Here is a 72,089-nt window from a genome sequence, read left to right as displayed (position 1 = left end):
GAATATTGGGCGGAATTTTGCCGTCAGCGAGCAGGGCGCAGGGCGGAACCCCCGACGTCATCCCGCCCCATTTAAATTTTCAGGAAGGCGGGGGTGCAGAAAATTCAGCTGCAGTCACGCCGACCTGTCAATGGCCAATTGAGGCCATTGACAGGATCATTTATACAATTAAAGGACCTGCCCGTCCAACCTTAAGGTTGGCGGACAGGCCAGGAGCCCCGGCGGCAAATAGAAAAAAACATGAAACCTCATCCAAGGGCGGGATGAGGTTTCATGCAGGGTTATAAAAGTTTTTCATAAAGTTATTATGTAAATCATGAACATGTCCCATCTCATGTGACATTGTCGCATGAGGGGGACATGTTAGGGAATTTTTTTTTTCTATTTTTAATATTTTTCAACATGGAAGCGATCTCCCTGAGGCAGCACTTAGCCTCAGGGAGCTGTGCGCTCTTTCGTGCGCATGCGCAAAAGAGCGCACTCTCGCTTTTGGGGAATCCCCCCGTCCGCACAGGAAGCGCATAGTACTTCCCGCCGGACGTCATATCTGACGCATAATAGAAACAGAAATGCTGGAAAGTCTCAGCGGGTCTGGCAACATCTGTGGAGAGACACACAGAGTTAACTTTGTGGGTACAATATGACTCTACTTCAGAACCCCATGTTTGGAATGGGTTTCAAAGATGAGTCATATCGGTTTTGAAACATTAGCTCTGTTTCTCTCTCCGCCGATGCTGCCAGACCTGCTGAGTTTTTCCAACAGTTCTGCTTTTATTTCAGATCTCTAACATCTGCAATATTTCACTTCTATCATGTATGATGCATCCTAGTCCCTGTGCTCCAGAATGAAGTAACCCCTACAAATTGCAGACAAAATAAAGCCACAGGCATAATTCAGATGACAGGTCATTGAGCTGAAAATTTAACTCCGCTTCTCTTTTCAAGAATGCTGCCCGACCTGCCGGGTATTACCAGCATTTTCTATTTTTATATTGCCACAGGAATAACGTCAGTTTCAGGTCAAGCAAAACTGGTCATTCAAGAATCAGATGTTTAACAAGCTCCTCTCTTGATCTGCCGAAGAACCTAAAGCGTGATATAGTGCAGCACGTTATTTTAACAATACTTTTTTTAATGTGAAAGAACATAATTTAATCCATTAGAGAACAAAACAGTTTGTTTGTCAACATCCAAAGCGTGAACTGGGAGCCCAAGAAACCCACACTGCATGGCAGGTTGAAGGTTCCCTGCTCCCTTACATTCATCCTTTTAGCAATAGGCTACGTAAGTAGGTTTCTTGACTAGCTGGCTTCTTCACATAATATTAAAGGATTTTATTTGGAGAACTAGAGCCACATTTTTTGGATTATATATTTAGGAGATTATATTCCAGATGGGGTAGGTGCAGTTGCTTGAAATTTGGTTAGATGCAGGTGAAGAAGTGTTTAAGTAAGTTCTCAATGTTGTCCATTCTTCCTGCTATGCATAAAACTGCTTCAATGAAAGAAGGAACTTGCATTTACATGGCACCATGCCTAATGTCAGGATGTCCCAAAGCACTTCATAGTCAAATAAGTACTTTTGACAATTAAGTTGTTGTTATAATTGAAGAAACGTGGCAGCCAATTTTCACACAGTATTGTCCTACAAACAACAATAATATAAGGACCAGATTGATCTAATGATGTTGGATGAGAGATAAGTAGACTCTAAAGAGAATTTCATTGCTCTCGTTCGAATAGTATGTGGGATCTTCTATGTCCACCTAGTTTAAGTACTTCATCTGCAACTCAATACCTCCAACAGTGTGGTCGGAATTCCCTTAGGGACTGTATTATGCCTGTATTATGTGCTCAAGTCTCTGGAGTGGGGTGGGGACTTGAAAATGCAACATACTGAGTCAGAGGCAAGAACGCTATCACTGAGGCAAGGCCGACCACTCAGTGGCTGCAGAACTGTAGCTACAAATGAACGCTTGAATTAATTCAGTTTTCAGATAATGATTTATACCTTCCCTCCTGATATCCAGCTAATCTGAACCCAATTTACTGGTTTGAAAGTATAGAATACTTGTGTTATAGGATTCAAAACAATATGGGGCATTTTGAACAGCTTGTCTAAAATGCATATTTCTATGATTTATTAATAAATTTTCAAAAGTAATCATTCTTTGAATGATCGCTAAGGGTTGTTCTTTTAGCTAGCGTGCTTTATGTTGCTCATTTGACCTATGATCAAGACTTTCCAATCACAGCATGTGACCTTTTTCATACGTTATCTTATGTGACACAGTCACATGAGGGGACATGTTTCATTAAATTTTTAATGTTTTTAATAATGTCTTTAAAAAGCGTTTCAATCTCCCTGAGGCAGCTCTGTACCTCAGGGAGAGTGAAGCGCTCTATCACGTGCATGCACGAAAGAGCACTGGACCCGATTCTCTCTCCTCCCCCTGCCTGCACAGGTAGCGCTCAGCGCTACTGCTCTTGATCCACGCTGAGCAGGCCTTAATTGGCCCACCCCCGTGAAATTGAGGTGCCAAGCCGATCGCGGGCCGCAGCTAGCTCCATGACTGCCCGCGTCCGCTCCCACTGAGCCCACCCGATGCATAGAAAATACTGATCCGAGTGACAAAAATCTAGAAAGCGCTTTGTTTCAATTTTCTGCAAAAAACACCTGCATTTGATGCAGGAAAACATCCTGAGGCACTTTGCAAAATTGTAATCAGACAGAAATTGACACAGAAACAACAAATGAGATATTAAGATGAGTCTTGGAGAGAGAGGTCGAAAAGCGTAAAGAGGGGATTTTAGGGACCATACATCTGAAGGCACAGCTGTCAATGGTGAGGCAAAGAGCTGCCTGAGAGGCCAGAGCTGATGGAATGCACAGTTTTCATAGGGCTGTAGGGTTTGAAAGGCCTATAGAGTTAGGGAGGGACAGACCCAAAGAAGGATTTGAACACAAAGATGAGAATTTTAAAATCAAGAATGACCACTGTGATAGTAAAAAAGAGGGAGAGTCTGAAAATCTAAGGTCAGGAGAAATGATTGGCAATTTGCAGATTTTGAGTAACTGAAGTGTAAATTTTCAACTTGTTGCTGACACAAGGTAGATACGGCTGATTAGCTGCCAGTTACTGAAAGCAACTGATTTTAATTTTCATTAGTTTTAGTCAAGGTCTGAGAAAAAAAAAGTTGTGTTTACTACGTACTATCTATGGATTGCATGCAAACAATGGCCTGATTATGTTGGAAACTGGTCATATGAAAGGGAAGGGAAGTGGGTATTGTCTGTAGGACTACATAGGAACACAGAAGAAATGATCAAAAAATAGACTTGAAAAGAGCCCTCAGGAACTAGGTGCTAAGGGCTAATCACACAAGTGAAGGATTTCTCTATTTTAAATCCATTGTCCCTCTGTAATGAGGAAATGATGAAGCTATGAAGGAGGAGAAGAGAGGTAGATGTAAGGAGAACAAAATATTATGGAAGGCCTTAATGTCTGATCCTCACTCATTCCACATGCATCTAAAGACCGTTGTCACCTAGCATCCATAAGTTGCTTTGAAGGGAGATGAGAAGGTGATTGGAAAGCAATTGCCAACAACTTATGAGAAATGGTTACAATGTATTAACCATTTCAATAATTATCAACAATGGGGCAAAATTTTTTCCCAGTTGGGGGTGGGGTGGCGGATTTGTGTGGGGGTGGGTGTGGGTGGGCACTCCCAATTGGCTGGGTGCCGCCATTTTATGTGGGCGGGCCAATTAAGGCCCGCCCTGCGTGACATGCACCAGGAAGTGCTGAACGCTCCCTGTGCGGACGGGCTGGGGGGGGCGTTTGCCCGAGTCAGGGCCTGCGCTCTTTCACGCATGCATGTGATAAAACACAGAAATCTCCGAGACACAGAGCTGCCTCGGGGAGATGAGTTGAAGATCTGAAAATTGTAATAAAGAAAAAGAAAATTAAGACATGTCCCCTCATGTGAAAGTATCACATGAGCTGGGAACATATCCATGAATGTTATTAAAAATTTTCATAAAACTTTAAATACCTTCAGAAAACCTCATCCGCCTGTGGATGAGGCTCCATGATAAATGAGAAGGCCGCCTGGGCTCTTTGCCTGCCCGTCAACCTTAAGGTTGGACAGGCAGCTCCGTTAAGTGTTTTAATTGATATTTAAATGGCCTTAATAGGCCTTTGACAGTTCAGCAGGTGCACAGCCAACTCCAGTGTGCACGCGCCAAACTAAAAATCTGAATGATGCGTGGTGACGTTGGGATGCACGTCATTTTATGTGTTGGCGAGCAGGCCCTGCCCCCCACTCGCCAACCTGAAAATTCTGGCCATATCCTTCATCCAAGACTATGGTCAACTGAATGAGCCTTTCTCAGTTGCTCAATACTGAACGTAACTCCCCATACCAGTACAGAAGTCCTTCCCTTCCAATCTCACCATTAAAAATCCATGTATAGGAACAAAACAAGTCACAACCTTTAGCAGCACTTTCAATCAATAACCAATATTCACATTCAATTACTATTAATTATTATCACTGTACCTGCAAAATTTGCCTTCATAGCGCCGGTAGTTCTGGCACTACCGGTACAGTTTCAAAAGCACCGCACCTGGCACCTCTGACATGACCCGCACTAAGAATCAATTGGTTGAGGACAGTGTGGGTGTTAGGTGTGTTCTGAATTGTTTCTGCAACTTCCCCCTGGTCTTTCACTCACCTTCAAGCAGTTTTGTTCCCTGAATGCACCTCACCTTTAAGACTGAGGTGCTCTTAGCAGTTTAAGTCTGCTTTGAATTATTGCAGGCTAGCTTTAAGTGGTGCTAGCCTCACACAAACTTGGGCTCCCTAGTGAGGCATCAACCACTCACCAGCATGTTCAGCTGTGGGCAGCGCAGCACAATCAATCATGTAAAAGAGCAGGTAGCACATGGTTTGCATGCTGCCTCCATCACTTTCAATGGGCACAAGGAAGTCGTGGAGCACAACTGATGTGCCCGATTTTGGGATTATCCAATTTAGCCCACTGTGTATTAAAACTTGGCTAATTCATATTCCTTACTTTTTGTTTCTACGTACTGCTCTCCAAACGACAGAAGGTTAAGAAGTGGATTGACTAGGATATTTCGGTTGGAGATTTGTGGACTGACATGGCAATTGTCTTAATGATGATGATGTCTTTGGAGGACATAGTTACAGCTTTTTTGAGATTGTAAAATGGCTGAGCCCACCCTTAAAGCTCTCTACTGCACGAGCACTGGGAAGGTTATATCCTCATATCACAGTTTGAAGTTCACTGGTACTGGCTATGGGCTCAGTAGATTTATTATCGGTCGCAATAATTTCCAGAAAGGTCAGTGAATTGTTACTGTTTAGGCATCTATTGAATTAGCCATTGCCTCCCTTCCTGAAGCTTCTACTGTCCTTTGAACTTCTTCCTGATTCTTTGTTGTCATAGATATTGCCTGGACAACCAAACTCTCTGGTCAGTGCTGCATGGCTTGAATTACCTCCACCGGATACTTCAGAACAATAACGTATAAGAACAGCTGAGTTGCTATGCATAGTATAATCCATTGTAGCTTAGTTATCAATGATGAACTGGTAACTGCTGAATGTTAAATATGTGCATACAGCATTCTTCTGTTCATTATTTTAAATGAGTTATCTACATGGATTAACACCTCAGTTACTATAGTAGACAAAATAATGTCATACACACATGTACTGAATTCATCTGCTAAAATCACCAATTTATATTTATATTATGTCTTTAGTGTAATAAAACGTTCCAAGGTGTTTCACAGGAACATTCTAAGGCAACATTAGACTACAAGGGAAAAATTTTCTCCCCGTTGGGAGGGAAGTGCAGGAGCAGGTGTGGGCAGCGTGACGTCTGCCAGGAAGTGCTTTGTGTTCCCTGTGTGGGCGAGAGGGGGGGTGGGTGGAATTCTCTCAGCCGGGAGTGCGCTCTTTCACGCATGCACATGAAAGAACGCATTCATCTCCCTGAGGCTAAGTGCTGCCTCATGGAGATCACCTTGGAATTAAAACTTTTAAGACAAATGTTTAAAAAATTTCCCTGACATGTCCCCTCATATCACACCATCACATGAGCTGGGACATGTCCATCACTTTTACTCAAACCTTTATTAAATATTTAAAATCCCTCATGAAACATCATCCCGCCCATGAATGAGCTTTTATGCTTTTTCTTAAGCCCACCAGTGCTCCCGGCCTGCCCACCAACCCTAAGGTTGGACAGGCAGCTCTGTCAATTACCTAAGTTGATTTATTAATGGCCTCAATAGGCTGTTGACAGATCGGGAGTTCCGCCCGACATCATCCCACATCATTTTAAACATCAGCGAGTGGGCCCCACCCCTGCTCGCTGACCAGAAGATCCTCCCCCAAGTCACATAAGGTGATATTAGGGAAGGTGGCCAAAAGTTTGTTCAAAGAGATAGGCATTAGGGACCACCTTGAAGGAAGAATACGAGCTTGTGAGATGCGGAGGTTTAGGGAGGGAATTCCAGAGATTATAGGGCCTGAGGCAGCTGAAGGCATGGGCCATCAATGATGACAATTGAAATTGGGGATATTCAAGAGGCCAGAATTAGATGAGTGCTAAGTCTTGGAGAGTTGTGGGGCTGGAGGACAGATAGGGAGCTGCAAGGCTATGGAGGGACTTGAAAACAACAAAGAGAATTTTAAAATCAAGGCATTACTTAGTCAGGAACCAATGTAGGTCAGCAAGTGGAGGGATGATAGGTGAACGGAACTTGGTGCAAGTAAGGACACAGGCAAAACACAAGTTTTGGATGACCTCAAGTTTAAGGAGGATAGAATGTGGGAGACCAGCGAGGAGTGTGTGGGATAGTTAAACCTGGAGGTAACAAAGGGCAGGAATGATAGTTTCAGCAACAGGTAAGCTGAGGCAGGGGCAAAGTCTGGTGATATTATGGAGGTGGAAATATACAATGTTATGATGGTGTGGATATGTGTTTGGAATCTCATCGCACAGTCAAATGTGACACCAAGGTTATGAACAGTCTAGGCTTTAGTTTATGGACAGGAGTGGAATAATTTTGCTAACCTTCAGTTATCAACAACAGTTTCTGCTTTCCCAAAACTGCAAATCATGAATGTCAGGACTGTTTCTTTGCCAGGAGTGGCTGAAATGTAAGATTTGGAAAAGCAGTTGACTTGGCCTATAATTGGGGGGTGGTGGGGGGGTGCAATTGCATTAAATCTTGATCCTCATAGATCCAAATGAAACTTACTTTTAGTTGGTGGCTGCAGTCTGATGAAGCTCCTAAGCGAGATTACTTACCTATCCTGCTCATTCAAAGCAGATGTTGTGGAGGGGTCCTTTAGCAGATTTCTAATTAATGAATGCAAAAGGCCTAATGCCCATTTTAAGTGACTCCCCTAAAATATACAATTTAGAAATGTGCCAAATGCCTGCTCAGATTAGGCACATATCATTTCACTGCTAAATATAGAACAGCGCTCCTGGCTGATCGCAAAGAAAATTGCCTACAAAGTTCTACCAGTCCCTGGAGTTTGGTTTTCCCCCCTTCCTGATGTCAGTTTAAATCTGGCCACAGGTCAAGGGGATCTCTTGGTGTCCAGAAGCAGTGATGTCATCAAGTAGAGTAAGCAGCCAATCAACTTGAGGTATTCTAACACCAAACCAGGAAGTAAAAACCACTGAATCCCTTCATTTCTAATGTTAAATTTTCACAGTTAATGAAATAAATGATCAGAACATACACATGGGATTAAGATCAAAGATAAAGTATCATAAACTTCGAAAAATATGTGGATATTCTGTCATAATGGAGAAATTTGACATTCAACAAATATAAAATGACTCTTTCAGTAAGGCTGTTTACCTGTAACTATGAACTTGATTTAACAAGATTTAGGCCAGGATTTTCTGGCCTAGCCTTAGCGGGACCCACCGTGGGGGATGTGGCGGCATAGCCAAAGGTCCATTGACTTGCGGCAGGACTGGACATCCCAGCAGTGGGCAGGGCCAGAAAATCTTGCCTGTAATCTTTTCAAGGGTTTCTGCAGTGAGACAAAGGACAGAGTTTTTCGCTCGGCATGTGGGTGCACACCTGACCCGCTCGAGCATGAAATAGCGCGTGATGATGTCAGGCGAGCGCCCCGGCATCATCGTGCACCCGCGCAATATTTCAGTCGGCAGGCACTTGCGAGAGTCGGCAGCACGCCCACCGACAGTTAAGCAGCCTATTAGGGCCATTAACATTGCAATTGATGGAGATTTTCCGTTGCTCGTCCAATATTACAGCTGGCAGGCAGCCGAATCGGCCAGGCGGCCTTTGTCTTTTTGAGGAAACCTCATCCCAAGGGCGGCATGAGGTTTCAAATATTAATTTTTAAAAAATGTTTGGACAGAATTTTCAACATCCATATGTGTAGTGGCTGATTCTGATGCGTGGACATTTTTTTCGGTGTTTCAAAATATTTATTTATAGCTTTTGGATTCTTCTGCTCCCTGAGGCAGCTCTCTGCCTTCAGGGAGCTTTCATTGCGCGGTCCACTGTGCCCACGCTGGCTTCAGCGCTCATCCTCCTCCGGTAGCATGGCTAAGCGGTCTAAGCTGCTGGATTAAGGCTCCAGTCTCGTCAGGGGCGTGGGTTTGAATCCCACCTCTGCCAGTCACCCCCTTTGTTCTTATGTTAGGGAGAAGGTTAATACTGTCATCACTAAGGCAGGAAAGTGAAATTGAGGATTATCAGGTCAGCCATGATCTCATTGAATGGCGGAGCAGACTCGATGGGCTGAATGGCCTACTTCTGCTCCTACATCTTATGGTCTTATGGTCTCTCGCACCCCCACCCTGGAGGTACTGAGCATTTCAGCGTGCCTTTCACATTGGCTGGCAGTTAATTGGCCAGCCAGCACAAAATGGCTGTCAGGAGCCGACTGTGGTCAGCAGTCCATTCCCCGGGCACTCCCAGGCCCGCTGATCGCGGGCGCCTGCCAAACTAAAAATCCTGCCCAAGGAGTGTAAAAGTGGAAGTTCTCATCAGTTCAAGGATCGCTGGTGGATTAGTGTCTGGGAGCACCTCAACAGCTCACCTATTGAAGAAACATTGAATCAATGAAAGCAACTTCTAAATCTCTACGTTTAACTGTGCATGTGCAGACTCCAGAAGTTGTTAGATTCAGAAGAGTAATAACCCTGACAGTTTTGTCATCATTACTACCACAAAATCAAACCAACCAAAGCACTCAAGTCCATAAAGTGGAGCTGAAACCCAGTATTTTTTTTCCCATCAGAGATGAAAGCACTATCACCGAGCTAAGGCTGACAGCTTAGCAATTTAACAGCACAGTGACATAGGCTGGGATTTTCCATTTGTTTTGTTGTCTGACGGTGATGTCCACCCTCCCCCACCACCCCATTTATTTTAATAGAAAGGAAATTCAGGGTTGTTGAGCTTAGAAGCAGAAAGCCCAGTTACAATGTTGACTACCGTTAGATCCCGGACACCTTTGAGAGCTGGATTTACATTTCTAACACACACCCAAGACTAATAGAAGCCTGAAGAATCCTGTGTTCCTTACAGTGCACAGAAGTTGATTGGTTTTGTGTATCCCAAATTCTGACAGTACTTTTCACCACAAAGTGTGTTTCTCTGAATGTCAGTTTAGAACTAAATGGATTTGAATAACGCCTCGCAGATGGTCAGTCCTCTGGAGGTCTCTAAACACTGTTTACATCAACTCATGGGAGTTAGTAGAATACAGCACAAACATCCAATCAAATCCATTTCAAAAGAGTTTTATATTACCACATGCTAAGTTCTGATTTCACCACGCCAAACTTTTTCACCTTATTTTCTTAGTTTATTGCTGTTTTCTATTAATAGACAACATTTTATCTTATACTCTATTTAATTTTACATGAATATGTTTTATCTCCCAATTTGCTTTTTTTCTGATTAGAGTTTTTATTTATTTCTCTGTTCGCCATATTTTGTTCAGTTTATTCACTTGACCATTATGTTCAGACCGGCATTAACCCATTCAATTTCAGTATTTGTACATGAAATTCACTAATCAGAATGCTACATTGTACCTTCTATTTTCCTTAATCTGCTTTATTTATGTTGCCTTCCTTTCAATTTCATTGTACGAGACTTGCTTTTTTTTGTTAATTTTGATCAACTTTCTTCATGTCAGTTTCTGTGCATTTTCCACTACTTTTGTTCTTTTCATGAAGTATTCTGCTAAATTGGGGAGCTTATGTGGACAATGACAGGCAGGCATCATCACCTGATTAACGAGACCATAGCAAGAAGCTCTTTTTCCTGTCACTTCAGCTGCGACACTGTCAGATGCCAATATTCCTTTAGGTTTTATACTTACTCTTATATTCTTCTTATATTGTACTATTCTTACTTTTATTTGTGGAGAAGATAGGAAGAAAATATCTGACACTTCAGTGTTAAGATAGCTGTTGAGTAAAAACATCAAGAGACACTTGCAAAAGGGACATAAAGCTAAATATAGGAATTGTGAGGCCAGGTTAGTAGACAGAGCAATATCGCCTGCAGGCCTGAACAGCTACTAGAATGATAGAATGTATTAGTAAGAATGGCTGGAGTGGTTGGAAGAAGTGAATTACATAAATTGGAGAGGTAAAAGATTTGGCAAGATAATGTCTAAAACTTGGAATGTAGTTAGTGTAAATATTTAAAAGCAAATTGAATATGCCACAAAGATTTAAGGAGCAGAACAAACATGACTTTTTTTTCATTAAAATCTCTTTCCACATTCAGGTATTTTTTTCCTTCTTTGTACTCTTGCTACTGTTTCCTTCCCTCTCAAGTCTTAATGAGCCAGACTTACAATGTTTACAATGTCGTTGTCCTATTCAACCCTAGCTTCAACCCTGCAGTCTTCCCAAACCCATATCCTATCTACTACCATCTCTATAACATCACTCACCACTGTCCCTACCTTAGTTCATTTTTCACTGAAACCTTCACTGACACTTCTGTCACCTCCTTGGTCAACATTTCGCCCTCCATAACTTTAGCTCATTCAGAACTCTTGTATTTATCCAACACCAAATCCTGCTAATCCATTATCACTGTCCTTGGTGGCCCAAAATGGGTCCTGGTCTTCCTGTTTCCAATTTAAAATTCTCATTTTTGTCTTCAAATTGGTTCAAAGCCTCACCTATTCATATCTCTGTTCACCCCTCAAACCATATTACCTTGCCCAACCACTAACTAGCCCCAACCCCCACAGACATGCTGTTTCCCTGACTCCAACCTCTGGTACATCTTCTTTCCCTTCACTCCACCCTTTGTGGCCATGCCTTGAGCTGCCCAGGCATCCCCTAGAATTTCCTCCTTAAATCTCTCCATCTTTCCCTTCCCCTCTCCTCATTTAAAACCTACATCTTTGACCACGGTTACCCCTCCTAGTTGCCCTTCTTTGGCTTCCCTCCATTTGTGCCTCACACCAAGCACCTTTCAATTTTTTAACACTAAGGGAACTGTATAAATATAAGCTGTTGGTTTATTTATGCTATGCTTAAAAATGGTGGTATAATGGCATTATCACTGGACTAGTAATCCAGAGGCCCAGACTAATGCTTAGAGGATATGAGTTCAAATCCAACCATGGCAACTGTTGGAATTTAAGTTCAATTAATAGGAATCTGGAATTGAAAGCTAGTCTTAGTAATGCTGGCCATGAAACCACCATCAATTGACACAAAAACCCCTTCACTAACATCCATCAGGAAAGGAAATCTGCCAACAAGTGACTCTAGATCCACAGCAATGTGGTTGACTCTTAACTGCACTCTGAAATGGCCTAGCAAGCCATTCAGATCAAGGGCAAATGGGGATGGGCAACAAATGCTGGCCTTGACAGTGATCCCATGAAAGAATATTAAAACATTGCAGCTGCATAGCAGTAAGCTGATATTGCTCCTAGGTTTGTTCAATCGCTCCTCATGAACTAGCCATTGAGAAAAATGTTGGAACAGCTTGAGAGCTGATTCGTCTCATTTTCTCTCCCTGTCTGTGGGCAAGAGGCCTGGGCTTCATTAAGATTCAGAAGTCAGCACATGGGGATGGTCCAAATGTTCCTCCACTTTGTAGCAGAAGACATTAATGTCCAGTTTGCTGCTGCACCATTATATTGCCAGGAACAGCATAACTTGAAACAAAAGCCTCCAAAGGGATCTTTATTCTGGAGGTGAGCCTGTTACCAAATCAGAAGAAATACAAGTTGACATAGTTACACTGTCAGCTTCAACATTGTTCACCAGAGAAAATAGAGCTCTTTGCCTGTTCACTGAAAAGCTAATTCCACTGGCAGGAGGGTCAATAACCAGAGGATATAGGTTTAAAATAATTGGCAAAGGAACAAAAGGGAAGAGATTTATGACTTGAATGCATTGTCTGCCGATACAATATTCAGAACTTTCAAAGGGGAATTGAATAAATACTTAGGGGGTTGGGGGGGTGGGGGGGGGGGGGGCGGTGGGGTAATGGAAAAGGAGAAAGGGCAAGGCATTGGGATTAATTGGACAGCTCTTTCAAAGAGCTGGCAGAAGCATGATGGGCCAAGTGGCCTCCTTCTTCACTGCATCAATCTATGATTCTATTAACGTTCGAAATTCGTTTTGAAATAACCTCATCTGTGACTGGAAGTTTAAATAATCACTGACAGGCAAATAGCTTTAAACAGGATTAAAGGAAAATACAGAAAGGGAAGATTCCTTTTGTAAGCTATGGTAACAAAATCATAAAATCATAAGCCTTATGTTTATAAATGGATTTCTGATTTTGTTACATGTATTGACTGGTTCTTAACATTTCAAAAAGAATGCCATGTTTGCTATATTGTGCAAATGAACTTTGTTAAAAACTCAAATCTGAATTTTCAATAGCAGGATGTTGTTCAAAAGTGGAACATGTCACAAAGCATCTCAGTTATCTGGAAACAAAGCCTTTACAAGATCACTAGATTTTAAAAAGAAGTAGATTAGGAAACTTGGCATATTTAGCAACAAGTTTTAGTTTAGCATGAAAGACAGAAAAGGACTTGCGTTCAGTAACTTTAAATACCTCTGTTGTTGGGGGCGGGGGGTGGTAGGTGGAGGGGTGTCATTTAATGTTTAAAAGGGATTTGGATACATATTTGAAAAGGGAGAACATCAAAAGATATGGAGAAAGGACAGGAGAATGGTATTGGAGTAAATTGCTCCAGTTGAACACAGGCACAATGGGTGGAACTTGCTTAGGCCTGTGGAGACACAGGTTTGGTGGCAGGGGGATCGGGAAACCTGGGGGAAGCCACGTTGGGATAACTCAGCAATACCTTCCCACCCTTAGGGAATTTCCCAAGAGCAGGCTGGGAACAAAGGCAGGAGTCCGCTCCATGTAGGTGAGCAGCTAGCTAGGCAAATTAAGGCCAATTCAGAGGCATTATCCAAAGGTGACAGCAGTTTCCCGCTGTTGGAATGCCCCCTCGTTCCTCCTAATTGTGGAGCCAGACAGCTTTTAGGAGGCATTCTCCTGGCTATGGAAACCAGATGTTCCATGTCCCAGTGAAGGAGCCAACAGAATGAGAGGCCGCAGACACTGCCAAATCTTGTGGTTTCCCTTCCATTCTCAGATTTGCAGAAGGCACTCAACAGCACCGCCTGGTGGGGTAACCGGCTTTCCTGTGCTGTGGGTCCTTTGATTGGACCTCTTGACTCGGGAAACTGCCTTTCATCCTTAATGAGGTCGGAGGCAGCCAATTAGGAGGCATTTTCCAAAAGGTTGCACTGGCAGATGCCCTGATGACAGTAAGGGTTTGGGGCACCCATATGATCCCGACACCTGCCAGAATATTCAGCCCAATGTGTCAAGTGGCCTCTTCCTGTGTTATCACTTCTATAACTTGTGCCAGCATAGTTGTAATCTTCCTCTATTACCTGTCAACTGAGCCACTGGTTCACTTGATAATACTGGATCTTCAAATTAATGTAGAAAAAAAAAAGCAAAGTGTGCTGCAGAATAACTGTTGCTCATCCCGAAGCATTCTTGTATGTGGGCAAAAGTTTAGCTTTCAACAAAGGCCACCACTAAATGATTATAGCAATTTATATGTTCTGCCCTCCGCTCAAACACAGGAACCTCACTGTATCATTGCAACATTTTATTTCACACTAAGATATTGATTACTGCAAATTCAGAGATGGCCAACATCTAAAATGCAAAACACCCGGTTACCATGGTGCAGAAATGAAAACAGAAAATTCTGGAAAATCTCAGCAAGCCTGGCAGCATCTGCGGAGCGATAAAAAGAGGCAACATTTCGAGTCTGTACGACTCTTCTTCAGAGCCAAATAGAAGTAGAAATGTGAATGATTTTATACTCTTTAAGAGGGGGTGGAGCTGGTGGAGCATGACAGAAGGTCAGGGATAGGTGGAAGCTGAGGAGAGATTGATAAAGATGTCATGGACACAAGGCAAAAGGAATGTTAACTGTACTGATAAAAAAAACTAAAGAAAGTGCTGATAGTGGCATAAAGGTAAAAGTGGAGAGTGTAATAGCAGAACAAGAGTCGGTGCTCTGTGAAAGCACAGCATAAAAACCAGTGACAGATGGTCCTGTGGGAGGTGGTTGAGGAAAAAGGATAATTAATTAATTAATATTTTAAAAAGTTGGATTAAAAAAGGGGTAAAGATGGAGGAGAAAGTTTGTGGTCTAAAGTTGTTGAACTCAATGTTAAGTCCAGAAGGCTGTAAAGTGGCTAATCTGAAGGTCCTGTTCCTTCAGTTTGCGCTGGGCTTGAGTGGAACGTTACAGCAGGCCAAGGACAGACATATGGGCATGAGAGCAGGATAGTGTGTGGAAATGGTACATGGCAGGAAGGTCTGGGTCACGCTTGCAGACTGAGTGAAGGTGTTCTGCAAAGCGCTCACCTAGTCTAGCTTGGCCTTTCCAATGAAGAGGAGACCAGTTTGGGAGCAGCAAATGCAGTAGACCAAATTGAATGAGCTGCAAGTGAAGCTTCACCTGAAAGGAGTGTTTGGGGCCTTGGAAGGTGAGGAAGGAGGGGGCATAGGGACAGGTGTTACATCTTCTGCAATTGCATGGGAAGATGCTATGAGGAGGGGATGAAGAGTTCGGGATGATGCAGGAGTGGACCAGAGTGTCACAGAGGGAACGGTCCCTACAGAATGCTGATGGTGGGTTGAGGGGAAGATGTATATGGCAGTGGCATCATTCTGGAGTTTGCAGAAATGGCGGAGGATGATCTTTTGAAAGCCAAGGCTGGTGGGGTGAAAGGTGAGGACAAGGAGGACCCTATCATGGTTCTGGGAATGTGGGGAAGGGATGAGGGCAGAGGTGCAGGAGATGGGTCAACCACAGTCGAGGGGAACCCTTGACAAAGGAAAAAGATCTCATTTCGGAAGCACCATTTTGGAAGGTGGCATTATGTGAACAGATGTGATGGGGGCAAAAGAACTGAGAGAATGGGATGGAGTCCTTACAGGAAGCAGGATGTGAGATGCTGTAGTTGAGGTAGCTGTGAGAATCAGTGGGCTTGTAATGAATATTGGTGGACAGTATATCACCCGAAATGGAGACATAAAGGTCAAGGAAGAGAAGGGAAGGGTTGGAGATGGACCATGCGAAGAGGGGTGGAAATTAGAAGCAAAAGTGATAAATTTTTCCAGGTCTTCTGAATGAAGTGGCACCAATGCAGTCATTGGTGTACCGACAAAGGAGGTGTAGGAAGGGGCTGAATAGGACTGGAACAAGGAATATTCCACGTACCCAACAGAAAGACAAGCATAACTGGGGCCCATGCGGGTACCCATAGCCACACCTCTTATTTAGAGGAAGTGAGACAAGTTAGGGGAGAAATTGTTCAGTGAGAGAACAGGTTCAGCCAGGCGAAGGAGAGTGGTGGTGGATAGGGAATGTTCGGGCCTCTGTTCAAGGAAGAAGTGGAGAGCCCTCAGACCATCCTGGTGGGGGATGGAAGTGTAGAGGGATTGGACGTCCATGGTGAAGAGGAGGTGGCTAGGGCCAGGAAGCTGGAAATTGTTGATATGACGTAGGGCATCAGCAGAATCATGAATGTAGGTGGGAAGAGACTGGACAATGGGAGAGAGGATGGAGTCAAGATAGGAATAAATGAGTTCCGTGGGGCAGGAATAGGCTGACATGATGGGCCTACCAGGACACCCTGTTTGTGGATTTTGGGAAGGAGGTAGAAGCGGGCTATCTGAGGTTGGGGGACTATGAGGTTAGAAGCTGCGGAGGGAAGATCTCCAGAGGATATGAGGTCAGTGACAGTGCTGGAAACAATGGCTTGATGTTCAGTGGTGGGGTCATGGTCCACGGGGAGGTAGGAGGAAGTGTCTGAGAGTTGGCTCTCAGCCTCTGTGAGATAGAGGTCAGTGCGCCAGGCAACAACAGCACCACCTTGTCGGACTTTAGACAAAAAAGTCAGGGCTGGACCTAAGAGAACGGAGTGCAGCAAGTTCAGAAGGAGACAGGTTGGAGTGGGTGAGAGGAGCAGAGAAATTAAGATGGCCCATGTCACGTCGACAGTTCTCAATGACAAGTTCAAGAGCAAATAAGAGGCCAGAAGGAGGGGTCCAGGTGGAGGGAGAATACTGGAGATGCATGAAAGGACGTGTTGAATGGGGGGAAGACTCCTGCCCAAAGGAGTGAGCATGAAGATGAAGGTGACGGAAAGAGAGTTCAGCATCGTGCTGAGCCCAAAATTAATTCAGTTGAGGGCGTAAGGGGATGAAACTGAGTCCTTCGCTGAGTACAGAGCATTCAACATCAGAGAGGGGAAAGTCAGAGGGTATGGTGAATACACAGCAAGGGCTGGGGTTAGAAGAAGGGATGGGGTCAGAGGGACGGGAAGGCGTGGAGCCGCTCCTGCCCAGTCCGTCTGCGATAGGAAAAGTCCTGGCCATGGTGTCAAGGGGTGAGGACGGCCAGATTGTGGAGGTTCCAACAGACCACTATGAATTTGGGCATCTACACGGGTTAGCACTGGTGGGTTCCTTCAGAGAGTTGAGGAAGAGGAATCTTTGCTTCAGCATCCCAGTGCTTGGTAATCTTTTACCCGGCAGCAAGTCTTTCATTGTACCCATGCTGGCCATGTGTGGTTGGGTTGTGGAGAGGAATCATGAGCCTAGTGCAGACTGCCCAGCCACAGCCCTCTGGCTCAACATGGAGGCTGAATGCTTATTGTAGCAACAAGCTAGTGCAGAATGAATACATCATGGCAGCCTCCAGGATAATAGGCATTTACCAGTATGAAGGGCTGAGCATGGTTGCATACCAACTTGCACATTCAGTAAGTGGTAACCTTAACAGTACCAGAGCATCTCAGCCTGTGTGTGCAGTCGATGGCACTCTTCACCATGAGGAACCCACTATCCTGGCAAACCCTCAGGCACACTTAGATAAAAGCAAAATATTGCAGATGCTGGAAATCTGAAATACAAACAGAAAATGCTGGAAAAACCCAGCAGGCCTGGCAGCATCAGTCGAGAGAGAAATAGAGTTAATGTTGTAATGTTAACTCTGTTTCCCTCTCCACAGATACTGCCAGATCTGTTGATTTTTCCAACATTTTCTGTTTTTATTCCACAGGCACACTTGCCTGCTTCTCTCTGTACAGAAAGAACATAATGAAATTTCCTCTCCTAGCATAAAGAGCCTTTGTTATCACTCTGCTGCAACAATGCATGACAAACTGTGAGGTATTAGAAATGCCACTTGTTCCAGCCTGGTAGGAACCCAATCTGAGAAATTCAAGTGCCACAGTTACCTGTGCCACCCTTGCTTGGCTTTGAAATTACAGGTCTGGTTGCAAGAAATTGCAGAGCTTTGTGAGCATCTCCTCCATGAATAATAGATGGTGAACACACTGCTCCTAGCTTAGGTTGAGGTAAGAAAAGTGCTCCCAGAAGGAGCCTTCCACTGAGAGCCCTTCTCCCTCTCTTCCTCCCTTTGCAAGTAGCTACTCTTCTTAATTGCTGCCTTTGCACCATTTCCCCCTCATGCTCAAGGGACTGCTACTACAGCACGCATATCTGGGGGCAAATCATGTGCCCACAGCCCTTGCAGGCAGAACCAACACATTCTCCATTCCCTGCAAACTTCATCAACTGTAACCAACCAAACAGAGCCAGTAGAACGTAATCAGCAACTGACCAGCAAGTTGATGTTGAACTCTTTAAATATCCCTAATGGAGAGTACTTTCTGGTCCTGAACACATGATCAACTATGTGAGGTTAAGGGAGAATGTTAGTTGGAATGGCGAAGTCCAAAATAGCAATGTTAATGGCACAAATCATAGTTGGACACTGACTAACACATGACTTGCCTACTCTGCTTCCTACTAATGCCCACACTAATGCCCTCACCAAATCTGTGGAAGTGGTGTGGCCACATTATAATATTAAAACAGTACCTGCAACACTAAAACTACCAGTGCTACGGAGCCAAATATTATGGCCATTAAAATTTCACAGCAATTCAATCTAGGTAGAATCCATTGTCAGGACTGGTTTTAAAAGAATAGGCAAAGCAATATTACACAAGGCTAAATTCAGCATCATTAATCATCGATGACCTTGAGCAGCAGAACCATTCACAGAATGTGACAGCCACATGTCTTTATCCCCTCTCTTCAATCATATTATCAAATAATGTTATCTTCACCTTGAATGAGTCAGCAACAATGCAATTGATGCAGCTGCCTCTGTCCATGGGCGCAATAACTTGAGAAATATTTGCTGATTTCAAACAGTTCCAGGATATAAGTCATAAAGAACCAATAGTTTGGATAGCTTTGATATGTGGCCAGATCATAACATATCATTTTTATGGCACTTTGAATTTTTTTTTAGAATTACACTAACATTAAAATGACCAAGTCCTGCAAAATTGCTGTCTTCTTATGATGATGATTTAACTAGGGCCTTGTTTAAACCCATATTTAATGTAATGCCACAGAAATATTGGACAGATGTATAAAAATCTTGTAATATAATGTCTAGACGTTAACCACATACCTGCATGATGCCCCATCCCCCAGAGCTGCTGAGGCAGGTCATAATGCCCTGACGAGTTGGTGGTAGCAAAACAATTTCTTTCCATGGAAAAGAAAAAGTTAACCTGACAAACATAAAGACTTAGACCGGCTGCCAAAACAGGCACAAAAATCTACACTATAAATCAGAATGGATTGCACATATTGTTCATTTGTAGCATGATGCACTTATTATTACCATGCAATGTGACATATTCTTTTAATCTGGAAGGGCAACTCAAGCAAACTGAGTGTGCTTAAATTACTTCCTGCATTGCAAGGACTCTCAACCATGAAGATATGTACCTATTTTAAATATTCATATTATAACCTGGATTTTTTTTCTCCTTTTGTTCCCCAATCCTGACAGTGAAATCCCCCCCCACCCCTGTCGGGACTTAATTCATCATAAGAATCATAGAGTTAATGAGCAATCACCCTATATGGACAGAGCCACGTGGAAGGACATTGTGTTAACAGAAAAGCATCGTTAATGTAAACCAGGTGCCCACAGCTATAAAACATAGGAAGAATGCCAAACATGATCAAAAATAGAAAGGATTGCATTTATATAGCACCTTTCACAAGGCCAAGGCCTCCCAAAGCACTTTACAGCCAATTAAGTAATTTTGAAGTGTAGCCACTGTTGTAATGCAGCCAATTTGAGCACAAGTCCCCAAAAATAGCAAGTGGTAATGACCAGATTATGGTTGAGGGATAAATATTGTTTGGGATAATGGGGATAACTCCCCTGCTCTTCTTTAAACTAATGTCATGGAATCATTTACCTCCACCTGAGAGGGACTGGGCCTTGGTTTAACATCTCATCTGAAAGGCAGCACCTCCGACAGTGCAGTGCTCCTTCAGCGCTGAACTGGAGCCCGTGCAGATTGATATGAGAGACATAGAAAATTGGTGTCTCAAAAACTAGCACCTGGTGGGTGTTGAGCCTGACATGTATGAAAGGCTGAAGGCCCAAGGTTTGCTAGAATTCGAGACTCAGGCCTCACCTCCATAACATAAAGCAAGCTGTGGTTGTCAATCGGTCATCCCAATGCAGTGTGGCATTTGAGACCCTGTCAACCCACATGTAAAGCAAGAGAGGGGAGGCAGTGGCATAGTGGGATTGTCAATGGACTAATATTCTAGAGACCCAGTGTGATGCTTTGGGGGCCCAGATTTGAATCCCACCATGGCAGATTGTAAAATTTAAATCAATAAAAACCTGGAATTAAAAGTCTGATGATGACCACAAAGCCATTGCTGATTGTTGTGAAAACCCCATCTGGTTCACTAATGTCTTTAGGGAAGGAAATCTTCCATCCTTACCCGGTCTGGCTGACATGTGATTGCAGAACCCCAGCATTGCGGTTGACTCTTAACTGCCCTCTGACGAGGAATGGGCAATAAATGCTGGCTTAGCCAGTGATGCCTACGTCCCACGAATGTATTAAAGAAAAATGGGCAGGTGTCAAGTATGCTCTGACAACAACAGCCCAAGTATTGCTGTGGGGCAAAAGAATCTCTCTTGCTGCTGACTCCACAGTTAGACATGGTTAAAAAAAAATCTGTTCTTTGCTGGCCTCCAGTCAACCCTTCAAAGGACTGCTGGTCCTGTGCCGTAGAACTTGTAAGACTGAGCTGGTACGAGTGCCACATATTCTGTTCAGATTTTGCAAAATGTTGGCATCAGGGTCCTAAGTAGATAATTAGGCCCGATTTATTCAAGAGATCTAGCATCTGTTTTAGACAGGCCACCCAGGCAGTCAAAGTCCCCAGCTTTCTAACTGACAATCGGGTCATTTCTTGGGATTATCAGATGCTACAGATCAAGCTGGGAAATTATCCCCCCGACACCCCATCTCCTTATTTTCACCCAGATATACGGTGTAATGGGGACCATGTTTCCCAATTGCAGCAGTGCTTGATGATGCCATAGAAGGGAATTAAGAACTTGGCCTTTCAAGAGATCATCACACAAACAAAAAGGGATTCTTATCAAATATACATGAAAATCAAACCATATTCGGTGTGTAAGAAACTGTAGAATGGAACTTAAGCAGAGCTGTTTATGTTACTTACATAAACATAATGTCAGAGTGTTTGTTTGCACACATTTATTTATGGATAAAACTGATCATTTAAGAGAGGAAATGGTCTTTCTATGACATCTGTCACAACCAAATAGAAACATTTGTTAGTGTGCTAGTATATCAAAGATTTTTGAAATCCTTAAACTTTGAATGAACTGTATTTGATAATTTTACTTTTCCCCCACCTGGATAATTTCGACATCTGGTATTCTTGAGGAAGTTGTTGTAATAAAATCATATTGCATTCCAACACTATATTAGGGCAGTGTCTCAGGAGATGTAATGCTTTCCCATTTTATGAAGGAAAATCAACATCGCATTAACTGCTACCTTTTAGAATTGAATGTTGATGAATAGAATCTGACTGTCTAATTGTGCCTTGTTGTTAATTTATACATTGTTCCCACTTACCAGTCCATATGTTATACAAAAACCTATCTTGATGATACAGTGACTTTGACATTCCACCTGGGTGAATTATTCTCACATTGCTAAACAGTTTTTAACCACATCCATTTGTGTTCTTGCATTTCAAGTGGTCAGAGTATGAGAGGTCGGAAAACGTGTTACCCTCATACGTTGTTTTTTTTTCATTTGAATTCTAGTCCTTACATGCATGTATTAGAAATATCATCCAGATGTACTAGTCAGAAAAGTAATGTTCTGACTTGTTATGGGAGTTGGAGACCGTGGACCTTTGGCCTAAAACTGCTTCACAAAGTAATAATCTACAAAGGATATTTCAGAATGTCCCACTGGAGTGAAAGGCCCCACAGTTCCTCCTTACTATTGTGTGTTATTTTGTGGTACATCAGCCTGGTTTTCATTTTGGTTTTTAACACTTAGAAGTTAATCATATAACTGTAGGCAAATTTAAAGGAACACAGTATTGTGACGGATGGTAGAAGACTTTGCTATTCAAAGTAAATCTGTAAATATAAGGAACCGCAAGGAGGATTTTTTTCCTCTGCTGGGAATATTCATTTTCCAGTTGAAGTGAAAAAGAAAAGTAGATGGAGATCTGTTATATTGGACCTCCCCTCTCACTGTACCACCCTAGGAATCCTTCCTATAATCCTCAATTTATTTAAAGATGGAAATGAGACAAGATGGGCTCCTCAGCTCCCTTTGCATTAGAAAATTGTTCATCCCAATGGCGAGACACCTGAAGAAATCTGGTGCTATAGTTGGCGTTGCGATCTCCATAGACTAAAGGGTCTCTGGGGACCCTGATATAAGCCTGAAGATTGAAGATGTCCCTCAATAATATTAGCCTGGCAATTTCTTTGACCAATATTATCACATAAATGCTAAACATGCTTGTATCAAATCCTCCTCTCTATTATTTTAAATGAGTAATAGCAGAAAGGGGAATTTGATATTATGCATTAATTCAATAACAATTTCCACAGTAATTTCTAGCATATTTATTTAATGAAAAACTGCTTTCAGTTTAAGTCACTTAGGAACCTCAGAGCATAGGAATTGGTAGATGTCAAAAGATGAAGGTCCATCAAGTTCAACTCAAATTACATAAATTCCAAACTAATCTTCAGAAACCTAGGGCCTGATATTTATAGGGAGGTGGGAAGTGTACAGGAGAGGCTGAAGAACCCATGAAATTGGGAGAAAGAAATATTGGCGAACATGGGGAAAGTTGGCAAACAGTGCTGGGGCAGCGGGGCCAAGATTAGCTATCATGGTTGGGGAAGGCTGAAGGCTTCTTTGAGTACTCAAATTTCCTGTGCAACAACAATGAATTTTAAAGTGGGCTCCAAATTGTACTACAGGAGCTCAATTTATATAACTTAATTAATTGATAGAGATCAATTGCCATGATCAGTGACAATTCACTCTCAGGATGTGGGTGTTGCCAGCAAGGCTGGCATTTATTGCCTATTCCTCGCTGCCCTGACAGTGTTGAGGTGGGCCTTCTTCTTGGGCTGTTGGTATCTGTTTTATACAGCAAGTGGCTTGTTAGGCTCCTATAGGTGAAGTAAAGAGTCAATCACATTGCCATGGAGTCACACGTAAGCCAGACTGTCTAAAGACGGCAGATTTCCTTCCTAAAAAGGATGTTAGTGAACCAATTTTTTTTTTTAATGACAATCCAATTGACAGTCACTTTTACTGATACCAGTTTTTTAATTTCCTGATGTTTTTTGAAACTGAATTGAAATCCTCAAACTGTCATGGTGTGATTTATATTCATGTTCTCTGTGTTAATAGTTGGGATTACAGGTCCAGGAGGAGAATCATTGCACTCTTGTACCTTCTAACGGGTTTAACTCACTATCTTTTTAAGAAAGAGCAATACTTTTTGGGGGAAGGGTAATTTATCTTTATTTACTATAAAATCTATATTTCAATTGAAAATACTACTGCATTTCATCCTAATGGTTTGAGAATTGACATAATGCTTTCTTATATGCTTCAGAAAGATTACTTTTGAGCTACAGCCTGTTCTGAGGAAAGAACGTGTTTTGACAAAGGACTTGTAGCCTCATATAGAACTCTACCAAATTTTGTTCCATTTTGTCTGATTCATCTAAATTGCACAACTTGACTGAACAGCAAGAAAGACTGAGGCTGCAAAATTTGACTCTGCTGCACCTGTCTTTTGGCGTCATGGGTGGCATTTTGGGCTCAAAATGGTATCTGCGATGTGCCCACACACTTCTGTTGTGGTCAGCATGGAGAACCATTTTGGTGAGAGTATTAATTATGGTGTTAGGAGTGTGTAAAGCAGATTAAGATGTCAGTCAGCATGTAATAGTCATTTGACTCTGGCTGTGCCATTTTTGACATCCACATTCCAGCTATTGCCCCCTCTTACCCTCGCACAACTGAACATGCATTCGGCAGCAGGAAGGACTACCCCACCAAGCGCTATTTAAATGGATCTTCAACCACTTTCTGGTTCATTTCTAATTGATTTCTATTGAGTCTGTCTGAGTTTGTAGAAGCGCTGTGAATTTTCTTGTGCTAGTTGATGAAGTCGACAAGAAATGATGCTGTATGTGATGAAGGCCTTGGCTCTCAGTTCAAGAAATTCTGGTCAGAACACTTGCTCCCTGACGCAGATGCTGTAGCATCACAGGGAAAATGAGCAGAGGTGACACAGCTGCTCGGAGAGTGAGAAGTAGGATGTAGTAATTATAGTTTTATGTAATGTGTGCTATACCTTTAAGAAGGATGATCACATCATCTTATGTAACCAATAGAGGGGTAACATGGGCTACCTCTGTAGTCAGTAGTCTGAGTTAATAAGAAGTATGGAGACAGGGTTTGAGTTGAAAGCACACAAGTGTAGCTGCTGAGTACTTTTGTAAATAAACAGAATGTGTTCCACTTAAGAGCCATCTGCTGGTCAACTCTGTCTATTGTGCCAACTCAGCCATCCCCAAACAAGAGTGCAACCAGGATCCATAAGTCCCACCAAACCGGTGACCAGGATCCAACAAAGTGGCAAAGAGAAAAAAGCTAGGAAAATGCAAAGGTACAATAAAGTGGTTTCAAAAATAAAACAAGTTAACAAAGAGAATCAAGAGAAACTAAATCAGGCTTCACCTCACACGGTAATTGTAAGTAGAATTTCTGTCCTAATCGCAGAAGCAATCCCCTCACAGAATGCTGCAATTCAGAAGAATTGATCCTTTCGATCCAGCCATGGACGATTGGTCTCATTCTATTGAATGCCTCACATTCTTTTTCCAAATGAGTGACATTACAGGGGAAGAGAAGAGGTGAGCAATCCTCATATCTACATGTGGGAGTAAACCCTAGGCCTTGATTCAAAGTTTGACATCATCCAGTGCCCCAGGTTCGAAAAGTTTTGATGATTTGTACTGATACAATGGTTCAAATTTAACTCAAGAAATAGGGCCAGGAGGGAGACATTTGATTTTTATGTGGCAAGTTTGAAACTGTTAACAGAACACTGCGAGTTTGGTACATCTTTAAATGACAGAGACTGTTTAGTGTGTGGGTGTGAATGAGGACACGATTCAGAAGAGATTACTGTCTTAACAAATTTAGATTTTAAGAAGGCGCTAGAGATAGTACTGGCCATGGAGAGTGCAGTGAGGGATTCAAAAGCCATACAAGGAGCACAAAATGGCACCATCTTCCATGTTGGGTGGGAAGCCCCAGCCAAATAGGGCGTGCAAATGCAAGATTCTGCTGAGCAGCGGGAAACAGCCACCGAGCAACAGACAAATAAAAACAAATGACTTAGCAGCGAAAACAAGGAATAATGGCAGCAGAGGTGGAAATAGACAACCTTATAATGATTGGCAGTTTTAAAAAAATCAAATGTTTTTATTGTCATCGAAACGGACTCCTAATGAGACAGTGCAAGGAAAGAATCAGGCAGACTTTCAAACAAAAGAAAAAAACCCATGAGATCTACAATGTAGAAGAGCCTGAAGTAGCAAATTCAAATATTTATTCATTATTTAATTTGGAGGTTGCAAAGACAGAACCAGTGAAGGTAAATGGCAGACCTATTAGAATGGAAGTGCACACAGGAGCTTCCGCTACAGTGATTGGTGAACACGCCTTCAAATATCTGAATTATGGTGAATACAAATTAAATTTGGAAGAAACTAATGCCAAATTAAAAACTTACATGGGTGAAGACATCCAATTCAAAGTCATAAGCAGAGTTGCTGTCCATTACGGAAGCCAATCGGTAAAACTGCTCTTGATGGTGGTAGCAGGCAAGGGGCCAAGTCTCGTTGGATGAAACTGGCTAAAGGAGATTAAGTTAGAAAGGGCTGAAATTTTCCAGTTGAGAGCAAGTGGGTTACCAGAGCTACTACAAAAATACGCCTCAGTTATCAAGGACGTTCTTGAGAAGACCCAGGAGCTGCAAGCAAAAATTCATGTGCATCCAGATGGAACCCCCTGATTCATCAAGGCAACACCAGTACCTTATGCACTTCAGGAGAAGGTCGACACTGAACTGGACAGATTCGAGAAACAGGGCATTATATAACCTGTGCAGTCCTCAGAAGGGGCAGCACCAATAATCTCCATCCTAAAACCCGACCAAAGCATTTGATTTATGGAGACTACAAATTGACAGTTAATAAAGTGGCTAAGCTGGACAGGCACTCCATACCAAAAATTAAGACCTGTATGCTAAACTGGCAGGTGGAGCAACCTACACGAAGCTTGATATGAGTCATGCTTATCAACAATTAGAGTTATAGAAGGCCTTCTGGGAATTTATCACAATTAAGACTCACAAAGGGCTGTACCAATATACCTGTTTGCCTTTCAGAGTCTCCTCAGTTTGCGCCATATTCCAGAGAAAAATGGAAAGTTTACTGCAGGAAAGTTTACCCCACATTGTAGTTTATTTAGATGATGTTCTACTGACATGACTCACTGAAAAGGAGCATTTGACGAACTTAGAAGAAGTCCTAAAATATTTCTTACAGGCTGGAGTGCGTTTAAAAAAAAAGAAAAGTGCACATTCCAAGCAAGGGAGGTAATCTATTTGGGTCACGGGGCAGCTTCACAGGGCCTCCACCCGGTTGAGGAAAAAGTGAGAGCCATAAGAGACGTGCCTGCGCCAAAGAACACCTCAGAGCTCAAATCATTCTTGGAAATGATCAATTATTATGGGTAGTTCTTACCCAATTTGTCTATAGAACTGGATCCCCTGCATTATATATGCAAGAAGGACCAAAGTTGGTCTTGGGAGACACCACAGAAAGAAGCTTTCATAAAGGTAAAAAAATTGCTGCATTCATCTAACCTATTAGTACATTATGACCAGAGAAAAAAACTGGTCTTGACATGCGACTCATCTCCCTACTGAGTGGGAGCAGTGTTCTCCCATCGAACGGATGATGGCACGGAACAGCCTATAGGATGTGTTTCAAGAACGCTCACCACAGCGGAAAAATATATTGACAGATAAAAAAAAAGGCCTGTCAATCAACTTTGATGTCAGGAAATTTCACCAGTACGTTCACGGCTGTCATTTTACTATCATTTCAGACCACAAATCATTGCTAGGATTGTTCAGTGAGGACAAGGCTATACCATCCATAGCCTCAGCAAGAATACAACAATGGGCATTGATCCTGGCAGCATACGAGTATACTTTCATTCGTAGGCCTGGAAATCAAATTGCAAACATTGGTGCACTGAGTTGTTTGCCCTTACGAGAAAAAGGTGAGGATGTCCCAGTTCCACAAGAACTAATTTTGTTGTTGAATTTCTTAGATTCATCTCCGGTATGTGCTAGACAGATCAGAGATTGGACAAGTTGAGACCCAGTCTTATCCAAAGTACAAGAACAAGCACTTCATGATTGATCACAAGTACATGTATCTGGTGAAACGAAACCGTACTTTAACAGAAGACATGGAATAACCAGCCAGGAGGGTATCTTACTGTGGGGAGCACAAGTGATTGTTCCCCCAAAAGGAAGAAAGCCATTGTTAACTGAACTACATAGTGCACATCCAGGAATTTTCCGAATGAAGACCATAGCACGCAGCTACTAAGGTGGCCTGGGAAGGATGGAGAAATAGAGAACTTAGGGAAGAATTGTGTGCAGTGTCAGTAACTGCAAAAGTTATCTTCAACAGCTTTGTTACACTCTTGAGAGTGGCCAGGAAGGCCATGCGTACGATTAAAACATTGACTATATGGGACCTTTCATGTGAAAAATGTTTCTGCTTATTGTTGATGTCCACTCAAAATGGATGGACATGAAGAAGGCCAAAATTGGGTTTCACGACATCCTGAAACCAGTTTATGATCGCCCGTTCAGCCTGTCGATGGCCGGCCACGTTTACTGTCATTGGACGTTGGGAACCTCATTGTAATACATATCATTATAAGGCTAGCTCCCAGACTCATCCCGTCTGCTGGATCATCTGCCCAAGTCAGCATGATTGTACGTTGAAATGTTTCACAAGAGCATAAAAAAGGCAAGCACTTGGCAGGCTGCACTTCGAAGGGAACTCAGAGGTGAGTGCACAGTAACATTGCGGAGCACTCATGAAGGACGCCTCTTGGACTTCAAGGCTGAGGCGCATTGGGGGGTGGGGGGGGTCAAAGGCTGCCCTGTGGTTGAGGCAACTTTGGTGGGAGGAGCAAAGGCTGCCCTGTGGTTGAAGGTAGCACACAAACACGTGCGGGGTGAAGAGGGGGGTGCGGGGGAGGAGTGGGCAAGGGAAACAGACATGCATTGTGGACATCTTGTTTAAAGTGACCATTCCTCTGTGGCTGAGACAGTTCAGGCGCAACCATATTGATATGACTGGAGTTGGGCCTCCAGCTTATCTGCCCACTCAAATAATGCAAAGGCATCAAAGTGCCACCAAGTGCTCCAGAGCTTTTCACCCCTCGGGCACAGACTGCAAAGTAATGAGCATTTTAGTGGACTGCAGAACTGTTGGGTGACTGGGCACATTGTACAATCTCCTTACTAAATCTGATTGTGGAGCAGTCACTGATGGAGGTGCTCACAGCCCCTTACAAGGTCATCATCCCAGTTTGGACCAGTCTCCCACCATGGTTCAAGCTAACAGTGCGGGTTAGGAGAATGCCAGCATCTGAGTTGAGAGCACAGCATGCAGTCCAATGGGCAAAGCTGCTGCCAATCGTTCAGGTGGAGTGGGTCAGAGGTGGGTGGGGTTTTGGGCAGCCATGCAGCGCACTAATCTCTGCCATCCAAGCGATGGCCAGCACTCTCCAGGATGCATTAAGGGGCCTTCAGACTTAATCAAGAGAGGTTCTTAGTACGTCCTTGCCAACCCATGCATCTCTCTTTCATCCTGTAGGAGGAGTACATCAGGAGCATGGAGTCTGGTGAACTAGCTGTATGCTTCGTGGCTTATAGAGAGTGAAGATGATGGAGAAGAGAGCAACTGAGGCATCTGGCTGTGCAGAGGGAGGAGCAGCAACTTCAGGAAGAAGGGGTAGCTGGGACTCCTGCACATGCCGCCGAAGAGCCACAGTGAGCCATCGCTGCCGGCTCCTAGCTAGACCCAGGGTCTATAGGCACTGCCTTTCATTCCTGCAGACGACTGAGAACCAGTGTCATCGAAGACTCTGCATGCCTAAGGAACTGGTTGGTCACATATGCCACCTGCTGCAGGATTTGGCGTGACATGGACATGGAGGGCATCCATTGCTAGTGGCCTTGAAAGTGACAGTGGTGCTCAATTTCTATGCTAGTGACCCCTTTCAGAGATCAACAGGTGACCTCTGTGGGATACCACAAGCCACCACCCACAGATGCATCCATGAGTTCATGGATGCCATCTTCACGAGGGCACACAACTTTATGCATTTTGACTGGGACCAGGAGAGCCAAGATGCAAGAGCGATTGGATTTGCCCAGATCTCGGCTTTCCCATAGGTACATGGTGCCATCAACTGCACTCACATGGTGCTCAGATCTCAATCACAACACATAGTCAACTATGTTAACCCCAAGGGATTCCATTCGCTGAATGTGCAGCTGGTGTGAGACCACAGCAAATGCATCCTGCAGGTCTACACTTGGCTTCCAGGGCGTGTGCATGACTCCTACATTCTCAGTCAGTCTTAGAATCCTGATGTCTTCGAGGATCCACAGGGGCTGCAGGGATGACTCCTCAGGGACAAGGGCTATCCACTGAGGACACGGCTGATGACATCCATGTGTAGCCTCAGACTGCAGCAGAGCGACGGTATAATGAGGCTCGTGCTGCAACTCACAACTTGGTGAAGCCATTAGGATACTGAGAATGAGGTTCTGGTGCCTGGACCGGTCTGTTAGAGCCCTAAAATTGTCATGAAACTATAGTATTTTTCATAATATTATTGTAGGCTTATGTGTGTGAATGTGGATGGTTCTGTCTGTGACTGATTTAATTGAATTAGAGTCAGATAGACTGAAAAGTTGAAATTATCAAAAGAATTAGGTGTAAAGCAGACTTTTGAAATGGAAATGGATAAGTTAGGATGAGGGTTCCAGCGAGAAAGTGTGAATGAAATTTGCATTTTTAGACAAGTGAAGGGGTTGTTTGATTTTCAAAGGAATGGTGTAATGTTTACAACTAACAAGATAAGTGAGACAAAAGAATACATATTTTTTCCCAAAAGGAAGGAGGCCATATTGACAATATGAAAAATTTTTATATTATGGGAAAAATAAATTTCCAAAGATATGTAGAACAATGGTATTTTATACATTCAGGAGAGAGAAACATATATAAAGAAGGATGTAAGGCAACGTAGGAGTGGACGTGTAACATCTTGAAAGATACACCATGTAAAGCAGCCTTGGGAAAAAGCCTCGAGTTGCTCTTGCAGAAGTCTGCCGTGTCCAGTAACTGAAGCTGTGTTAAAAGTCTTTGGAATTCCACTGTCAGGTGGGTGCTGTGGTAACCTTGCTGGATTGCTTATTTAAATTTAAAATATATTTTGGACTGTTGCCTTAAAGGGCATGTATGGTTGAGAGTCAGGTTAATTAGGAATTTTGGGATCTGTTATAATATCAAGTAAATGTCATCCTATGTATGGATTTAAATTATTTTCTTTTATTAATACATGTCTTAATTTAATTTTTAAAATCACTAATGATGTTAGTGGACTCACTACTTGTGAACTCAGTGTCCAAATCTTCTCATAATAAATGCAAATTGCAAAACCATTCTGATAGTACAGCCTTGTGGATTTGGTCTGTCTGGCACATATCACCTGCCACATCATAGCACAATATGGACCACAGAGGGTGTCATACATCATCACCTGCTGTGCCCTTTACAACCTGGCGCTGCAATGGGGAGAGGAGCTGGCTGAGGAGGTGATGCAGGAGGTGGAGGTCTCCTCCGATAAGGAGGACGTTGATGAGCATGAGGAGGTCCTTAAAGGCATCCATTGCTAGTGGCCTTGAAAGTGACAGTGGTGCTCAATTTCTATGCTAGTGACCCCTTTCAGAGATCCACAGGTGACCTCTGTGGGATACCACAAGCTGCCACCCACAGATGCATCCATGAGGTCATGGATGCCATCTTCACGAGGGCATACAAATTTGTGCATTTTGACTGGGAACAGGAGAGCCAGGATGCAAGAGCGAGGATTTGCCCAGATCTTGGCTTTCCCATAGGTACATGGTGCCATCAACTGCACTCACATGGTGCTCAGATCTCAATCACAATACATAGTTAACTATGTTAACCCCAAGGGATTCCATTCGCTGAATGTGCAGCTGGTGTGAGACCACAGCAAATGCATCCTGCAGGTCTACATGTGGCTTCCAGGGAATGTGCATGACTCCTACCTTCTCAGTCAGTCTTAGAATCCTGACGTCTTCCAGGGTCCACAGAAGATGATGGCATGAGGCTCTCACACTGGCCAGACAAGGCAGGCGCACTTGGGAGGCCCTCATAGCTGCTAGGTTTGTGGAGGATGATCACGACCTGCAGTGAGGAGACACTGTAAGATCCTCACATTGCCTCTATGAACGTTTCACTCCAGTCTGGCTTATTCTCAGATATGTGTGATATCCTGTGATATTCTGCTATATTTTTGAGAATGCTCCTGTCATGGACATGCAGCGGAGGCTCTAATAGTTACTCGATTGCAGGAGGATGATGGCAACATGCAGTGAGGACACTCCATAGATCTTCACATAGCCTCTGTGAATGACTGACTCCTGTCTGGCCGAGGGCAGCTCGCTTGCACTCTGTGATCAGGGTCATGTCATGGAGATGCAGCCATGAAACTTTAAAAACATCTGATCCTTTGTCCGCCTTCAGTACCTGAGGCCTTCAGGAGCACAGCATCACTGGTCACCGATGCTGAAGAAATGGTGGCCAGTCCCACCTTACAGGTACTGAGAGCACACAGAGAGAATGATAGTACCCTGTGATGTCTGCCTATGACATTCTGGCAGCAATGACAAGCCCTATTGAAGTGCAGGCATTATTAATATGTCCCGGGAGTGTGAGGCTGGACCATCTCTTTGGTCCGGAGGCTGCACAAAGCACAGGGAAGAGGCCCTGGACTGAGACACCTGCCTTTATCTTGTGCAGAAAGGTTTCACATCTGAGTGACATGAACACTGCTCATCAGAACAAGGAGCCATAGATAGGGAGATATTCTTGGGAGTTTATTGACAATAGTGAACAATACGTACAAGTGATTAACACCCACGCCCAAGCTGTGCAGCTCCTAAATAGCCAAGTGATTATGGTACTGGGCTTGTAACCCCAAGATCAAAAGTTCAAATCTCACAATGGCAAACTATAAAACAATGTAACTTCATCTGAAACAGATGGAAATGGGTTTGTACTCGAAAGAGTTACATCTTCTTAACCCCGTTAATCACATTTTAGTTTAATTTTGCAAGGTTCCTTTAAATTTTATCTTTTTTTTTGCAGATTCCCTTTAAGGGACTGCTTTTTACTTTGCCTCTGATTTTGTTAATTTAGATCATTTGGTTGATCAAAAGAGTTACATCTTCTTAACCTTCCTAACCCTGCTGCTTGGTATTCCCCGGACATCCACAGTGGAGGTGGAGGCAGCCTGCTGACTGCTACACCCTGTCTGTGATGACTTTGATGGGTACCCTCTGGAGGGCTGAGGCCTAGAAGGCCCCGTCCTGCTTTCGGGATCCTGCCATGTGGCAGCGGCACCCTCCTCAGGCTGTGGAGCTGGAGCTGCTGAGATCACCGGAAGAAGGGATTGGGATGGGCCGGACAACCCCAGAGTCACCTGGATGGAAGGCCCCACAGTGTGCACCTGCTGATCCTCCTCCTTATGGATGTCCGAGGACCCCAGGCTGACTCCTTGAGGAGGAGGGGAAGCTGGAGTGAGATCAAGCTGCCCCGCACCCCTCTCATGTACACGCTGTTGGAGGCCAATAATGGCATCAGCAATGGAGTTGAGTTTGCACAGCAGTGCAGGAGCAACGTCCTGCACCAAGGTCTCCCTGGAGGCCGCAATCTTACCAGTGTTGACTTTGGTTCATTGGTATGCTGATGCTATCACCTTAGTCTGAAGGTGGATGGACTCCTCCATCATGCCTTGCAATCTGAAGAGTGCAGCAGACATCCATTCCTGTTGTTCCTGAGCTTGCCTTTGCAGCTGCAGCAACTGTGACATGACTGAGTCCAGAGGCTCCTCATCTGATTCAGGCTTAGCAAATTACCGGCCTTCAGCAGCCCTCCAAGTCCTGGAAACCTGGGAAGTCCCTGCCGTCACCTGCTGTAGATCAGAAAGTGTGATGTGCTCACCAGACTGTGATTCTGAGGCTACTGTAAATCGAGGTTCCACTGTGTGTCTCTGTGCTGGTGGAGGGTGCCAGTGAGTGCTGTGACAGGACTTCAAGGAGGGTGCCTTCAGATTCCCCTACCGAGGTGTCTTCGGAGCTTGATTGGTGGCCCTGGAATTCATCGACTGTTTGGCAGGTATGTCTGCAAAAGCAAGGGGAGATAATTAGTGCATGGCAGTGGCCTGTGAAACAGGGCACATCATTCACAGTATGGTTATCTGCTGGATGTTACGCTGCTGGATTGTCACTTGGTAGAGCACCACCAACCTCACCGTCAGCACAGGACAGGTCCAGATTATCACCGGCCAGCTGGATGGCTCTGTTTTCAAAGCACGTGAGAACATTGATTTCAGGCATTCCTCCACCGATAAGCGACCTATCCCTCTTGTTGTGTGCCAGTTTGTCCTGCATGAATAGAGATGGAGAGAATGTAAGCAGGATGCTTGCCAGGCCAGATGATAAGTATGCCTGGCCTATGTGGGTGGGGAGTGATCCCATGGATGGGATGAGGTCAATGAAGGCGTGTGTGAGAGAGTGAATGGTGATGTCCTTTGAACTGGCAGAGAGTGAGGGCCCTGTGAATGTGTGATGGGTTTATGAGTATGTGAGTTGAGAGTGATGAGAAGAGTGACTTACCCTGGTGGAACAGAGTAGCTCGTTCGTCCTCTTACACACTGGGTGGCTGTTCTCTTTTGCAAGGCGTTGGTGCTGACCAGCGATGCCACTGCCTCCCAAGCCAGATTAGTGAGAATGCTGCCCTTCCTGGGTCCAGAGCGGGGGTACAGGACATCACAGCAGGTCTAGGCTGTGTCCAAAAGGCACTCGAGGAACGTGTCATTGAACTGGAGGGCTGCAGCCTTTTTGCCTTTCAGGGCCATGTCTTTTTTGCAGCAGTGGTGGACTGGAAGCGCTGAGAGGTGTGCGCCCACCTGCACTTTAAATATGGCACCCGGCGTGATGAAGCTGTGAGGTGATGGCATAATGGGCGAATGAGAGCCCACCTGCCATGGAAATGGCGTGTTTCCCGAGAATGCATAATAAATGTGGATGGTTTGGGATGATATGGCCTGAAAAGCCACCATTGCGGCCAGCGGATGAAATGTTTTACCCACCTGCTACCGTACTTAGTGCAAATCTGGGACAATTCCACCCATAACGTCTGAACAAAACAAAAAGACAATATGTGCGTATGTCTTAGGGGATGAAAGTCTGTAGATTGTCAGTCGCTTATGGCAGTGACAAGAATAATAAGTGATCTAATCAGAAAATACAACAAGCCCAGTGTTAGTTAATGCCAACTATTCTTTCAGAAGAAAAGACGTATACAACACCTGTTCAACAACTGTTGTTTTCAAAGGGATCTGTCAGCTGGTTCTATTTCTGGCTGGGGTAAATCTGTCAGAGACACTTACCAGGGAATTACTTTGATCAAACTATAACCAGATCCTAGCATAGCCAACCTCGCCAATTGGGGTGAATTAAGTTTGTTTTCATGTCTGAAACAGTAATATATTACTTGTGAACAATGTTGAAGTACTGTTCTAACAAAACTAAAGTGCAAAATCTATTCTGTTTTTGTTCCTTAAATAAATCTCTTATCCTGTTTCTCTCTTCTTAGTTGTAGTTTCCTTTCTGTTCTGATCCTCATACCATTTCAGAATGGTTTGAAGGTGTGAAATGTATTCAATGGCTATGAAGTTTGACGGATTTTATAGAGAAATCTAGACTCCTATTTGAAATGCAGAACACCTCTCCTGTAGGATCACCTTAGCTGCTTGCCTGACATAGCACACATTGATTACCATACATAACCACATCTGCATTGTCCCACCAACACATCTGCAAGAGTACATGGGGTATTTCTGGTACATGATGTGATTCTGTGGATGTGAATCGTGGCATTTCAGCTAGCTTTTTTTTTGTTCGTTCATCCACGTTGCTGGCTAGGTCAGTATTTTTTTGCCCATCCCTAATTGCCCTTGTTCAGAGAGCATTAAAGAGTCAACCACATGGCTGTGGGTCTGGAGTCACATGTAGGCTAGACCAGGTAAGGACAGCAGATTTCCTTCCCTAAAGGACATTAGTGACCCAGATGGGTTTTTATGACAATCGGCAATGGTCGTCATCAGACTTTTAATTCCAGATTTTTTACTGAATTCAAATTCCACTATCTGCCATGTTGGGTTTTGAACCCAGGTCCCCAGAGCACTAACCTGGGTCTCTGGATTACTAGTTCAGTGACAATACCACAATGCCACCACTTTCCCCAACTTTGTGGCATTGTGGTTGAAATACATTTAAAATATGGACTACATGCAGGAGGGCATTTAGTCCATCCTACTTGTGATGGTGCTACTTTGTAAATTGCAGTTTTTTTACTGTATACTATTTTGCTTGCTAATTTTCCATATTGGTGTATATTCACTAGTCACTTCTGTTAAACCATTCTATGATCTAATGATCTGCTGTGCAAAATTTTGTTTCTAAGCTCCCCTTTGGTTCTTTCAGTGGTAATTCTGTACCCTCCCATTACCAATTTACCTACTGCTATATCTCTGCTGAAAACGTTTCATAATTTTGAAAGTACTTATAAGAAGCTACCCCACTTAAACCTTTATGCTCCAGTGTAATAAAAAAAATCCAACCCTTCTTTATAATCATCATCTCATATTTTGTTATAACTCCAGTGTTCATTGTGTTCTTTCCATGGTTCTAATCATCTTTCAATACAGAGTTCCCAGGAATGTATCTAATAATGTGACTATAGCATAACCAATTTTTGTAACAAATTCGACATAATTTCCTTGTTTTGAAACAGTGCTCCAATGGATAAAATTCCAAATCTTATGCTTTTTTAACTGCACTCTCATAACTAGAGGTCTATATATCTGCACACTTGGACTTAACTAGCTTTTTAACTCTGTTAATGATCTTACAATTCAGAGTATTTAAAACTGCTTTTCTTAAAATATAATGCTTCATAGGTCTCTATATTTAACTATATATGTCACATTTCCACTCGCTCCATTAATTTATGTCCTTTTTTAAATCTACTCCAATTTTTTTTAATATCTATTCGTTCATGGGATGTGAAGGTGATGGTGAGTTGCCTTCTTGAACCACTGCAGTCCACGTGATGTAGGCATAGGCACAGTGCTGTTAGGAAGGGAGTGCCAGGATTTTGACCCAGCGACAATGAAGGAGCAACATTATAGTTCAAATCAGGATAGTGTGTGGCTTGCAGGGGAACTTGCAGGTGGTGGTGTACCATCTACAAGATCCACTGCAGCAACTCACCAAGGCTCCTTCAACAGCACCTTCCAAACTAGTGACTTCCATCACCTAGGAGGACAAGGGCAGCAGATATTTGGGAACACCACCACCTGCAAGTTCCCCTTTTGGTGGAAATTATTATAGTCAACACAAATGGCAAGTATCCTCCAAATTACTATTATTATTTTTTATTATTTTCATATACTTTTATTCCAATGCATGTTTTGCAATTTACATTTCTCCAATATCTTTCTTTCCATCAACTCTTTGCCTCCATTCAGCCTGAACACTCAAGGATGGAATGTAAAATCCAGTTAGTTTCCCCTTGACCAATGTCCCATCTTTACCTTCAAAATCCAATAACAGTAAGCCATACTTCAGCCTTAATTAACATCAAGGGTGTCTATTGCCTTGGGGGTATGGATAATATGCTGCAGCGATGTCCCTCAACTGAGTATAAGCACTGGCTTTCCAGTTCAATAACCTGTGCATCAAAAATACAAAAGTAAAGTTGCTCCTCCATTTTCATTCAGCAACATTCCTGCTCGAGTTAAAAAGTTTATATCCTTGCCCATGTGGAATGAAGTGAAGTCAGATTACTCTTTTACAGCATTAATTTGTTAGTCACAGCCCTTCTGTCCAGCTAGTATATTTCACCAAACTCAGCAACTCTGAATCAGCTGTTTGATAGACTTAATACCGTCCATGTTTGCATTCTTCAGGGCCAACTCAAGTAGCACCATCCAGAAATAAAGATTAATGCTTGTAATGTAAAAGTTGCGATTGATTGATTGATTAGCAATTGTTTGGGAAACATTGGTGTAAATAGGAAAATAACAAAGACTGGATTTTAACAAGAAATATTTCTCTTCATTTGTTAATTTTCATGCTTTTTGTAATTTTGTCCGATTTTATCTCAATGGTAGGAAATATCAGTCAAAATGGGGGAACAAAAATCAAAATACTGCAGATCTGAAAATCTGAAAAGAAAAATAGAAAAATGTGAAACCACTCAACGGGTCAAGAAGCAGCCATGGAGAAAGAGAAGATAGCTGATGTTTTCAGGCCTTAAGATGCTGCATCAGGACTAGAAGCTGTAACAGATGAACAGCATTTTTGCTGCTCTTCTGTGATTTCTTCCTGTCCAGAGGAAAGGTCTTAATTGAAATATTGACTGATTGATGTCTGTTTCCCTATGGATGCAGCCTGACCTGTTCAATGTTTGAAGCTTTTCTATTTTTGTTTTACCTGAAATGATGGGATAGTTGGGCCAAAGCCCTCCTCTCCGACCATTAATGCTGCTCCAGGTCAGTTGGTGAGAACGATGCTTCTCAAGTTTCTCAATTGTTTATTCACCCATCTTTGGTAAGAGATGCTGACCCAATTAAGAACCAAAAAGAAAGAGTCATCTATAAAATGTTCTTATATTTATTGTTAATTGAAACTCGGAAAAGAGTCTTTTTTTTGTGATTATGTATGAAAGTTGTAGGTACTTCAACATGTGCATTTTGAACATTGCATCCTTTTTGACAAAATACTCTGGAGTAAAGTTTACACTTTAGATGCAGTTGGAAATTTGTGCCAAAAATGCACATGAAATTATATTGGTCAGGTTAAGCTTCAGGTTCCAATAAAATTAATTTGCATAATCACAAATGTAAAACTGCCATGAAAAAATGGGCCAAGAGTAATAGAATGTAATTATTTCTTTAATTTTGATTAAAAAGTATTCTTTGACGTATTTAAAAGTGATAGCCTGGTGCAGTTTTATTAATATAGCTGAAAGTGGGTTTTTCACCAAAAATAAAGTTGTAATAATAGTATTTATTCCACTGCCAGTTAGTAACCAGATTTAAAATCATTGACAATAACCTGATTTTAAAAAACTGCCATATATTCTCATCTAAAAAGTCGAGTTTCGAAGACTCAATTTTTAGTCAAAAAGGAGGCAGCCGGCTTTTACACGAGTAACGTTTTAGAGAGGTTGAAATTCACTCTCTCCTATCATCTCATTATTGCAGAGTTGCCAGGTCAGATACTGTTCCCTCCAACCCCACTCCCAAAAGTAGCACAAAAGGAGCCAAAGATATTTTTATTAATAAATAAATAATAACTTTCATGGAGGCAGACATTAATTTATGTACACTAAATTCATCAAATTTATTAAATATGAGGGCAAACTAGCCAGTAATATAAAAGAAGATTGCAAGAGTTTTTTTTAGATATATAAAGGGTAAGAGAGAGCAAAAGTGGACATTGGGCCACTGGAAAATGACGCTGGAGAAGTAGTAGTGGGGAACAAAGAAATGGCAGAGGAACTGAATAGGTGGAAGACATGAGTAACATCCCCAAAGTTCAAGAGAGTTGGGGGGGCAGAAGTGAGTATGGTAGCCTTTACCAAAGAGAAGGTGCTAAGAAAACTGAAAGGTCTGAAGGTGGATAAATCACCTGGACCAGATGGATTACACCCCAGAGTTCTGAAGGAGATAGCTGAAGAGATAGTGGAGGCATTAGTGGTGATCTTTCCGGAATCACTGGAGTCAGGGAGGGTCCCAGAGGACTGGAAAATTGCTAATGTAACCCCCCTGTTTAAGAAGGGAGTGTGGCAAAAGACGGGAAATTACAGGCCGATTAGCCTGACCTCGGTCATTGGTAAGATTTTAGAGTCCATTATTAAGGATGAGATTTCAGAATACTTGGAAGTGCATGGTAAAATCGGGCAAAGTCAGCATGGTTTCATCAAGGGGAGGTCATGCCTGACAAATCTGTTAGAATTCTTTGAGGAGGTAACGAGTAGGTTAGACAAAGGAGAGCCAATGGATGTTAGCTACTTGGACTTCCAGAAGGCCTTTGACAAGCTGCTGCACAGGAGGCTGCTCAGTAAGATAAAAGCCCATGGTGTTAGAGGCAAGGTACTAGCATGGATAGAAGATTGGCTGTCTGGCAGGAGGCAGAGAGTGGGGATAAGGGGGTCCTTCTCAGGATGGCAGCCAGTGACTAGTGGAGTTTCGCAGGGGTCAGTGTTGGGACCACAACTTTTCACTTTATACATTAATGATCTAGATGAAGGAACTGAGGGCATCCTGGCTAAGTCTGCAGATGATACAAAGATAGGTGGAGGGACAGGTAGTATTCAGGAGGGGTGGAGGCTGCAGAAGGATTCGGACAGTTTAGGAGAATGGGCAAAGAAGTGGCAGACGGAAAACAACGTGGGGAATTGTGAGGTCATGCACTTTGGTAGGAAGAATAGAGGCATAGACTATTTTCTAAATGGAGAGAGAATTCAGAAATCTGGAGTGCAAAGGGACTTGGGAGTCCTAGTCCAGGATTCTGTTAAGGTTAACTTGCAGGTTGAGTCGGTAGTTAGGAAGGCAAATGCAATGTTGGCATTTATTTCGAGAGGACTAGAATATAAAAGCAGGGATGTGCTGCTGGGGCTTTATAAGGCTCTGGTCAGACCACATTTAGAATATTGTGAGCAATTTTGGGCCCCGTACCTCAGGAAGGATGTTCTGGCCCTGGAGAGGGTCCAGAGGAGGTTCACGAGAACGATCCCAGGAATGAAAGGCTTAATGTATGAGGAACGTTTGAGGACTCTAGGTCTATACTCGATGGAGTTTAGAAGGATGAGGGGGGACCTGATTGAAACTTACAGAATACTGAAAGGCCTGGATAGAGTGGACGTGGGGAAGATGTTTCCAATAGTAGGAGAGACTAGGACCCGAGGGCACAGCCTCAGATTAAAGGGAAGACCTATTAGAACAGAGATGAGAAGAAATTTCTTCAGCCAGAGAGTGGTGAATCTATGGAATTCATTGCCACGGAAGGCTGTAAAGGCCAGGTCATTGGGTGTGTTTAAGACAGAGATAGATAGGTTCTTGATTGGTAAGGGGATCAAAGGTTACAGGGAGAAGGCGGGAGAATGGGCGTTGAGAAACTTATCAGCCAAGATTGAATGCCGCAGCAGACTCGATGGGCCAAATGGCCTAATTTCTGCTCCTATGTCTTATGGTCTTATTATGGTCAAAAGCCATATATACAACTTCACTCCGTTTTTTCACAGTACAGAAAAGAATACTATTTAGCAGCAGAACATCCACTGAATGTGTATTAAAATCACTCTCCTCCTCACCTTCAGAACCAAATAACATGTCCTAACCTGCTTATTTTCACATGGATCATCGACATCATCTTCATCAATCATGTAATCATTAGCTGTATTATTCCAAAAAAAATCACTTTCTGTGCCGTTGTTTGAGTGATTTAATGACAACCTCTGTTCTAATTTCATCACAGGCTTCTACAACCCATTCACAGAGGTTTGCTAACATTGGAGCCCCTATGCTGTCTCACTTGGTGAATGTCTTCTCTCCTCCGGTCATCCAGGCATTCCATTTTTTTCTCTTGCTTTCCTTGAAGGGCTTGTTTAGGGAGACATCCAGTTGTTGAACAAGGCTGGTTAGACCACTGGGAATTACTGCAATATCACTCTAACTTGAGCAACAACAGCATCGACAGGGTATGACCTTAGCATGTCTCAGATGAGAGAACTTTTTTCTTTACGTAATCCATCTGGTCGGAAACTCCAAACTTTCCGCAGCCATATTTTCAAGTCAGCTTTATCCATCTATTCTTTTAATGTGAATGTGGATGATTACTCCTTTTGGGAATTGTTGTTTTTGGAGGGTTTTTCTTTTGACTATTACCGTTGGCTTAAGCTTTGTCCCACAGGACATACACAACAGCACAACTGTGAATCTACTTTTTCCATGGCCAGTTGTCTTTGCTAACTCTGTTTTGTCTCCAACTTTGTTCATCATTTGACTGACTGGCATGTCAAAGTTCAAGGGGGTCTCATCCATGTTCCATATACAGGCCAATCCGTATCCACTCTTTTGTCAATGATTGATTATAAACCATGGAAATGCGATAAGCCTGTCATGAAGTTCTGTGAAATCCTGGTCTTTTGTTTATTCATTTATGGGATCTGGGCGCCGCTGGCTAGAGCAGTATTATTGCCCATCCCTACTTGCCATTGAGAAGGTGGTGGTGAGCTGCCTTCTTGAACCGCTGCAGTCCATGTGGTGTAGATACATTCACAGTGCAATCACTTCTGCCATAGTGTTCGTACTTCCATCGCAGTACAAAATCGTTTCTCTTCATAAACCTGGTGCACCAACCAGGGTTAGCTTGGAAATCCACAATGCCTAATTTTCTTGCTTGTTTCAGGGCAAAGATTTGGATTGATCCATGAAAAACTGAGAGCCCATTCTGGTGATTTTTATTGACCTTATTTGCAAATTTTGTCTTCCAACTGTGACCACATGCTGGGCTTTCCTCTGTTTGCATATTTATTCTTAGGCATCTGCCTAATCTATGTCGAGAACTTCCTCCAGTCTCTAACGTTCTTCTCTAACACCTTGAACTCTCTAGATGCTGCACAATCGCCTGCTCTGCAATCTCAACAACTTTAAATTCGAACTGGGCTGTGTATCTGCCATTCCTTCTTGATGCCATGTTGACATATAGAGGGTGGGATTGGCAGAAATGCAGTACACACCAGTGAGGTGGTAGCTTTGATATCATGTATTGATGGGCACAGACATGAGGAGCTGAACAGCCACCTTAAATGGTGTGCTATTCTATGACTCTAATAAGTAGGTTTTTACCAGGGCAGGTTTGACTTCAGCAGCGAGCAGGTTGTAAGTACAAAGAGTTGGATTTTTTGGCTCAAAGCCGGAGGTCGACTTATACATGAGGTGTATGAAAAATAAATGATTCTTTGGCCAAAAGTTGGGAGGGTTGACTTTTACACAAGATCGTCCATTACTCGAATATATACAGTATACTAAACCATTTACTAGTTTTATTGGTGTACATTAATTATTTTGTATGAGCGTGCTTTTAGAACATACCTACTACTGCATGAATGCTGAAGAAAATGAGTAAAATTTGAAGATCCTTCCTGAACCATTTCAATTAGAATATTACAATTTCACCCTGGCGATGTGGGACAAGCATAGAAGATCACGAAAAACACAAAGTGGTGTTAGATGTAACTTACCTACTTTTAAAATGCCCCAATTCTTTCTGCTGATAGGACTGAGTCTACCCAGTTTGCACTGGAATCTGGGTGCAAAACTAACAGAAGCAAGTGGAAACATCCCCCGCTTTGTCATTCTCAAACGTGCAAAGAAATGCTGGCATGGTCCAGAACACAGATGCAAGGATTTAATTGTGGTATTCACTCTGGCATATCACCACACAATCTAACAAGAAACAGAGCCATGTGGTCAGCACTCTGATGTGCAGTGTTTGCATCTAAATCCAGATATCTGTCTGAATGGAAATGCCCTTGTGAAATGAACTAGTTGCAAAATACTTAAACAGCTGCAGTACATTTTAATGCGGCCAAGCCACATGTTAAGAACTTATTTGCCTCCTGTAATGTTGAATCAAGCATTGCAGCACATGAATATTTGTTGTGTTGGTAAAAGTAATATTTAAGGCATCTGTGCCTCCTTCCATCACTCTGACAATTAGCATAACAATGTTAATTAGCGTGAATATCACCAAAATGCCAACAGTTTCTTAAACTCTAATCATATCACTGAAAGTTGTCCTATTTGAGCAGACACTGATTGCACATTTAGAACTGTGTTAAATGCTATACCAAACATACAAGATCACATTGGATGATGGGCAAACTGAACCATGATTGACGTCAAATAGGTACAGTAGCAGTTTGGCTCGATCATTGATTATGGAGTTCAGGACTTTTACTGCTTGGCTCCAATCTGCGTTCTTTTGATGGAACCATTGTTTTCCATCGCAACTCTAGCCAAGTATTTGACTTATGTTTTTTAGGCTGTACCCCTTTGATTGTTCATGCAATAGATCAAATATTCACATTAGCTGCTTGTGTGACTTAGACTGAGAAAAAAGAGAAGCTTGAAAAATTATCACAATAACCTGAGCCACTCAACTCAGTGGAGCAGGTGGAGCAGGTGTCAATAATCGAAACCTACTCACCTATTCAGTCCAGAGGCTGTTGGCCAGGTAACAATGTTGGGGAAGTTAGCTATTACAATACAACTAGGAGTGGGTGGGGAGGATGTTCCAGACAGGCCAGTATCAGGATAGAGGGAGAGAGTGTGAGAAAAGAGAGAAAGAAGGAGAGAAAAAAAAAAGAGGGAAAGAGAGAAAGAGAGAGATCAAGTCAGTTTAAGCAGGGAAAAGAAGCTGGGTCAAAGAGAGAGATCAAGTCAGTTTAAGCAGGGAAAAGAGGCTGGGTCGAACTGGGAAGAGAGTGGGAATTAGTTAGGTTGGGCCATGAATTCAGATCAGTCATAGAGGGCTGAATTTTCAGGTCCTTCTCAATGGTGATGCTAGTGCCAGCCAGTTTCACCAGAGCAGGGGGAGAGCAGCCATAAAATGCCAATTAAGATTGTTAAAGAGCTCATTGAGAGTTTGTATGTAATTTTCACAGGAGAACTTGGATTGCATGCGCTGTCTGGGATTGAAGCAAGTCATGATCATCTCAACAAATTAGCTGGGACCCAAGAAAGGATGAACAGTGCAGAGCAAGACTCACCAATAGGAGTCAGGTGGCAGGGAGAGTGGACATTTAGCGCTTGGGCAGTTCAGGGTGTTGACACCCTCCTGGCATTATGGGAGCATATGAGGAGGGTGTAAGGCTGCCAAACATAATAGGGGGCAACCTCCATGAGAAGGAAGGCAATATCTGGCAATGAGGGCACAACTCTCAGATTTTAGACCATTGGTGATAAAGCAACACCTTCCTCAAGAAGGTTAGATCCTTTAGCATCAGGAGGGCAGAGGAGAGGGAAAAGGGGCAGGGAGGACATGGAGGCCACACCCTCAGCATAGGATTTACTGCCGAAGTTATTTAGACATGACCAAGAACCAGTGATAGGGAGACTGTAACTCACCAGGCAGATGGTCACTGGCATCTGTGCCCTTAGTCACAGAAGATCTCGCACCTCACAGCACTGCTCGCCATGCCCTGCCAGTAGCCGTCAGTCACTGCAGCCTTCACTTCTGTCTGTTTCCAAGGATCAGCTGTGGACCTTGGTAGCTGCATAACACTGGATCTCGCAGGTTACTGATACCCTCTTTGCCACAGCTGGACAGCACATTCAATTCCAGACAGGCACAGCCTCACAGGGATAGCGGGCATTGGGTTTCCCCCAAGGGAATGGCAGCATCAATTGCACCCATGTGGCCATCAAGGCACCCAGTGATGGGCCAATGAGAGTCATCAACAGGAAGGGTTTCCACTCTCAATGTTCAACTGGTCTGCAACCACAACCAGAGTTTTCCCCGTGTGTGCACTTGCTTTCCTGGCAGCTGCCATTGTCTCCTTTATCCTTCACCAGTCTAAGCTGCTGCAGCTCATCACCTAACAACCCCCTCCCCCTCCTAAACTCTGTGGTTGAATTGTAGGAATCAAGGGATATCCATTGAAGAGATGGCTACTCACGAGAAAGCCAGACATAGGCACGGAGGCAATACAACCAGAGGTATGTGCTCTCTAGGAGCACCATTGAGCAGGCTTTCAGTGCCTGGGCCAGCCAGTTGAAGCCCTACAATGCACAGCTGCCAAGGTCTCACTCCACAACACGGCCCCACATTGAGGTGTGGAGCTTGAGCATGGTGAGGTCCTGGAAAGGTTCAGCTCATTGGAGGAAGGGGGTGAGGAAGAGGAGGTGGAGGTGAAGGAGGGAGATGCAGAACACTGAGGTGCCATGGTTGCACAGGGAGGTGGCTGGCTCCAGCTCAGAGTTCGAGGGCCTTGTCAGGATGCCATCAATATCAGGGATTATCTGATTCAGATATCTTTTGACTGAATCCCTCTGACCCAAGATGAATGGCATGATATGGAACTTATTCTCAGCTGCCTATGATGACTTGGCCATTGAAGACACAGCCTAGAATGTGTAAACTCTTACTGCCAATGAAGAATACACATCTGTCCAAAAGTTTCACTGTCACTGTGGATAAACCCTTGCTCTCGTTCTCCATTTCATCCCTCTTTTCTTCTTTTGCCAGTAATGTAAGGAGGCTCACAGCTCTGCCTTCAAATGTCAATATTTACATTGACTCATGAAGGGAAGCAGTGCACAGTTACAGGAAACAAGGATCTCAGTGACCCACTCAGTGCCATGCGCAATGCAGTGGCCTCCACGCTCAGCTACTTCTATATGGTTCTTCCCTTGTGGCCTCGGAGAAGGTGGAGCCATCCTGCTCACTTGTCTCTGCCTATTACTGTCACTCTCTCAATGGAGGAGCTCATGTTCCCAAAGCTCTGTGCCATTGTGGCACACATGAGTTTGACGGACTCTACTTTCTGCCAATGACTCCGCACTGCCCCAGGGAACGCCAGCATGTGGGAGCTCATCTGTTGCTGTTGGTCTAGGTACAGCCTCCTTTCCAATGAATCTTGAGGTCCAACATCTGAGCCCAGCTGAGCAGAGCTGTGTTTGTCTTCCCTCCTCTGAAAAAGACTACCAACAGGTACCCCTGCCTCTGGCAACTTCCCCTACACACTAGGTTTGTGCTCCTGACCTAATGCCACCCTGTCTTACTGCGTCCGAGGATCCATCGAGGTGACCATATCTGAGCTGGTGGGCATGCACTTATAAGGTGTGATGGTGCTTCTTCAGAGCTTAGCCTCTGCTGCTTTTGGCCCAGTCATGGTGGGTGAGATGGTCTCCTTGGCTCAATCCCTGCACTTGAAAAGGTCTCGATGTCAGAGTCTCCGACCTGGAATGAAAATTCAGCCCTTTAGTGTGTATCACTGCCTTCTGATCTCCAACAGCCATTTGATTCTCTGTCCTAGGTTGTAATCTTGATACAAACCTTACCATAATTTCACGCTTCATAACTCAGGGAGAATCAAGGTCATTTTATGGTTAACATAGTATCACAGGTCAGAATCTGTCTTCAGTGCCCTATAGCAGGACAGACATCATGACAAGGAGAGAGACAAACAGAAAGAAAGTGATAGACTTATGGAGGTAAGAGGGTGGGTAGTATATAGAGGAGCAATTCACTTTGATGGAGAACTTATATGGAAAGGCTGCAAGAAAACCCAGAGCTACAAAGATTTCAATAGAGAAAGTGTTTTTGGGTTGGAGGGAGTCTAAGAGAAAGAATTACATAGAATGAGTGAAGGGCAGAAAGAGAAAATGCGAAAGAAAGCAGAGACTTAATTGGCATATATTATAATGATATAAAAGCACAAATTACTCATAAGGGGCTGGGTAAACACAGTGTGGGCTCAATTATTTAGACAAGGCACATGGTAACATATATACATGTATAGAAAAGCTAAGACATCAGAGCTGCAGAGCTCTGTGTGCGTGTGCATGTGTGTGTGTGTACTCTGCTAAAAGCAAAGGTGAAACAAAAGCAGGATCGCATGACACACGTCCCTTCTAGTGATGTCATGCTGCAATCCCTTAAAAGCATATTACAATGATAATTACAGTGAGAGAGGCAAAATATGTGGAGTTTTCATCTGATTGGAATGGTTCCTTCAGTACAATTCACCCAAAACTGGCAGAGCTAGTGCAAAAGATTGCAGAATTTGAAATGTAAATTATGTTCAACACAACTCAATTTTCTGCAATCTTTTGCACCAGTTTTAAAAAGATCACATTCGAAGCTGGCCCTGCCCACAAAACTGGCCACACCTCCAGATCACATTAATTGCCATTGCAAGTTTCTGCTAATAATACTCATTTTCAGGCCTTCAGGTGTTCTAAAAGTTAAGCTGGATTTTTAGGTGTGTTTTGAAAGCTTTTTATTTTCATTAATTTACTAAAATTGGTGACAGTGCACCCAATGTAGCTCCAAATGGTTCTCTATAGTTTTTAAAGTCAGTTTCAGCTAGTTAAAATCGGGTTACTCATTGGTGGTAGAGTGAACACTAGCGATTTTTTGTGATAAACCCATTTTTAGCTGTGTTATAAAATTGCACTAATCATTCTTACATATATTAAGGAATATTTTTTAAACAAAATGTTCTCAAAAAAAATTATTTATTTTAAAACTGACCCACGATGTTGGTTCATGGCAGGTTCTACATTCAGAAAATGCAATTGCATTTTTGAGTGGAAACCCGAAAGAAAACTCTCCTGAAAACTAGCATAATTTTGGGTACGATTTATGTCTGGATTGCTGATTGCAACCATAGCAGAAACTCTACCCAAGAACCTTTAAAGTACCCAAGAGGTTAGAAATTCAATTAATATCACATTAATTATACTCATGTAAAAAATTCATAATCTTACAAAGCCATGAACAGTAGCATTAATTTTTGGTCTGTGTATTTTTTTGATGAAGTCTTACTTTTGCCATAAGTTATAGATGTTAAGCGACAGGAAATAAATTGCTTTATACTTTTGACATCCATTATCAAAATGAAACATATGGGTAGATGAACTTGATTGAGGATATTCTGCCGTACCTGACCTCAAACCTCTGACTTAAACCTGACCTCAAAAACACACTCCCATTGCACAAATTGTAATATTTTATTTCTACATCTGCCATCCTTGATTGGAATGTCAATTTTAAACCTAAATAATGCTGAGTTATGAGGATCATATTTTTATGAATTCATGTCTCTTAAGAATTACTTAACGCCTCCCAAACATAGTTCACATTGGATATTTTCAGTTGCCAGTAAAAAGAGAGAGCAGATTTCCATCTCACAGCATTTGGTTAAACCCAGGTCACAGATATAATAAAGAACGTTTTCAATCCACTGCACCACCCAATCCCTGAAGTACTGCAGCTTTGATGAATGTACCACAGTTGACATCTCATAGTAACAATGATAGACCAGTTTAGCAATGTCCATTTAAATGATGATAAAAACAACTGCAGAGGCACTGCCATATTTATCCCCTACTGGGAGATAATAGTCAACAGCCAAAATTTTGAATTGTGCTTTAGAAAGAAATCATTTTGAAAGAAAATTGATTAAAAATCAGAGAATGATTTATGAACACAAATTGCTCTCATTATCAATCATTAAGAGAGTGGTCCGATATAGAGACAGACAGTTTTCCATTCAACAAGCCTCCGAACTTTTCATACACTGCTGTGTTTATTACGCACATTGTTTTCTCTCTCCTTTAAAACATTTTGATTAAAACGAGTCTGTTCCTTATGTTACTGTTTACTTATCCCAGTGAAATAAAAGTTGTACAGTAAAACAATGCTCAATATATACTATTTCTCATATATAAAGAGACAATAAATAATATCATGAGAATTTTGTTTCTATACCCATTACATTTTTCCTTCAATGCTAAATCATACTTTAATTAGGATATTCCAACTCTCTCCTATTTCCCTTGTTAAGTCATATTTTTCCAGCTGCATAAACAGACCACTGTGGATAGTGCCGTGATCAATTTGCGTGCCATTTTTCTTCTCATGCAGAAATGATTCAGCATAGCTTCAAATTATCTCCATTTCTGAAAGAATTCTATACTTAAAATACTCCTATGTGGTTGTGTTGTACACGCTGATGTGTGTGAGATGGTATTTTTAAAATACAGGTGCTGCCGTGTAAGTGGAAATGATTCTTCTCTTGTTGAAGAAATGAGAGAAAATGGGTATGGTCTGCTGAAGTTTCATTATCAGCACCATGGATTGATTGTCAATAATCAACCACTCTGCCTAATAGCCTGAATGTTTGGACAGACAGTGGGTAGGACCCAGGGCAGTCTGCACAAAAATGCCAGCAGAGGCCCGAAATCTGGAAGTCTCAGCCCCTGAATGCCGCCTCTGTCATTTTCGCAGAGGGAAATGGGGGCAGGTTTCAAATAGCACACCTGTGGTTCCCAGAGGCAGCTCCCCATATAAATCAGCAGTTGCCTCCACTCATGTGATTTTGATGAGGTAGGTGCCTGAAGTGTGTGGAATATACTTGGTAGGAGCAGGTCTGAACCTTGTGAATTTGTTGGATAGCCAGGCTACCCTTTTGGAGAGGTAAAGTACCCCTTTGGAGATGATCCCGGGACACGTTTGGGAAAGGTAAGGTACCCCTTGGGATTGTTAAAATTAGACATGACGGTGCGTAAAAAGTGCATAAACTCATGTATCTTTCAAGCTGTAAAAGAACTGTCAAAGCTGCCAAAGAACTGTCAAAACTCTTTGGAACTATCAAAGCTCATTGGAATTGTCAAAGCTTTCAAGCTTTACTGGGTTTTAAATTTAAAAAGAGGATAGAGATTAAAATAAATCAGTGCTTGATATTTTACTCTGCCTGTTGACAGAAGCCTGAAGGTTATCGTTATAGGATTTGTGCAGCATGACTGGTTTTACAACCTAATATCACAGTGGTGTGCCTGTTAAGTGAGCAGTTTGATTGACAGCTCCAGTTGGTTATAGACTAGAAATTTGTTTTCATGAGAGATTAATTGAAGTAATTTCAATGTACTGAATTTTTTTATCAATGAGAATTTTTTTGCAAATAGTGTATTGAGACCATGTAAGAAGGGATGAAATGACTCCCCTATTCTCCCTTTCCAAGCCTGACCATAACAGGGTTTTTTGTGAATCTGGAGAGGATGTGCTTTGCCAATACAACAGGACTCCCACTATTTATGCTTTCAGTTTGCAAACAATTAGTCATACAGGTTTTCTTAAGTTAAACAAAGAACAAGATAAGTTTATTGAAACTATTTCCTGGATTAAAAACTAGCTAAATCGCAACCACAATTCATACCTCACAAACATTTGCCTGGGCCCACACACGCACTATTACAGATGACAGAATAAAAGGATAGGCTTAAGGATTTTTTTGCAGCTTGTAAAAGAAGATATAACAAAGGAGGTTACGATTAGCTGTTCTTTGGCTGGTTTTCATGTGGTGATTTCATGTTGTGGCCATTTTGTTCAGTTATCCTCTTGGGTGTAGTTGAATGGAGCAGATTTCCACATTTTATTCCCAAAATATCTTGGTTTGCAGTAGATTTCTCTTCTCGGGCTGGTTACTTTACAAATCCTGGCACAATATTTCCGAGAAAGAGAGAGAGAGAAAGTTCCAGCCGTCCATTTCTGTACAACATTGTGTTGATCTCTCTCCAGCTTGGTAACAGTCTCTTAAAGTACTCTGCTGGTTGTACATTCCAGAAAAATTAGTCCATGTATGCTGCAGTCATTGTTTTTTTTATTCATATACAGGATGTGGGCATCCCTGGCTAGGCCAGCATTTATTGCCCATCCCAAATAGCCCTTGAGAAGGTGGTGGTGAGCTGCCTTCTTGAACCGCTGCAGTCCCTATGGTGTAGGTACACCCACAGTGCTGTTAGGGAGGGAGTTCCAGGATTTTGACTCAGCATCAGTAAAAGAACAGAGATATATTTCCAAGTCAGGATGGTAAGTGGCTTGGAAGGGAACTTCCAGGTGGTTTCCCATGTATCTGCTGCCCCTTGTCCCTCGAGATGGTAGTGGTTGTGCATTTGGAAGATGCTGCCGAAGGAGCCTTGGTGAGTTTCTGTAGTGCATCTTGTAGATGGTACACACTGCTGCCACTGTTTGTTGGTAGTGGAGGGACTGAATGTTTGTGGAAGGGGAGTCAATCAAGCAGGCTGCTTTGTCCTGGATGGTGTCAAACTTCTTGAGTGTTGTGGGAGCTGCACTCATCCAGGCAAATGGTGAGTATTCCATCACATTTCTGACTTGTGCCTTGTAGATGGTGGACAGGCTTTGGGGAGTCAGGAGGTGAGTTACTTGCCGCAAGATTCCTAGCCTCTGACCTGCTGTTGTAGCTGCAGTATTTATATGGCTAGTCCAGTTCAGTTTCTGGTCAATGGTAACCCCCAGGATTAACAGTGGAGGATTCGGCGATGGTATTGCTATTGAATGTCAAGGGGCAATGGTTAGATTCTCTCTTGTTGGACATGGCCAATGCCTGGCACTTGTGTGGTGCAAATGTTACTTGCCACTTCTCAGCTCAAGCCTGGATATGTCCAGGTCTTACATGGACTGCTTCAGTATCTGAGGAGTTGTGAATGGCGCTGAACATTGTGCAATCATCAGCGAACATCCCCACTTCTCACCTTCTGATGGAAGAAAGGTCATTGATGAAGCAGCTGAAGATGGTTAGGCCTAGGACACTACCCTGAGGAACTCCTGAAGCGATGTTGTGGAACTTAGATGATTGACCTCCAAAAACTACAACCATCTTCCTTTGTTCCAGGTATGATTCCAACCAGTGGAGTGCTTCCCCCCTGATTTCCATTGACTCCAGTTTTGCTCGGACACCTTGATGCCACACTTGGGCAAATGCTGCCTTGATGTCAAGGGCAGTCACTCTCCCCACACCTCTGTAATTCAGCTCTTTTGTCCATGTTTGAGCCAAGGTTGTAATGAGGTCAGGAGCCGGGTGGCATTGGTGGAACCCAAACTAAGCATCAGTGAGCAGGTGATTGCTAAGTAAGGACTGCTTGACAGCACTGTTGATGACCGCGTCTATCAATTTACTGATCATGGGGAGTAGAGCGATGGGGCAGTAATTGGCCAGATTGGATTTATCCTGCTTTTTGTGTACAGGACATTCCTGGACAATTTTCCACATAGCCGGGTAGATGCCAGCATTGTAGCTGCACTGGAACAGCTTGGCTAGGGGTGTGGCAGGTTCTGGAGTACAAGTCTTCAGTACTATTGCTGGAATATTGTCAGGACCCATAGCCTTTGCAGTATCCAGAGCCTTCAGCCATTTCTTGATATCACGTGGAGTGAATCAAATTGACTGAATATTGGCATCTGTGATGTTGGGGACCTCCAGAGGAGGCTGAGATGGGTCATCCACTCAGCACTTCTGGCTGAAGACTGTCGTGAATGCTTTAGCCTTATCTTTTGCACTGATGTACTGGATTCCCCATCATTGAGGATGGGTTATTTATGGAGCCTCCTTCTCCAGTGAGTTGTTTAATTGCCCACTACTATTTACGACTGTATGTAGCAGGACTGCAGAGCTTAGATCTGATCCGTTGGTCATGGAATCGCTTAGCTCTGTCTAATACCTGCTGCTTATGCTGTTTAGCATGCAAGTAGTTCTGTGTTGTAGCTTCACCAGGTTGACACCTCATTTTTAGGTATGCCTGATGCCCTTCATTGAACCAGGTTTGATCCCCTGGCTTGATGGTAATGGTTAAGTGGGGGATATGTTGGGCCATGAGGCTACAGATAGTGATTGAGTACAATTCTGCTGCTGCTGATGGCCCACAGTGCCTCATGGTTGCCCAGTCTTGAGCTGCTAGTCTGTTCAAAATCTATCCCATTTAGCATGGTGGTGGTGCTGCACAACACGATGGGAGGTATCCTCAATGTGAAGACGGGACTTAGTCTCCACAAGGTCTGTGTGGTGGTCACTCCTACTGATACTGTTTTAGACAGATGCACCTGCAGCAGGCAGGTTGGTGAGGATGAGGTCAAGTATGTTTTTCCTCTTGTTGGTTCCCTCACCACCTGCCACCGACCCAGTCTAGCAGCTATATAATTTAAGACTCGGCCAGCTCAGTCAGTAATGGTGCTACTGAGCCTCTCTTGGTGATGTGCATTGAAGTCCCCCACCCAAAGTACATTCTGCACCTTTGGCATCCTCAGTGCTTCCTCCAAATGTTTTTCAACATGGAGGAGTACTGATTCATGGGCGGTACATGGTAATCAGCAGGAGGTTTTCTTGCCCATGTTTAATCTGATGCCATGACACTTCATAGGGGTCAGAGTCAAAGTTGAGGATTCCCAGGGCAACTCCCTCCTGATTGTGTACCACTGTGCCACCACCTCTGCTGGGTCTGTCCTGCTGGTGGGACAGGACATACCCAGGGATGTTGATGGTGGCGTCTGTAAGGTATGATTCCAAGTATGACAATGGCAGATTGTTGCTTGACTAGTCCATGTGACAGCTCTCCTAATTTTGGAAAAAGCTCCCAGGTGTTGGTAAGGAGGACTTTAAAGGGTCAACAGGGGTCAGTCTGCCATGGTCATTTCTGGTACCTAGGTCGATGCCGGGTGGTTTAATTCCTTTTGTAGCAGTTTGATACAACTGAATACTCGCTAGGCTATTTCAGAGTTGTCAACCCATATACTTGTTGAAGTGGAGTCACATGGAAGTCAGACCAGGTGAGGACAGCAGATTTCCTTCCCTAAAGGGCATTAGTGAACCAGATGGATTATTACGACAACGTTTTCATGATCATCATTAGACTTTTAATTCCAGATATTTATTGAATTCAAATTTCAGATTCTGCCATGGTGGGATTCGAACTCAGGTACCCCAGAGCATTACCCTTGGTCTCTGGAATACCAATCTAGTGTCAGTACCACTATGCCATCACATCTTGATGTCATATCTCAGAAAGAATGCTAAGTTTCAGGATAGTGTAAAGCCAAAAGGAGATGGGTCTTTCATGTTCCCCAGGGAGTTGAGTGTCTTTTTTTTTCCATCCCACTTGCTGGAATGCAAGTTGTATATTGTAGCTGTCTAGGCTGTCTCCATTGTCCTTAGACGCTTTCAGATTTTCTTTCAAAAATCCTGCTAGAAAAATAATAATTAGAAAACGTATCTCTAAAAACAAAGCATATACTCGTAACACGAGACACATTATTTTATATCAGCATGACTCCTGAGGTGAATACTAGGTTGGTTGGCATGGATGGCGTAAGGGCAAAGGGTGGTGGGTATGCATTTACATGAGTTGGTGCTAAATTGGCATAGGGGCTATCAAGGGACATGGGGATGAGCGGGGGGCATGGGTTGGCATAGGAGCTGTAAATGGCCATTGGAGATGAGTGGTGGGTTTGGGTTGGCATGAGGGTATGAGGGGCTATGAGGGTGGGGAAAGAGGCATAGAGTAGTGAGTTTCTTATCTCAGCCAAGTAGTCAAAGTTATGCTATGTGGTTTCCAATGTAGTATGAGTAAAAATCACTAATGGTTCAGTTTGAGGACAGATTGCTCCATGAATGGAAAAAAATAAAGGGAGGATGAGGAAGAAACCTCCACAGTACTGATCTCAACGTGAATTATTTGCTCTGTAATTTTTCTTTAATTATACTATCCAATGAAAAATAGTTCTCAATTTTTGGGCTATTGGCATTGGTTATAAAAAAGCCTGTAAGAAAGGAGCAGGAGTAGGCCATTCGGCCCTGCTCCGCCATTCAATAAGACCGTGGCTGATCTGACTGTTTCCTTAACTCCACTTTTCTGCCTGCCCCCAAAACCCTTGACTGCCTTAGAGATCAAATATCTGTCGAACTCAGCCCTGAATGTATTCAATGATCTAGCCCCTACTGTTCCCAATGGAAGAGAATTCCAAACATAGACAACACTCTGAGAGAAGAAATTCCTCCTCATCTCCTTCTTAAATGGGAGACCACTTAATATTAAACTGTGTCTCCTAGTTCTAGATTTCCCTTGAAGAGGAACCATCCTGAACATCTACCCTGTCAAGCCCCCTCAGAATCTTATATATTTCAATAAGATCACTTCTTGCCATTCTAAACTCCAATGAATAAAGGCCCAACCCCGCTCAACCTTTCCTCATAAGACAACCCCTTCATCCCAAGAATCCGACTAGTGAACCTTCTCTGAACTGGTATTTTGATATGTATAATTAGAAGCAAATATTAATAATTGACCCAGGAATAACAACTGAAAAGTCTCCTCCTCACTATAGACAACAAAAAAATTATTAGTAATGGCTTTATAGTGTCATTATTCATCATACAAGGAGAATATCTTCACCATGCAGCCAATGAACAGATTCTCAAACAAATGAGTGCAATGGAATAAAAATTATACAAGTTATAAATTGTAAAATCAAAATGTATTTTAAAAGCAAAATAAATTAATATTTTGATAACTGATTGTATTTTCATTTTTTGGTAATACCGTGTTTAATTCAACAAGCATTGCTGGAGATAATCACAATTCTGACTTGTGAAAACACATTGTACAGATTTAGTTAAACTATGGGAAGTGGTTTAATATTTATCTTAATTTCTAATCCCTTCCATCTTTTTCTTATTTTTGAATGTGGATTCCTGGCATGGAACTTCACCCACTAAGAATGTATATTGGGATATCATGGGCATGTTTCCTATGAGTTTCTATTCAAGCCCAAGCCAAGCATACACATTCAGAAAATATGTCTTTTCAACTCTGTGTAATACTTCATTTCAACTTGGAAGCTTGAATAGCATGCTGTATACAATTGTTTGCATGAACTAGGACACATGAATGGAAATGGTGGATATTTTTACTTCTTCTGACTATGTTTTTTTCCACTTGAAAACACGGTGTTCTGAGTTTCAATCTTGTTCTGCCAGCAGTACTGACAGGCTGGCCTTTCAAGCCGAGGACTGATTTTTCCCGTTGGGGTGCGGGGGGCAGGCCTCGCACACATGTACGTCAAATAACATGCGGTGACGTCGTGCGAGCGGCCCGACATCACCACCCGCCATAGCGATATTTCATTGGGCAAGTGCGCGATGCTGTCCGATGCGTGCCCGCCATTAATTAAAGGGCCACTTAAGGCCCTTAATGCTCCAATCGACCGCGATTTTTTGGCACCCGTGCAATCTTTGAGTTGGCGCACGGGCACAACAGGCAGGCGGGTGGGACACATTTGTTTAAAGCTCATCCACGGGCAGGATAAGAGGGCTCACTGGGTTCGCGAGTGTGCTCTCTCTATTGATTTTTCAAAGTTGTTGAAACTTGCCTGTGTGATCTGCAATACTTCAAAATGCATACCAGCTGCTTTGTCTGGACTTTTAATTTACAGGTCAGGACTCTGCAGTGAGGAATCTTTTTTGGGCCTGCAGGTTTCAGGAAGCCTTCCCTTAGCCTGAGAATGGGAACTGAACTGTCCACTGGAGGCACCTCCTCTGAGGAGGAAGGAAGGGCTAGAAGGGGGAGGAGGCCAGGAGTGCACATTCAGCTTCCAGGGGAGCCACCTTTAAAAGGTCAGGCTCAGGCACAAGGGGCACAGGGCCAAGAGGTAGACCAAGGCAGAAGGGACCGCACAAGATGCCACTATCCTTCTGCCAGGGTATACAAGCGGAGAAGCAGCTACCTCAATATGTCTGAGGTGCATTGCCGAAGGAGGCTCTGTCTCTCAAGGGAGACAGTCAACTACATTTGTCAGATGATAGAGCCTGAGATCTCCACTAACTGTGTGGGTGGACACCCCTTGCCAGTGGCTCTGAAGGTCACAGCTGCCCTCAGCTTCTATGCCTCTGGGTCCTTCCAGGGCTTGGTGGGTGATCCTTGCGGTGTCTCCCAATCAGCTGTCCACACTTGTGTCAAGTAGGTTACAGACGCTCTGTTCAGACGGGCATTGACCTTCATCCACTTCCGCTGGGACCAGGCAAGCCAGACACAGTGAGCCAGAGGCTTCGCGGCCATTGCTGGCTTCCCCTGTGTCCAGGGTGCTATAGACTGTACACACGTGGCCATCAAGGCACCAGCAGGTGAGCCCGGTGCCTTTGGCAACAGGAAGGGCTTCCACTCCATGAACGTGCAGATAGTGAGTGATCACAGGATGCAGATTCTACAGACCTGCTGAGTTTTTCCAGGTAATTCTGTTTTTGTTGCAGATTCTACATGTCTGTGCAAGGCACCCAGGCAGCTCCCACAACACCTACATCCTCAGACACTCCCAGGTGCCAGGGCTCTTCAGTGCTCCAGCCCGGCTGGATGGTTGGCTGGTGGGTAACAAGGGCTATCCCTCAGAAGGTGGCTCATGATGCCCCTCCGCCATCCAAGAACAGAAGCTGAGCAGCGCTACAATCGGAGCCACGACTGCACAAGGACTGTGGTGGAGAGAACCATCGGTCTTCTCAAGATGTGCTTTCGATGCCAGGACTGCCCAGGGGGTGCACTCCAATAACCCCCAGATCGTGTGTTGGTGAAAGTGGTTTCACGCTGTGCTCTTGCGCCGGAAAGGGGGGACACTGTGGACGATGAAGACGTTGATGCAGTGGCTGTGGCTGCACATGATGAGTCCAGCAGTGAGTCTGAGGATGAGCACGCACAGGGAAATGCTGGGGGGGGGTAGACACTGACCCGGGCATACTGCAGGGAGGCAGGGATACCCGGGAGGCTTTAATCCAATGAACCTTCAGAGAGCACACCACATATGAACCTGCAGGACAAGCCTGGGCTGTAGGCTCCATACTCGATACCTAAATGCAAAATCTTCCAGATTAGGAACAGTAACTAAGGGCCTTGTTAATAAAGCTGAATGTCCCACAAAGCACTCCTAACATTTTTGGAAACCATCCACCCGCAGAAGAAAAGAGGCACCCTCGGCTGTGGTCACATGTTTGAATTCAATATCACAAGCAAAGAGACTTAAGCAAACAAAATGACAATGGCTTTCCAGTTCAAAGCAAATCATAAAGACCTCATCTTGCGCCAACACAAAAGCACCAGTAATAAACATGGTGTGCCTAAGGTGCCTTATGTTTATGTTTCCAGGTGCTACGTCGTGGAGCTGCCTCCTCACTGGGAGTGGCATCTGAGACAGCCTGCTGACTCTGCTGTCCTGTTGGCCTTGGTGGTTGTCCTCTGGCCCATGGAGCCTGTGCTGGCCCCACCTGGGAGGGATCTGCCAGTTCCACAGCTGGCATCTCCCCAGTCATCGCAGCCTCACTGGATGCTACAGTCACTGGGAGAGGGGTGGTGGAGCTGCCGCCCTCATCCAGAGCACCCTGAGAGGTGCCTGCAGAGATGCCAACCAGCTGCTGCGCCGACATGAGGTCGCTTCGGACCTCCCTGCTCACCGTGGATAGATGGGCACCGAGCTGGGAAACTTGGTGCCCAGACCATTTCCCAAACTGGCACTGACCAGCTGAGGTCAATGCCAATGTGAGGGCTTGCTGGTCCGAACGCATCCCCAGGAAGCCCTGATTGGTGTCCTGGAGGAGCCTCTCCACGAGAGTCACCACTCTCTCCATGGAGGACATATGGCGCTCAGACATGTGGCTCATTGCTTTGGCGATCGTCCACGTAGACACCTCCACCACAGAGACCAAGCCAAGCATAGCCTCATGTATCTCCTTAAGATGCTCCCGCACACACAGCCGCATTTCCTGCCCCTGCTGCATTACGGACCACTTCAGTGGCACATCATCAGGCACCGACTGAGCATGTGCCTAGTCCCCTGCAGTCCTCCGACTGCTAGCGCCATAAGCATGCCCTGTCTCTGCCAGCTCCTCCAGCGACTGTGAAGTGCCCTCAGCGCTGTGCCCCGGGACACTAGCCGATGTTTTAATTCCCACCGAGGTGCTAGTATCTGCGCTGATGCCTGCCTGGCAGAGATTCTGATGAGACTGCAGGGCCCTCAGGTGTGAGAGGGGGGCCTCTGCTGCTCCTCCTCCTGACCCTGCTCTGCTGATGCTGAAAGGAAGAACAAGGACATCGGACCAGTTAACGTGGAGACAATGACAAAATGCATCCCTGTCCTCTGGATCATTACGCGCTCATCCTTCCATAAGCAATCGTCAAGCCATGTTGCAAAATTAAATCACTTAACATTCAGCACTGTTATGGCTGTTGGGTGAACAATGCCGACCTCACTGCTGGGCATACATACCTGGCCGTGGCACCCCAGCCTCACCGATACCAGTGGACCTTGGCACATGGGTGCCTCTCCAAATCCAGGGCCTCCTGCTCAAACCAGCTGAGAATGGCTAACTGTGCCGGGCCGCCTCCAGTCCTTGCACGCTCTGCAGCATTTTGAGCATTCTTCTCCTGAAAATGAGAGAAGAGCGTTGATTTGTGCAAATTGTACACGGACTCTCTTCGCGCACGGCTCACCCCAACCAGAGTGGGATATTGCAGGGCTCCAGAGCCTCCTCACCCCGCTGCTGCCGAACACTCACACAAAGATGCTAGGCCTGTTCCTCACCCCTTGGCCACATGTTGCCTACATCAGGTTAGGCACCACACGGTATATCCTTCCATAGCAAGGAGGCGCAAGCATGTGGAGTGCAGAGGGCAGCAGATGGTTCATTGCCATGCCACCTTGAAGCTCCCCTCCCAGCATGTCATCCCCCTGACTTGGACATGTCCTGCAGTTCAAGCACTGCGCCTAGGTGCAACTCCTCCAGGTTGCCCCCAAAAGAGTCATGTGGGTCTCAGTGTACCACCTGCGGCAGCCACAGAACCCATCTCTTCTCCACCCTCTCAGGGTGACCTCGGCATGGGCAGTATCTGCTGGCCCACCCAGCGAAGGACACTTGCCGTCAATGATTCAATGCAGTCACTACTCTCAGACTTTGGGGGTGGAGGGGCAGGGGTTGGGGGCAGCAGGGGGGAAAGCTGACCTGCTGGGTTAAGTGACCAATGCCAACATTGTCCTCACCCTTCCAGAGCGCAACAAGTCATTGAAGCGCTTGCGACACTGGATCCAGGTGTGCCGCACCACGCCGTGGGACCTCACCACCTCTGCCACCTCCTCCCAGGCACATTTCGTCATGTGGGGGGCGCTCCTCCTCCCATCCTGGGGAACCAGCATCTCCCGCTGTGCTGCCACCTCCTCGAGGAGGGCAGTAAGGCAGTCATCTGAAAAACTAGGGGCACACTGGCCCCCCCGCCCTATCCTCCGGCCTGGCCTGCCCCGATGGACTACCCTCTGGACTTGCATCATCTCCATTGTCCCTCTGCAGACCCCTTCGCCCAGCCATTGCAAGCAGCGTTTCCAAGTCTGCCAGGCCTTCCTTTATACAGACCGCCGGGTTGCCATTGGACACGGTGGGCTGAGCATGCCTGCTGCCACCTGCCCACTCCCGCTATGCATGGGAGTCATGAAGTACACTGGTTGGGCCTTAATTGGCCCGCCTGTGTAAAATGGCGGCGCAGACCCGATCACAAGCGGCAATCGGGTCTGCGCCCGCCCATGCTTTCTCCTGCTCCAGCCCCCCACCAGCCAGAAAGTTCAGCCCCTAGAGTAATAGAAAAAGAACCAATATTTGCACACTAGACTCAAAATGCACCTACAAACTCTTTTGCATACTCTGGGGTAAATATTTCACTTCTAAAGCATTGACATTGGGAAAATTCACGCTGTAAAAGGTTCACCACCCCAGATATTGAGAGGTCAGCTCATGTCCAGAATTTGTTTACGCTCCCACACAAATTCACCTAGACCCTGGAGCTCGCACGGGAGGATATCCATCAAGGGGTATTCCATCCTGGGATATCTGGTGAGCTGGTGCTTGCCTTTAAATCAAGCTGCTCATGTGGAAAAAAAGCTGCCACACATTGAAGCAAATTGTGGGAAGCGCCCTAACTTCCTTTCAGCTCTTTTACATACCCAATTATATATGCAGATGACTGTAAGGCTGATTTTTAGCTAGCACTTTATTACTTACTTCTGTACTTAATTCTTTAACATTGTCCCCACAAACAAACAATCAACTTGAATAGAACTGCATGATGATCAGCACATATAACCTGGGATCCAGCATGGTCAAGGTCTGTTCTCGTCATTTTTGTGCCTACTTGCAGGAGAAAGTCACACATGCTGGGAGAGTTGTGGCATACTAGAGGGGAGGGGCCATGCAGTTGCAAGACCCTAAGTAGATACGACATCTTTGAATATTTAATAAACCTTGAGTTTGAAAACTATCGAAGGAACTATTGAATTGTGACAAAACATTTTGTTGGAGAAAAAAGGGATAATTGAATGCATTTAATGGATAGGGACTGGAGGGTGTGGTTGCTAGAGAGACCGAGGAATTCAAATATATTCATAATTCTCTGAAAGTGTGAGTGAAGGTAGATAAAGCCATATGAAGTTCAATAGATTACTAGGTTTTATAAATAGACGAATAGAGTACAATAGTGAAGAAGTCTTGATGAATTCATACAAAGCAGCAGAGTCAGCAAAACCAGGATGTGTTCAATAGCTTTTACTTAGATCAAAAGCACATGAAGTTGCAGAAAACTTGTTTTCAATGCTTCAAATATTTTATTTTCTTCAACATCCCCTTTTAGATCATTCTGATAGATTCAATATGAGTTACTTCTGGTTCTGACACTGTAAAACTCACGACTAAGGTCAGCTCGGTCCAATTCAGAGTTTTCCCCATTTTCTCATGTTTCTATCACATTTCCCTCCAGCCTCAAATAAACTTTGAGTTCTAAACCTCCCATTTAAATACTAATTCTGACGCTGCCTAATAATTTGGATTCTTTCTTTGCTCATCAAGGTGAGAGAACTGAGCGATGAGACTCTTCCCATTTCAGGAATCCAGTGTCAACATCAAGTATTCCAAGGTCAGGTACAGCACAGCTAGATGCATTGTAAACCTACAGCTACTCTGTCCTTTACAACATGCATCATCCCCCACTCTGGAACAGCACCCCATATTGCACTGTCTACACCAGCCCTGCTGGAATGAGAGTGTTAACTAACTAATACCGAATTAGGGCCTTGAACTTATTCACCCAAACTCGTTCTGTTTATCCACCTGGTAAGTATTCCCACAAAAGCAGCTGATAATGTTCCTTTAAATATTTACATTTGGAAGAACATTTGTACAACTCCCTTTATTTTTGTAAGTACATTCATCCACGCATTGCAGCACGAATCAATGTGACAACAGTTAAAGCAAACCACATCACCTTCACAATTATAGAGAAGTGAGTTCTTCAGTTTAAAAATCCCAGTGCTATCAATAACAAATACCCCCGCATCAGATTTGGGGACAGTGAGTTATGGCATTTCTTTCATGAGTGTTAAATATCCGTGGCACAGGAGAGCTCCAGGTGTAAGTGAGTTGTTATGACAATCTTTCATACGGGTGAAAGAATGTCTGGTACTTGATGAAACAGATGAGTTATTCCGTGTTTGTTTTATAGGTGTGAATCTCTTTCTTCTCAGCAATGCCACACAGTGCTGACAAGGTTTCCATCTTTAGAGAAAGAAGCAACCTGCATACATCTAGGTGAGAACTGAGCAAAGTTGATAATCTATAAGAAATATAATGGTCTGGTTTAGGTGGGCTGGGGGAGGGGGGTTTGGGTCAACCATTGGGACAGGTTGGGGGGTGGTGGCTGGTTCGGGTTGGATTGGGCCTGGGGGGTGGATCTGCTCAGTCGGGTCGGGCAGGGATAGGTGGGTGGGGTGGTCAAGTTGGGTCAGGTCAGGTCAGGCCTGGGGAGGTGTTGATTTGGGCCTGGGGAGGGCGATCGGGTTGGGTCTGGCCTGGAGGGGGTGTGGGTCAGGTTGGCTTGGATTGAGAAGGGGGTTGGGTCAGGTCTAGGGTTGGGCGTTGGGTCAGGACTGGGGGGGTGGCGAAAGGGTTGGGTTGGTCCTGGTGGCCTGGTGAGGGGTGGGGTGGGGGATTGGGTTTGGGCCTAGGTGGGGGATTGTCAGCTTGAGTCATGGGGGGTGCAAGGCTTGGGCTGGGCCTAGTGGCCTGGTGAGGAGTTGGTTGGGTTGGGCCTAGGTGGGGGATGCTTGCGTTGGGACAGGGGGGTGAGGTAGCGTCAGGTTGAGAGGGGCAGGGTAGTCAGGGGGTCAGTGGGGGGATGGGAGGAGTCCCATAGGGGGTCAGGAGGGTGGTACTGGAGGCGTGGGGGGAGCCCCATGGGGGGTCTGTGTAGATCAGTGCTATAGTTACCCAGAAGTAACAAATAGCTTTAACTCTCTTAACTTTCTCTGGGTAACCATTGGCATATGACAGTGAAAATCATCCAAAGTTTGCAATTTAAATTACATTAACGGATGGTTCCCAGTGCAGGGCAATTGCCCGAAGGATGTATGAACTTCCTGGGCAATTGCCGTGTTATCCTAACCTGCATGGGAGCCTCCTGGGTGGGGGCGGGTGTGGCCGTGGGTTTCCCAGCGAATCTTTGGGGTAGCCCCCAGATGCACTGCCCCCAGAGCTCAAAAGTTACAGGCCAATATCTTAGAGGTTAAGACAGACTATGGGAGAAAACTTCCCAGAAGCATGAAGACTCATAAAGAGATTTTGCAAGGGATCATTTGTGATAACAGCAATGTCAAAGAAGGGCTGCAAGAGATGGAAAAGGCAAGTTTGCATTGAGGGAAAGACAAAGATACTAAATAAATGCTCAGTTTTCCCAAGTAAACGGATATTGGGGTTTTCAAACAATAAGAGGTGAGCATAAGTCAGATAAAGAACTAACCTCTCTACAATTGTGAAGATAATGTTCTAATGTTACTATAGATCATGGCGTATAAATCAACCTTGGAAGTCTCGAGGAATTCTTCCAAACACAGAGTCGGCTTATATGCCAAGTGTAAAATGTGAACCGCTGGTGTTGGTGTACGTGGTCGTCCTTTTGAAATGTGAAAAAAACATAACACCAGTAATTTAAATTAAGTCAATGTGACACGTTTTACTGAATGAATTAATTCTACAAGGGGACCTTTAACCAGATACAGAAAAAGTCAACTTCATTGTCTTCAGCATCCGACGCAGAGTTAATTAAATTCGTTCTGAGTCAGTTTTGGCTATGGCATCATCGTAAGAATCCCACTCTGCATCAGATTTGGCACTTTCAGTTTCAGAATCGTCCATCCACAATAAATTATCTTCCTTTCCATCATTGAATTGGATATCCCATATTTTTTGAACAATCGGATGATAGTTTATGCATTAATAGCATCCCACGATTTGATGGCATAACTGCACAAAACAGCAAGAGGATCAACATGCATATTTCAGCTCCTTGTGAAGGTTTTTTTCTCCATTAACCATCCACCATTTGGTGCAACATGATCCTTGAATTGCTTGTTGAGGCACACATCCAAAGGTTGAACTAGGACCTTTGGCATAGCTACAATTTGGATGTTAATTCTTTGTTAATCTCATTAGTTATATGGGATCTGAACATTTCCCACACTAATAAGCTGCGTTCTTGCATAGGCCACCAGGATGCCTATTCCACACATTATCGATCCATAACTTCACTCCATCTTCATCTACCCAACTGTTGTCATGGATATGCGTAAAACCTCCTGCAGGGAATTTGATTTCCAGTGTAATTTTATATTTGAAAATTACCATAAGCTTTAATTTTGTTCCGTTGACCATGCAGGCTAGTACCAATGTGAATTATGTCTTCTCATGTCCTGTGGTTTTATCGAGAACTGTTTTCAAAGCTTTCCCCCAACCCATAGTTCAGTTGTTGGACATATTGAATACATCAATGTTGTTGATGTGACATTTTGCCACTGTCTGATGATGAATTGCTGGAAATCAATATTTTTGGAATTGAGATCGTTTGGTAGCCTGAGCGATCTGTATCTCCTGAACAGCATCCAGAATGTGGTTAGAAAGCTGCTGCTTTCATCCAATAACCATCTTTCGCATTTAGGGCAGTAAAGATTTTTGCCTTGGCAAGTTGTGGCAAAATTGCTTCGAAGCCTGGCATTGGGTAGTGAGATCCCTTCAGCGCTTTGTTTAAATCGTTTGGATCTATGCATACTCTCAGCTTTCCAGGTTGTTTCACTGTGACCAAGCTGCTAATCCAGTCTGTAGGAGTTGTCAATTTCTTGATTACTCCCCTCTTTTCCAGCTCGTCTATCTGGTCTTTTCAGCTTGACTTGGGGGGGCAGCTGGAATTCTTCCCAGCAAATGCTGAATTGGTCTTATACTCTCATCTACGTTGAGATGATATTCTCCAGGTAGATATCCAAACCCTGTAAACACATCTTTGTACTCCTCTAGGATCTGTGCAACAGTCAATGGTTTTGTGTGCTGTGATACATTGTAAATCTCCGTTGGTACGTTCAGGTTACCAGTCCAAGCTTTAGATTTGCTCTAGGCTGAGATGAGTGGCTGTTGCGTGCCTTCTATGATCTGGAACTCCAGATCTTCATTCTTACCATTGCTTTGCATTCTCAAATTAATTTGACCTCTCGCTATGAATACCGTGCCATCATATTGCCTCAAACTTACTTTTGAGGGCTTTATTTTTGGATCATCATGTTGAACCGCTTTGCACGGGTATGTGAAGATCATGATATTGCATGATGGACCAATGTCTATCTGACACCTCTTGTTCACTTGATGCTCTCCTGCTGCGGTTATCATTCTAATGGTCACAAACCATTTATCACCGATAGACTTGATGGAACTAACCTGTTGTATGGTGTATAGTATATCATCAGGCTCTTCAGCTGATATCTCTCCGTCTGTATAGGCTTGTTTTGCTTCTTTATAGCCAAACATTTGTGCACAAAATGGGGTTAAATGCTTCTTGGAGTTAAAACAGGGCTTTCCCCACGCAGGACAATCCATCTTTTCCTTTGCATGATGTCCTCTGCAGTATTTGTATCCTGCCCTTCGTCCATGATTGTTTCAACCCAGAATGTCTCTCAGTGTAATTTATCTCCTGGCCTGTTCTGTCAAATATGTGTTCTAGCTGACATTTTACAACCTCCGCATTTCTGCACGTCTATCGCTTTCTTGAGAGTAAGCTTCTCTTCTCTCAGTAAACTTGCTCTCACTGTCAGATCTCTTATGCTTAAGAGTATTCTATCTTTAATGAGGTCAACTTTTAGTTGCCGAAATTCACATGATTCTGCGAGCTGTGTTACTGCTCAATACTGATCAATGGACTCTTTGGCTAGGATTTCCCTGAGGTGGGGTCCGCTCACCGATGCGTAAAATGACACGGGATGACATCGGGCGGAACTCCTGAAGGAACTCAGGTTGGCGGGGGCTCAGCCGAATCAGCTGTGTGCCCACCAATCTGTCAACGGTCTATTGAGACCATTGACAAAGTAATTAATGTAATTAGTGGACCTGCCCGTTCAACCTTAAGGTTGGCGGGCAGGCCGGGAGCCCTGACAGGCATTGGAAAAAGCATGAAACCTCATCCACGGGCGGGATGCGGTTTCATGTAGGTTTATAAATTTTTAATAAAAGTGAAACTGAAAGCGATGGGCATGTCAGGGAAATTTTTATTTCTGCTTTCAATGTTTTTTAATGTGTAGCCGATCTCCCTGAGGCAGCACTTAGCCTCAGGGAGATAAGTGCGATTTTTCACGCGCATGAGCGAAAGAACGCACACTCAGCTCAGGGAATCCCCCCCCCTGCCCACACAGTGAGCACATAGCACTTCCTTGCAGACGTCACGCTGGGCGGGCCTTAATTGGCCCGCTCATGTAAAATGGGGGCACGCTCCTGATTGAGGACACTGATCAGAGGCACGCTTCCACGTGCCCACTCTTAAACTTCCCCCCCAACAGTGGGAAAATTCTGCCCTTTGTCACCTTGAGCCCTAATGCTGAACACATTCATAAGTTATATTCACTTGGGGTTCAAAGTGTGCCTTCAAGGCTTTCAAAAGTTCTGTAGTCTGTTTTATCTGTTCTTCAGATATATTTAGAATGGAATATAATTTGTAGCAGTCTCTCCCCAGCAGTGTTAAAAGGATTGCTACTCATATCAGCTCTGGCTTGTTAATTAAATCTGTTTCAATCTTGTAGTTTTGCTTTATCAAGTGGAAAAATTGCCAGTTTTTCCGGGTGTCTCCGTTCATTTCGACAGAAGCAAGCAGAGGAAAATTTACAGCCATTTTTGCCCCACCTTTTGCAACTGATTCTTGTCTGTTTTTTAAGCAGCTTTTAGCAGGTTGGAACATTTCAGTGTTCCTCTTTCAGTAGCTGTGGCTTCTCTGCCAGCTTTGCAAAACTCAATCTCAGCTCCACTCCTGACACAATGTTATGAGCTCAAAGACTACAGTCTTTCTAGTGCAATGTCTTTATTGAACTGAATGTAACATGGCTGCCCCCAGACATTCCCTCACGGTAGAGGTCATGTTACTATGGCAAGCCAGATAGGACATGTAGTAAAGATTGCATTTTAAAACACAAACACTGCTTACATTATACAAGTTTCATTTTCATTCAAGGCCAAAGGAAGTTCACTTGATTGTTTTAAGTATTCAACTAGTGATACTTACACAGCATAGTTTCAGAGTGTATAAGTTTTTTTTTTGGAATTTCATGGCGTATGCATTTCAACCCATAAGTTAATTTATACCACTTAATCAACTTAGCATTCCACTGTTCTCCAAATCAATTTAGTATTCCAAATATGTTTTGAAATGTTTCTGTAGCTTAGATAATGTAACTAACTAAACTACAGGAACATAAATGCATTTTCTTATTGTCAACATATAGCATCCACAGCAAACAAGGTTTCTTATATTGCTTATTATTATTACTGATTATTAATAATAATCTCTATGCTTTGTTTCATACTCAAACACCCTGATGTCATTTTTGTAAAGTACATTTTAAAATTGCACTACAAAAAATAATTACCTGATGCAATATCATTGGTCTAAACAATTTATTTGAAATTGCTCACTCCTCCTTTCTCTTTTCAATGTTGTTTTCTCAAAAATTACCTATAGTTATCCTCTTGTGCCCCCTTACCCTCCCCGCGGCCCCCTGCCCCCCAACTCACACCCCTCCCTGTATGCAGCTGTTCAAACACACAGTAGATTGACTGGTCTGAGATTCCCATGAGCTTGAAATTATTGTCATTCATCAGGGATAAAATATTCCACACAGTTTCCAACTTGGCAAATATTTTTTTCTATAAATTATCCTTCACAAATTTTCATACTTAAGCATTGCCCAAATTCTGATTTGAACTTCAAACATTAGAGATGATCCCTTTACCATATCTCTGAAAATATATCAGTCTGTAGGCCACATGCATGCTATGAGTATCGGTTGAACAATACTTTGGTGTTCTGCAATCTTTCTTCACAATAATAATCAAACTGAATAAGATTACAAGAGTGGAAAGAAGGCTATATATATATTGATTGTGATAATCCCCTGAGAAAGTGATAACCCTTAAAAAGAGAAATTTGGAATTCCAATTGTTGGCTGAAAGGATGACATGATAAGACTTCACATTTTAAGCACGAGTGGACATGTCAGTAACTATTTCCCCTTCATTATTAAAATTTTCAAACCTGAGCCAATCTCCCTGAGGCATCACTTCACCTCAGGGAGATTTGTGCGCTCTTTCACATGCATGCACAAAACAGCACACTCCAGCCTCAGGGAATCCCCGTCCCGCCTGCACAGGGAGCGTGTAGCCTTAATTGGCCCGCCCACGTAAAATGGCGACGCGCTCCAAACCCAGGGCGCTGATTGGGAACCCGCCCACTCCTGCACAGCCCCCACGACGGGGGGAAGACCCTGCCCACTATTTTTGTAAACTACCTATACTTTAAACTTCAGAACTGAATTTTCCCCTTTTACTCCTAAAGCAACTGAAAAACCTACTTCACAGGTATACCTTACACTGTCCCTTAAGTAGTCACTTGATTTTCCCAGAACTTGTCCAAAGTGGTTCTTACTAAGGGTTCTTTTCCTTGCCCAGCCTGGAAATCTTTAGCCCAAGAACTATCTTCCACAGTGAAGGTATTTCCTGATGGTTCTTCCTCTAACGCAAGCTAGACAAATCTTCCAGCTTAATTTCAAATCTTCACGAATTTGGTCTTTTAACCCCGAGGGCGATCTCCTACCCGCATTCCTGCACAGTGATCCATAGTGATCTCTGGCCTCTAGCTGCTCTCTCTCTCCAAAAAAAATGTGGAGTAGCGCCATAAGAAATTTCTGCTCAACTTGTGGTATTAGAATTCCATCCACAACATCCATTACTACATTTAGGTCCTGACTTTTATTTTTAATTATACGTGGCCTGACTAAAGGGGCACCATCAATGATTGGGACTTGCTTCTAGGCAAGCTCAGTTCTAGGGTCTAAGAATGTCAAAATTGCCTTATTAGGCATTGTATGCTTATATTTGCTGCAGGGCAGATTATTTCAATGTTTAAAATAAATATTTTTTAAACAAAACCACGAGCATGCATTACAAACCAGGTCATTGTGCTCTACAGTTGAAATGACATGAAACTCACTTTATCATGAAAATTATCCCTTTTCAAGGATCAAATTATAATATAACATGTCACATAAAATGAGACACAACAGCACAGCCCATAGTCATAGAGGAAGGACAGGATGGACCCAACTCACAAAAGATTAAAGCAAAAACAAGACTGTTGCATGGACACCTTCCAAATGTCTATTTTATAATAACAGCAAACATTTTCCCACATTCTTTTACCATTTGATGTTCTGCTTTAATCTAGTAGCAAAATAAAATATTCAACTGCTATATCAATCATGCATCTCAAGAATGCTGTTATTGGGAGCTTTCCACCAGATGTCAAATGTAGGAGTATTAACTTGTGAGTTTAACTAGTGATGACCTAATTTCTGTCATTGTGGCACCAGTTTTCCTCATGCACTGTATCTATTGTATTTATAATCTCTACACTGGTCTCTTCAAGGTGGTGACAAAGTGTCTTGCATTGGTTGCAAACAATTGCACAAATGTTTTATCTGTGCTTATGGTTAAATTTTTACATGATGTAAAGTATTAACCCATTTGCTTTAAGTAGGCTTTTATATCTATTTGTCAAGTTACAAGGCATGCAGCAAATGTCTACTTTGAAGATTTTAAAGAGATGGGGTAATCATCAATTTTGGTCAAGCACCACGATCCCAAGCAGTAACTTGTTTCTTAAACTCTCAAGGTGATTGAATGTAGGACATAAGAAATAGGAGCAGGAATATTAGCAGAAAATATTAATAGTTAGCAGAATTTAACCTCTTTAGAGAGCCACAGATGGATAACATTTCTTATGGAGGTATTTCTCAATGGAATGTATATTTGTTGAGAATTATGACATTTTTCTTCAGATGTTCAACATTGTTTTCTACCTCCATACCTTTTAATCTGATTTGCTAATCTGCTGTACAGCATACTATACCCATACCATACCGAATGGCTTCCTTCTATGTGGTATCCTTTCTATGATTTGATGATTATATCTCACCCCTCATACTTTAGTAACTGGTATTATTTAAGTTTAAGACTCTAATTTTGTACTTAAGAACTCAATTTGAAATTGAAACACATCAAGGGCTATCTTGAAGCTGCAGTTAGAATTTAGTTGAATTAAGCCAAAGTGTAGGATTTTCTGTCATTAGTCAACCAGATCACCTTATGCCGGAAAAAAAGCGGAAAGTGACAAAGCTGTGTCAGTCACACAGTCTGCCTATGCTTTAGTCCTTTGGAATTCCTGAACTCTGTAAACCAACATAAATTTAGCTATTTAAAGAGCTTAAATTGTCACCTCCCCTCTTTCTAAACATTCATATGTTTAACCTTTGGGAGATAGCATTACTCCCATTGTATCCAAACATGCGTAGAGCTCTCTCCTATGCAAGACTGTTTGAAAGCAAGCAGATGCCCAACAATGCGAATATGGTTCTGTCCTTTTGGAACCTGAAATACAACTACAATGTAAATGCATCTTTAATTGCAATAAAATTGATGTGGTCCTTAAGATAGAAAGCTCTAAAAATTATCCTCCACCAGTTTAATCAGTGTTGGTTGGGAATCATGGGATGGTTCGGATTGCAGCCAGTCCTAAAGCTGCTTTAGAGGGTTGCAAGCTTTGTAATAGGTCATTATTATAGTCAATTGTATCTCACTGGAAGTCTCTTCCAGGTATGATAGGCTGCACTCAGATTTGATGTTGTACTATTCCAAGAATAAATGACGATCAACAAATATATTCCAGTCACATACATTGTAATCAACGTTGTGGGAAGAAGAGTCATACAGACTCAAAACATTACCCCTGTTTCTCTCTCCACAGATGCTGCCAGAATTGCTGAGTTTTCCAGCATTTTTTGTTTTTATTTCAGATTTCCAGCATCCACAGTATTTTGATTTCATCATTGTAGATAGTCCTGTCATGAGCCTACAGCTACCTTGGTTCTAAAGTGTAAAATGTGCCATGTCTCTACCAAACTTTGCAATTAGAAAATACCCCTGCTTTATCTTTCTACCTCCTACAATGGCGTACAAATACACTCCAACTAATGGAACAGCAGTACCAATTAATAAGTCTGGACTGTTACAACAGAGTTCTTATTGGATACAAACCTACAGTGCAAATCTGTTTAAAATTTGTTTAGCAGTAAATTACAAGGTCACAAAAAATATATAAAGTTGTTTGAAATGGCAGGGCAGGGAATATTTTATTAACTGACATTGATGTATAGCCTGTCTTTCTGTGCACAAAAATAATTATCAAAAAAGCTGTTGTAGCCAAACATTATCTAGAGTTGATAATATGATCCA

Source organism: Carcharodon carcharias, chromosome 14 (genome assembly GCF_017639515.1).
Source record: "Carcharodon carcharias isolate sCarCar2 chromosome 14, sCarCar2.pri, whole genome shotgun sequence".
Lineage (NCBI taxonomy): Eukaryota > Metazoa > Chordata > Chondrichthyes > Lamniformes > Lamnidae > Carcharodon > Carcharodon carcharias.
This window is presented reverse-complemented; position numbering follows the sequence as displayed.